This window comes from Taudactylus pleione, unplaced genomic scaffold (assembly GCF_031769625.1).
Source record: "Taudactylus pleione unplaced genomic scaffold, aTauple2 ptg000012l, whole genome shotgun sequence".
Taxonomy (NCBI): Eukaryota; Metazoa; Chordata; class Amphibia; order Anura; family Myobatrachidae; genus Taudactylus; species Taudactylus pleione.
The window spans coordinates 22,422,234-22,494,322 of NW_028284415.1; the positions used below are offsets into that span (position 1 = coordinate 22,422,234).

At 41.9% G+C, this 72,089-nt stretch overlaps 2 non-coding genes and 3 pseudogenes across 2 annotated transcripts; all 5 read right to left on the reverse strand.

Moving 5' to 3' along the window:
- Window positions 1-6,587: 6,587 nt before the first annotated feature.
- Window positions 6,588-9,482, reverse strand: LOC148542558 (uncharacterized; annotated as a pseudogene).
- Window positions 9,483-19,232: 9,750 nt separating this feature from the next.
- On the reverse strand, window positions 19,233-19,422 carry LOC148542559 (U2 spliceosomal RNA). Its single transcript, XR_015877897.1, has one exon. It is a non-coding gene; the product is annotated as a U2 spliceosomal RNA (small nuclear RNA).
- Window positions 19,423-27,036: 7,614 nt separating this feature from the next.
- Window positions 27,037-27,228, reverse strand: LOC148542560 (U2 spliceosomal RNA). The gene has a single exon (XR_015877977.1). It is a non-coding gene; the product is annotated as a U2 spliceosomal RNA (small nuclear RNA).
- A 26,859-nt stretch (window positions 27,229-54,087) lies between these two features.
- Window positions 54,088-54,264, reverse strand: LOC148542561 (U2 spliceosomal RNA; annotated as a pseudogene).
- An 8,193-nt stretch (window positions 54,265-62,457) lies between these two features.
- Window positions 62,458-66,804, reverse strand: LOC148542562 (uncharacterized; annotated as a pseudogene).
- Between the last annotated feature and the right edge of the window lie 5,285 nt (window positions 66,805-72,089).

Below are 72,089 nucleotides of genomic sequence, written 5' to 3' on the forward strand. Positions count from 1 at the left end.
TCTTAGTGTATACCCAATCGCCCGGTTCCAATGAATGTACACCAGGTACCGCTTCTGGGTCTGGAAGCGAGGAGAAAACTAAAGAATGGATGTTATTAATTTGACTACAAATAGTAGCTACATAGTCTGTTAAATCTGCATGATTGTGCTGCAACTGTTGGGGGAAATAACACCCTGTTTTAGGAGGTCCTAAGAATAATATCTCATAAGGTGACAACTTATGTTTCTTACTGGGGGTGTTTCTTACTGAATATAAAGCTATGGGCAGACAGTCCACCCATGTCTTGCCTGTCTGTGCCATAAATTTTCGTACCATTTAGTCTCTACACATCCACTGGCCTGAGGCCTATAAGGGGTGTGAAAGGCTTGTTCAATCCCCATATCCTTCATGATATGCTGCATAATTTCTCCTCTAAAGTGTATAGGTACTGGTGTCCCATATCTGTAAATTACTTCACTTATTAATTTCTTGGCTGTTGTTTTTGCAGTGGCTTTAGCAGCTGGCCCAACCTCTGATCAATTAGAGAAGAGGTCTGTACAGACGAGGGCGTACTCATATGTTCCAACAACTGAATATAGTCTATCTGCAGTCTCTGAAACTGGTATAATGGCTTTGGTTTATGCCTCTGTGGTACTTTTACTGTATGTCCTGGATTGTGTTTCCCACACACCTGGCATGATGTTACGTATGCTGTAGCTGCTGCAGTAGAGCCTGGTGCTATCCAGTGCTGGAGCACCGTGTTAACCATGGCCTCCTTTGAATTATGCACTGGACCGTGGACCAGCTGGGTCATTAGGGGATATAGAGCCCTTGGGAGGCATCACCTGGTGGCTTTAGCCCAATGCATATTAACACAGGTGGCTCCCTCTTTTTCCCAGTCTTTTCGCCTTCTGTGGCTTCTTCTTGAAACTGGTGTAATGCCTCTATGTCCATGGGGTCTTTCTTTGTATCTGTTTCTATACCATAGAGGGCTGGGATAGGTAACAGGGCAGCTTGCTTAGCCGCAGCATCTGCTTTGTCATTTCCCTTGGCCTTAGCAATTTTCTCCTTGGTGTGTGCTTGCACCTTTAAAATGGCTACTCTACTTGGAAGCTGTAAGGCTGCAAACAACGATCTAATGAGCTCAGCATGCTTAATGGGTTTACCAGCCAAGCCCATAAAATCCCTACTCTTCCAAATAGGCCCAAAATCATGAGCCACACCCCAGGCATACCTGGACTTGGTGTATATGTTTGCTGTCTGATTTTCAGCCATTATACATGCCTCAGCGAGTGCCCTCAACTCTGCTTCCTGTGCTGAGCAGGAAGGTGGGAGTGGTTGCTGAATCAATTCCTTATCTAAGGTAGTGACTGCATACCCTGTTCTTGGGGACCCTTCATGATAATATCTAGAGCAATCTACAAACAATTCCTAGTCTGGATTAGATAAGGGAACATCTGTCACATTCTCTAGTTCCTTCATTTCCAATTTCATAAGTTCAAGGCAATCATGGTCAGAAAAAAATTAATTTATTTTTATCTGACTGTATTTGCAGTACATTACCCCCCTCATCATCCTCACTGTTGTGTTCCTTATTGCCATTACATGGTATGTTGTCAACAGGTGTATGTATGCCTCCCTCAATATTCCCCTCTTTTGAATCCTGCGTTGGAAGCAATGTAGCAGGATTCAACACTGTGCACCCCTTAATGGTCACATTGGTAGGGTTACCTCATACTTTGTTAACCTGGCTGCAGAAAGATGCTTAGTTCTTGCCTGGTTAAGTATTTCTGTTACTGAGTGGGGTCCCTGTATTATCAATGAGTGGTCCAGCACTAAATCTGCTGCATTGTCTTTAAGCATAGCTGCTACTGCTCTTATACAAAGGGGTGCTCCTTTGATTATACTATCAAGCTGCAAAGAATAATTTGCCAGGGGCCTTTGTTTACCACAATGTTTCTGCACTAATACCCCTTGAGCATGTCCTTGTGTTTCATGACAGAATAACATAAACGGTCCGTCATATCTGGGTAATCCTAGTGCTGGTGCTTGTGTAGCTGCAGTTTTTATCTGCATAAAAGCTTCCTTCTGTTCTAATGTTACTGTTTTGTCTTTTGTATATGTTAACGCATCATAGAGGGGCTGCATTATGAGAGATGCGTTGGCAATCCATTCCCTGCAATAGCCTATTAGTCCTAGAAATGCTCTGGGTTGCCTGGTGGTAGTGGCCTCTGGCACTTTCTGTATAGCTGATATCCCATCTTGTGTCAAATGTCTTGTACCTTGAGAAATACAATGACCTAAAAAGGTGACTTGTGCTTGAGCTGTTTGCAATTTTTCTTTTGCCACTCTGCAATTCTGTTCACACAGAAAAATGAGTAATGATTTGGTTTCAATTTGACACTGTCCCTCTGTATCTGCACATAGGAGCAAATCATCCACGTACTGCAACAACTGGGTGGTCTCAAACTGTGGTCTCCACCCTTGCAGTATGATGCACATAGCCTCTGCAAAAGCAGATGGAGAGGTTGCACCTCCTTGGGGTAATCTAGTCCAGCAATACTTTTTGCCCGTACTTGTAAAAGCGTAATAGAGCTGACACTCTGATGTAAGAGGTACAGAAAAAAATGCATTAGCTAAATCAATTACTATGAAATGAGTTGCTGTTGCTGGTATTTGGTTTAGCAAAGTGTGTGGATTAGGCACTATAGGTACGTCCACCACCAACCATTTGTTTACCTCTCTTAGATCATGCATCATCCAGTATTCCTGTTTACCATCTGCTCCCACCTTGTTTTTCACCAGAAATAAAGGGGTGCTCCATGGGGACCTGCATTTTGATATGCAGCAATCTGCTGCTGTATGGCCTGTTCCTGATCTCTGGTCAGTGGGTATTGTTTAAACTTTACTGGCACTACACCTGGTTTTAAGGTGAGTGTAACCGGTTGTACATCCAGTAATCACACATCTGTTTTACCCTTAGACCATAATTTTTCAGGGACTCCTAAAAGCCAGTTAGGGACCATCTCTTCTATCTGTGTCTGGTGTTGCAGCAAATATCTTGCTGCTGCTAGCTGACATTGAAGATCCTGCCCTGTATTTCCTTTCAGTATTACATTACCATCCCTGTACTCAATGGTAGCTTGTAATGCATTAAGGATATCTGCTCCTATCAAATTAACTGGACAGGATGGGGAGGTAAGGAATTCTACAGGGACTTTATTTTCTTCTGACCACACTGCAACTTTTAATAACATGAAAGGATATGGTATGTCCTGTTAGAGGAATATTTGTTAGATATTTCTTGGGAACATCTTCTGCCCTTAAAACGGTACGGCTTGCGCCAGTGTCTATTATACAGTAAATTTGTTCCACCCCAGGTAGTGTCAATTGTATTATTCCCTTGGGACCTGAGGTAGTAATAGTGGATTGTGGGGGACCTGAAACTGGACAGCCTATTTCCTATGGGCTATGTGCTGTTTGAACCCCTACTGGGACAGGCCTCACAGTATTTGGACCAAAATCTTCCGTAAACTCAGTGTATTGTGTTGCCTCCTGTTCTGTTCTTTATGTATTTTTTTGGCTACCTTTAACCAAGCCTGTACTTGCGTGCCTACATTCTTACAATCTATTCAAGCCTTGTTTTCTTTTGCAAAGGTTTCCCTTTTTACAGTATCTAGGGAACCCACACTGGGCATCCCTGCTTTCTGTAGTATCTTTTGAATATCTTAAAAGTGCACTTCCCCTCCCTGGATTCGACTAGATCCACAGGAGCACATGTTAATTATTTTACCATGAATGTACTGCCCTGAGCCCCCATTGTGGGTTACCGGCTCCTAGTCTTTCCTGAATCCTCTGAGGAATCTTTATTTTATTCAAAAGAACACTCACTACTTATTCCTTAATTCTGCGTTCCTATTGGGTAACCATACAACAATATCTGTCTTACCAGCTTCAAATGCCTATCAGCTGGTAACCCCCTAATAAGTGGACAGGCTTCTACTGAACTATCCCTGCACAAATTACTGGGTAGCTAATTTATTAGTCCAGCCCAGTCCTCCTCTATCCTGGTAGCAAAATATGTTGACACACTATGAGGCAAGTATATATTGCAGGGATCTTATTTACTACAGCTATTAGATCAAGACTTATAAATGATCAGGTTTTCTGTAATATCACTACACAAGTACACCCCTCACACTTAAGTTATATGTGGTTCATAAATCAGACTCTGTAGACCTGTTATCCCTATCCTTACTTTCCAGAGACAATACAGTATTCCCAATGTCACTATAACACACCCACATTTTATGACCCACTGTTCTAACCCTTCTGGCATGCTACACAGATGAATAATCATGTACAACCCTCCGGCCCAGGCGCCCCTAGGGGTACCATAGTGAAACGCGAAGGACCCTATCCTGACTCAATGGGCATCTTTCTCTGCACCCCTAAACACTTTTGCTGTGTTTAGGCGCTAGGTGTCACTTTTTACAGCTACTATGAGTGAGGAGATCAGTGAATGTCTCAACCCAGGGGTCACACCTCAAAACACAGGACAAGCATCTAATTGCAAATGAGAAGTGCAGTCTTTGGTTGATATCCTCCTGATATTTGGCCAACATTCCTGTGTGACTGAATCATGCAGCCCACCAAGAACTCTCCATTCTAGCTGGACCAAAATTGCAATATATAGCACCTATCCTTGTGTATCAATGCCTATTTCCCTATAGATTGTAAGCTTACGAGCAGGGCCTTCCTACCTATATATCTGTGTGTTATTACCCAGTTTTGTTCTATTTATGTTTCCAATTGTAAAGCGCAACGGAATATGCTGCGCTATATAAGAAATTGTTAATAGATAAATAATGTAAAGATCTGGTTACTTTATATACATCTCATAGTTAGCACACATAGTTATACTCCTTTCACTCATCTTCAAGACAAGACAACTTATACTTTAAAAGAGCAGGTTTGTCATACAATATATTATTCATAGATACCCGATTAGCCCATCCATACTGAACCACACAATACTAATTAGGAAGTGAAGAAGAGAGCATTGAAAAGCACTAATGCGCATTTGTTTTTCAATTCTCACTGATAGGGATTTGCTTCTGCGATTCCAAACTTTCTGATGGTTATTGGTCGGTACTGGACAGGCAGTTTGGGATCCCGGACGAGCCCCGAGGAAATGTTGGGGTGACGAGGCTTCCTATCCCTGGATCAAGGTATGAGAAACACTACTCTTGTATTATTTTCCAGCCGGCTGGGGAGATAAGAAAAACTCCGCACACACTGTGACGAATTCAACTGAGCTCTAAGGTACATCCTCTTTGAACTGCCTTTTTATCGGTTCAAGAAAACTGCTGTTACAAGCATTTGCAAAAAAAATGGTTAACAGCAAACTATACATTTGATTGGTTAACAGTACATAAGATGTGTCAGAGGGTCTTCCTTCTGTCTTCTCTTCACTGAGTCCAAACTTAGTGTCCTATTTTGGGAGTTGTCAGCTGTTCCTCTATATCAGCTGCTCTTTCAATCTCATGATTTTTGTGTAAAAGATAATAGCTTTTTCTCATAAGTACTGATGAATCTTGTGTTAAATAAACACTCTATAAATTATTATAGACCCTCACACCTCCAGTACCAGATTTATCTTCCTTAAACTTTACCATGAACTTGATCTTTCCATTATTCATACCATAAACAGTTTGCAGCCTCACGCCATCATCTATACTTGAGCAATACTTAGCTAACAAGGCAATCACAATGTTAGGATCTGTATAAGGGTCATACAGGTGCACCCTGAGGTATTTCTCATGCAAAAAAGTGCAGTGATTTTACAGCTCTTCATTACCTCAGTTTATGCTCTGATGCATTCATTCAATTTCCCATACACATCAAAACAGTGCTTTTCTTCAATAAAGGTAATGTCATACATAACTAGCCTTAGGGAAATCTTGCAGACACAAAACTTCACCTGTTTTTACAGCCTCAAGTCCAAAAAGGATTTTCTCCACCACAAACTTGAGATCCACGTCCTTCCTGGCTTGCAGGTCAACCTCCAGTCGAAAAGTATTTTTAACTCTAACCATAATGCCTTCCTGTTACCCTAGGGGCCCCCTCAAGGAAGGAACCCCGAGTACCCTCTGGCCCAAGACCAAGTGCAGCGACCGCAGATTTTTTGATTGAAAAAGCCTTCTTTATTGATAAAAAGAAAGCAAAAAACATACATAAAAATTACATACAAGTGTACTGTGTCGCGGCACAACTTAAACACAATACACCATCAAAACATAATCAAACATTCAATATAATGCATTGCAAGACATGGCATAAGACATCCTACACTATACATAATGTTCTGCACTATTCATTCAAAACTTAAACAACACAACAATCAACAAGGTCTATGGATGTAGAGGGTAAGGGAGGGGGAATCACAGGTCTGAAGTTGTATTGAAAGGCAGACACATATATGGGAAGGGTGAATAAATAGAAAAACACTCAACAAAACATCAGGCGTTGTGAAAAAGGGGGATGGGGGCCACAGTCCCAGTCCTTGTTTGATAGTCACACATGGGGGAGGGGAAGAAGTGGGGGTTTAGTCCTCTTCTTCCTCAGGGCTGTCCGTGATGGAATAGTCTCTTAGCAGGCTGTGAATCAGCCTGCGACAGTCCTGGATAGACATCCTCTCCCTCCTGAGAATGAGGTGATTCCTGGCAAGCCACAAAGCGTCTTTAAAGCAGTTCATAAGGCACCTGGCCTCCTGGATTGCCCAATAAGTGTGGGTGCCAGGAAATAGTCCATAAAGTACCGAGTGGTACGAAAAGCTGTTCCTTGGCACGCAGTCTCTAAGTTCATGTTCCAGGGCATCTAACAACAAGTGCATAAGTACAGTCCCAAAACAGGTGCATAGATGTTTCCTCATGTGAGATGCCCCAGGGGCAATGTCTGTAACGGCATAGGTTACGGGAATGCATGAATGACTTTAGGGGCAGACCCTCTTGGATTGGCCATCCATGACATCCTTGTGTATTTGTGAGCCTTTTGGAGGCCACATTTTCCCAAACCTGCTTGGCAGTTGTGAAGGGAGCCCTGGAATAGGTTCCATAGTATCTTTTGATCTGATGAGCTTGTGGATAGTCTTAGGTTTCCACAAGTCAGGTTTAACTCCCTCCAGTTGGTGCTCCCTCACAAACTTGGACACATCCAGGTAGAACCAAGGAGTATTCCAGTTGTAAGGGATGGAGCTGTCCCAGTCTAGGACTAGGAGGAAGAAGCGAGACATGGAGTTTCCTGCAGAGTCCTTAAGTCTCAAAGTCCTGCGAATACAGTTACACACAAAGAAGGCTTGCAGCATGATGGGGAGATCAGGTATTCCCTTTACACCTTTGAGGGGCTCCTTGTACATAACGGCCCTCTTAACTCTGTCCATCTTGGAGCCCCAGATGAAGTGATACACTGCCCTTGTGATAGCCCTGCAGACTGTAATCAGAAGTGGCCAGGCCTGTGCTGTGTACTGCAGAACAGGAAGGATCTCATTGTGCAGTACAAGTGCTTTCACTTCAATGGTAAGGTCTCTGAGGCGTCACAGTCCAATTTTTTGTCTTACAGCAGCAAGTCTCTTGTCCCAGCACTTCAGGGCTGCACCCTCACCGCCAATCCAGACTCCCAGAATTTTGATGAAGTCTGGCTTGACAGCAAAGGGTAATAGAGCGAAGGATGACAGGTGCCACTGCCCAAACAGCATAGCCTCTAACTGCCCGCAGTTGACCTTTGCCCCTGAAGCTCGGACAAAGTTCTCGCAGGTCTGGACAAGTGCTGTAACTGAACTCTTTTCTGCACAGAAGACAGTGACGTCGTCCATGTACAGCGAACACTTGGCCTCTACGGTCAGGACCCGGTGCGATGACCCCTCTGATCTCTGGTTTCTCTCAGATGCATACAGCCAGGAGCTCTATAACACAAACAAAAAGAAGAGGTGAAAGAGGGCAGCCTAGTCTGACCCCAGATAGAAAAAGAAAGGTGTCAGTCTTGCAGCCGTTCACCAACACCGAGCTGTGAATATCAAGGTACATCAGGTTAACATACGTGCAAAACATTTAACCAAGCCCAAATCTCTGCAGGACCCTACCCATCAACTCTTGTGAGACACGGTCAAAGGCCTTCTCCTGGTCAAGGCTTACCTGAGCCGCATGCACGTTCCGGTCCTTGATGTAATGGACCGTGTCTCTAAGGAGGACGAGGCTATCTGCAATCCTGCGGCCAGGAATGCCGCAGGTCTGTTCTGGGTGAATGATCTGGCCGATGACGACCTTCAGCCTGTTGGCAAGTATCTTGTAGTCCACTTTCAGGAGAGAGATGGGCCTCCAGTTTTTCAGCTCACATCTCTCACCCTTACGCTTATACAAGATCGTGATCAGTCCCTCCCTCAGCGAAGGAGGCATTTTTCCCTCCACCACCATCTCTGGGCCAATGAGGTCCCACAACACTACATAGAGCTCTGGCGGGACATCGTCACTGCCCGAGGTCCTGCCCTGCCTAAAGGATCTGACGGCAGAGTGCAACTCCTCCAACGCCAAGGTAGCAACCATGGCTGCTTTACCTGCAGGATCTATAGTGTTAGTGATACCTGACGGACTCATCAGCCACAGCACTGTCTGTTGTCTTTGGGGACTAGAGGTCACCATAGGAGTCTGTGACAACTTTCATGACACCCTCCTTCCACTGCCTGGGAGTACCGGTCTCATCTCGCAGCTCAGTCAGGGGCATGTGGCCAGAGTGGAGTTTACTGAAAAAGAAAGCGTTACATTTTTCACCCTTCTCCAGGTTCTCCACCTTGGAACGGAAGTCAATGAATCTTGATTCCTCCTCAAAGTGCCTTTTCAGGCCCTTTTTGGTCTCCTCCAGATCATCTCTCATGTCCCAGCCGCACTGTTTGAGGTCTTGCAGGGACTGCAGTTGTTTTTGCAATCCACTGAAGTTCCTTTTCCGGTCACAGGCCTGTTGTCTACCTTTGACCTGAAATAAACTGTGAATGTTAGCCTTAACATATTCCAACCAGTCACTCATACAGTCAAAATAACATTTATCATTCTTCCATGTGATTTAGGCAACCTTCAGTTTAGCCAGCACATCCTCCCTTTCCAGTAGAGCGCAATTCAACTTCCAGGAGCCTGGGAAAGGAGGAAAGCTTATTGCCCAGGACACCTTGGAAGAGAATGGCCCTGTGGTCAGAGAAGAAGCAGGGAAACATGGCATGCCTATTCTGCTTCACTGCTCTAGATGTAAACACAAAGTCAATGCGGGAATGTACAGAGATATCAGGGAGGCTCCACGTGTAATTCACAGAGCCAGCCCCCATGGAACCCATAGAATCCCACAGAGAAGCTTCGGTTACCATTTCTATAAGCAGTTTAGATGTCGCATCCAGCTGAGCAGAGTTGCAGATGCTGCGTCCATCTTCCTCCATGGGGCAGTTGAAATCTCCGGCCATCACTACGGCCCTAGTGATTGCAAGCTACAGTTGCAGGGTCTGGAAAAGCTCCAAATGGTCATTCTTACCAGGGGGTGCATACACGCAGATTAGCCTGATAGGCTCATTTGTCTAGGAGCCATCTACGATAAGCAATCTACCGCAGACAACCTCCTGAACAGAAACTAGCTTGAAGATGCTTCCCCCTAATTAGAATGGCGACCCCTGCAGACTTACACCAGACCAATAGGACGGACCATTAAACCACTGCCTGCCCAAATGTCTGTAGGACATGGAAAAAGGAACAGAGCATTCCTGCAACATGTACTCATCACATTTCTGAGTATCTAAAAAGGTAGATACAGACTGTCTTCTAAACTTATTCTTAATACTCCTCACATTAATGGTAAAAAGTGTCAGGCGGTGCTTCCTCATGCTCAGCTGCTGGGTCACCCTGTTGGGATGGCTGCATGCAGCTCTCGATCAGCTGGTTGATCAAGTTGATGGCACTCAGGTCAGATACTCCCTCCTCCACGAGGCTTTCCACCGTCGCCTGAATTTCATCCTCCAATTGAAGAGGGTTCTGGACCTGCTCAACTGCCAGCTTCTTGGATTTCACCCTATTGGGGCAGTCTCTGTAGACATGGCTCACCTCCCTACAGAGGTTGCATGTCTTTTGTGTGGGACAGTCCTTAGTGTCATGTCCTGCCAACTTGCACTTCCTGCAGGCTGTCACCTTGCAATCTCTCCCAATGTGAAACTTCCCACCGCAGTTCTTGCAGTTCCGCGGCTGGTCAGAGTAATGGAGAAAGCCCGAAGATGCGCCCAGGGAGAAGTACTGTGGCAGGTGCCTGACTCCATCGGGATTCCAATTGTCCTTTTGCAGCCTGACAATGAAGGCCCACTTGCCTGTCCAGAAGCCATTCCTGTCCAGGATCTTGGAGGGGTCCTTGATCACTGTGCAGAAATGGCCCAGGAAGGTAGGGATGTCTTTGCCAGGTGTGTGTGGGTTCCGCATTGAAACAGTCACCCGCCTCTCCTCTCTTTGAATAGAGCAATTGCCCACAAAGCGAGAGAAAAGGGATTCAGGCCTCGCCGCTTTCACCGCTTCACAATACCTCTTGCAAATGGCAATGGAGGCACAGGTCACGTAGAAGATTCCCTTGAGGTAGTTCTGGATGCTGAGGGTTTCAGCCGTTGAGAACCCCTGTTCAAGGACCATCTTCTTGCCGAATGTCTCTGTTGTCTTGTCCGGCATCTTTCCATCCACCTCCTTCAACTTCATTACCATGGTCTGCCTCATCCAGGGCTCCAAGGCTGGGGTACCCTTGGGCTGGGTCTGGGTGGGCTTCCTGGGTTCTGCTGCTGGAGGGGCGGTGGAGGTTGACTGGGTTGAGTAGAGCTTCAGCCCCTTCTCTCCCTTCTTCCTGGCAGAGGTGGCCGGCACCAGGTTTGGAGCAGCTGAGGCCATCTCTCCTGCTTCTTGGCGGGGTTGAAGTGGGGCTGGAGAAGGGTCTGCACTGGTCGGAGGTTGGAAGTCGCTTTCGCAGAGGACAGATCAAACAAGTCTAACCCTCTGCTAGTTGTAATTCTTCCTCGTCACAGTGGGCGGTCTGGGGGTCGGAGGTCGGCAGTCGCTTCTCCAGAGGGCAGATGACTGCAAATTTCAAATGATTCAATGTGAACATTCTCTGACAAATTCTATGTGGTGACAAAGTTTGCAAAGTATTCAAGTTGTCCGAAGGAAAAGATGTGCAATTCACGACTGCAAAAGTTCAATCTATCCCTATGGTTGACACTTAATGGTGCAAAAAGTGATGCAAAGGAGGAGTGGAAAAAACTCCTAATATGGCGTTGTCTGGGTGGGTTGGAGAATCAGGGCTCAAACAATAGAATATGTTCATTAAGCACTATATTCTTTATGCAATTGATTTGCCAATTACTCTGCAACTCCATGTTAAAGAGAGATAATTTTAGTTCAGCCCCAGAAATAGGCCTAAATGAAGAAAAAAAAATGGAGACACAATAAGGCACCAGATGACACCAAATAAACAGATCGTTTATTTTCAGTTGTTACTTACATGAACCAAATGAAGAGTTAATAAGTTCCAAAGTGCAGGCAAGTGAGTGCAGGAGGCGCAGCAGGTGGTGGTATTGTCATTTGATTGCATGACGTGCAGACACAGACAAGAGTAGTTTGTTGTTCAGGAAAATGAAAGTCATACGAAACAGTTAAATAATTATTTTCTTTTTTTGGATACAGTATAGGAAAGGTGCACCGGTCCTGGAAGTAATTTTTTTTTTTTATAAACCATTCAGTACTGATCATTCACCAACCACCAAGGTTAGAAGCTGCTTAACACATCACAGGTTCCATTTTTTTTATTATAAAAATTTTTATTTGAACATTACAAAGTCACCAAAAATAGAAATAATAACAGTGCATAAGAACATTGCTTAAACGTAACAGTTCCAGGGAAAGTTTGGATTAATTGAAAAACACCTAATCTTTCCATTTTCTGTGCTTCCACATCCCTTCTGCATCAATATCACCTGCTTTGTTCCTCCCATCTGTAGCACAGTTAAAGCTTGCCAAACACCATCCGTACACAATCCTCCACCTCAATATTCTCTTAAAAATATACAAATTCCTTACATTCCACAATACTTCAGACACACAAGCCACAAACAACCACAGCAACCTTTAATTGGCTTTTCCACACGCACCCAGACCAAACAGCAACCTTCCATGCCATAAATTGCACACAAGTCACCTCCTTACATAATCTACCCAATTTCTTCCATACTTTCCTTGCATAACCACAATTCCAAAAAACATACAAACAACTCTCACATCCCTTACACAACTCCCGCGGACACTCCTCTGATCATACCAGATCTCTCTTATTTTGGAATTCTCAAACTGGAAGCACCTCATGCAGTTTCATCTATACAATTTCTCTGTTTATTTGTTTTTCCTTTTATACTTAGTTGTTTCCAAACTTTCGCACTAACATGAGACGTCAAACCATCAATCACACAAACTTCTTCTCTATCTTGCAATCTCTTCACAATCTTATCCTTATCACGCCATTCACTCAAATCCACTTCCAACAAATCAAATTTTCTAAGAAATAACTTAATCACACCATACCACTTACATACACTATACGCTATGGGCATAGAATTTTTCTTCTCACACCATTTTAATTTATATAACATCCACCCAGCCATATATTGCATCATACGCGCTGCTTTCGTCTCACCATTCAACAAAAATAGTACTTGTACAGTATAATAATAATTGATACAAAAAAAATATCCAAATTAGGAAAATTCAGACCCCCATTTGTGCCATCATACAGATACTCTCTTTTTAACCTCTCCATTTACTCCCTCAAAGGAACAAAAATAAAATTCTATTTATCTTTTTCACCACCAATGGTCCAGGAGGGAAAACATTTGCAACATAGGCAAAATAACAGCCTTTATTATCAGGACTTTAAGAAAACTATCAGTTTATGGGAGATTCCAAAAATTTAATTTTTGAACCACTTTCCTTCCTACCTCATCTCAACTCTTTCCCTTTCAAAGACTCATCAAACACAACACCCAAAACTTTCAAACCACATTGCACACAATCCATCTGCACATCATCTATTGCATTACCACCAAAACATTTTATTTTAGACTTCTGCTAAATCACCTTAAAAGCGGATCCACCACAAAAGATCTTGACTTTCAATTTCGCTCTATCCAAAGTCGCTTTACTCTCACCAACAACCACAACATCATCCATATACGCCAAAGCTTTCACACGTTCACCCTTGCACCGAAAATCCACGCACAACTGTATCCTTTCGCAACAGACACAACAACGGTTCTAAGACACAGATAAAAAGAATTGCTGACAACAGACACCCTTGTCTTACACCTGAATCTATCTTCACATGTTCACTGAAAAAAACATTTAACACTCTACTAAACGCACCCTCATACAAAATCCAAATCCAATCAACAAACACGTTTGAAAAACCCATGCGTTCTAAAACATAAAATCATGATCCACTCTATCATACGCTTTTTCAAATCCAACAACATCCTTTTCCTCCCTAATGTATCACCAGTCATATCCCGAAACAAAATTATCATGCACACGTCTACCAGGCACAGCACACACTTGTTCTTCTCTAATTATATGTGAGATAACTGTTTTCATCCGACTTGCTAAGCATTTTGATAATTTTTTAGTCAGTATTTAATAAAGTAATAGGACGCCAATTAGCCAATACTTTCCTATCACCTTTTTTGTGAAGTAACACCACAACACCCTCTTTCATAACATCATTCATACATCCATTCTTAAAAATATAACACAACACCTCAACCAAATCAACCTTAATTACATCCCACATACTCACATAAAATTCCACAGGCAATCCTTCTCTACCAGGTGATTTAGTTTTACTCATACTCTTCATCACACACTCCACCTCATCACACCCCACTTCATCCGTTAACATCTTATTCTCGCACTCATTTATTCTATCTGGCAGTACGTTTAAATCATCATCCTGCATATCTTTATCTACATAGTTATACTCATACAATTTTTTGTAAAACTTCTCCACTTCAAACATAATTCCATTCATATCATTTACATCATCAACACTCTCATCCATCACAACATCCATATCCCTGTTACCACTGCAAGCTTTCTTAAAGACAAATCTGCTACAAGTTTCATCTATCTCCATGTGCTCAACTTTCACTCTATAAACCATTTGCTTCCCTCTCTCATCCAATTTCCCATTCACCTCATTCCTCACACTTTTAATATTTTCAGCCACATCATGTCACATATCTTGTAAACCATCCAAAAATTCCAAACGTTTGTGCAGTAAATCATACTGACTGTTTACACTCAGCTATTCTCTTCCCCATCATACCAAAAAGAAAAACAAACACTCATTCCCACCAATCAAGTATACATTCAAAATAATTTTTACTCTTTCCACTTTATATACCGTTGTACAAAACATTTCTGCACATATTCATCTTCAAGCAAACTCACATTCAGTTTCCACACACCTCTACCATGAATCATACCATTCACACATTCAATTTCACACATTAAACATTCATGATCTGAAAACCCTCTGTTGGTCAAACATGCCATAACTGAAACCTTTTCCCTAATAACATATAGTCCAACCGAGAAAAAATCTACCCCCTATCAGCTCTTATATGTAGGCTTCGACTTGCTTTTAGTACACACACACCACATCCACCAAATTAAAATCATCCATCAAACTCTTCAACAGCTTCCCAGTCACATCAACAACACTCACACTTCCACTCAGCCTATCATTCTTATCAATTATGCAATTAAAATCACCAACTACACAAAGCGGTAGTCTGCCAGGTAGGAACAATACTAACTTTTGTAATAGCTCCTTCCGCTAGTTCTTATCAACCGGTGCATATACATTAAATAAATGAAATTTAAATCCTTTGAAATTCATTTGTACTAACATACAGCGACCTTGCTCAATAACAGTATAGGATTCAAACACAAAATCCTTGTTCTTTGCAAGAACACCTACCCCATCATTTTTATTTTTACTAGAACCTGACCATACAGCAGACCTATAAGGCCATTCACTAGAGGCAGGAGCCTCACATATACCACATTCCTGTAGACATATCAAATCTCCCTTTTGTAACTTTAATGTTTCAAGAATAGCAGATCTTCTAATCTTGCTTTTAATACCCATGACATTCCGAGAAACAAGTGTAAAAGACTGCATCATAGAAATTATATAAAAAGGGAGAGCACAGAAAACATATTACCATTACACTGATAGAGACTCGTGTGCAACTGCATACCTCCATAAATGATTGCACATCCTCTGAATCCAAGTATGGAGCATCAGCAGAAGCAGTGAGAAAAAGCTTATCTCACAAGTTGCGCACAGGGTAATGAAGAAGCAGTAGATATTTGTGACAGCGACCCAGAATTCTCGGTATGCAAATGAACCAGAGCCTGTGAGATCAACGCTGCACTCTGCCACGCCCACCACTTCTGTAATGCTCACAGTATGGCCACAGAGGCAACATTACACTCCCCCTCCTCCACCACTAGACCCATAAACCTGTTGCTGGTAGAGACAGTAATCTGCTCAGCCATCTTCTGCCTCTTAGCTGAGCCTCCTGCAGACACTCCACGCCTGGACTTTACCAGTGTAAAATCTGCTTCTTCCACCTTTGAAACTGCAGGAGCAGGGCTGCCTCCCCCAGATACAGTGTCCCACTCTCTGACTCTGACCAAGTACACAGCAGAGAGCCAGTAACATAACCATCAGCAGGAGTTAATGCAGAGAAGCTGTCAGTCACCCCCTTCACTTCATGCTGTGAGCCCACAGCGCTACAGGGGAAACCTCAGTCCCTACTGCTCTCCTGCGCTGTGCTCCTGCACCAGCACTAACAGGATGATTCCCGGATAGCAGGGGAGTCCCCAGCCAGAGCAGACCTCTGGCGCTGAGCTCCTGCTTCAGTTCTGACAACGGAGGCTCTCAATGACAGGGCAGGGAAATCCTCCATAGGAGCAACACCAGTCAGCAGCAGGGGGGCGGAGCTAGCTGCGATGATATCACGAGGCCCTCCTCTGGCCAGGGAAAGCCTCTGAGAGACACATCGCTGGGGTCATTACTAGCAGGGATTCCCTCTTTATTTAAAAGATTGGCGCCCAATTGTTCTTCTATGCGCTGCAAAGCAGCCAGGTTTAATCCAGCAGTAATGACAACCTGTACAGATGAGACAGGCTGCTGCTGTGTAGCTTCTATATTAATAAGAGAGGCATCACTATATACAGGGCAGTTTCTCATGAGATGACCAGTCTCACCACATAAGTCACATTTCTTCCCCTGGGGACAACTCGCAACCTCATGTCCTGTTTTTCAACAATTCTGCAGCATTTACCCACCATTCATGTTTCTTGTGTGGGCAAACTGGAAACAGATCCTACAGTAATATGGCTGCTCCGAATAAAAGTATTATACTCTACCCCCCCCCCCCTCCAATGGAGAAATTAGCAGGAGGATGCAAGAAACCCCCAATCCCATCAGGATCTAAATGGAGCCGTACCCAAAACTTGGTCTTCCCGTTAAAAATCCCCACATAGTTCTGCAGGCGAGTGCCCCCACTAACAGATGTGCAATAACGCAGCAGAAGGGTCTGCACTGTTCAGAGGTTGAAAGTCGCTTTCGCAAAGGGTAGAGCCAACAAGTCTAACCCTCTGCCAGTCGAAGTCCTTTCTCGTCGCAGTGACTAGTCGTTGGAGGTTGGAAGACTGCTTCACAGAGGGCAGAGCAAACAAGTCTATCCCTCTGCTAGTTGTAATCCTTCCTCGTCGCAGTCGGTGGTCTGGGGGGACGCTGGTCGGAGATCGGCAGTCGATTCTCCAGAGGGCAGAGCAGACAAGTCTAACCCTTGGCAGGTCGAAGTCATTCCTCCTCACAGCTGTCCTCGTTCAGCTTCCTCGGCCGATGCAGGTCCAGAAATCACAGCAACAGGTCCTCTGGAACCTGAGTGTAGCCAAAGTTCAGTCAGTCAACACTGAGAAGAACAGATTTTTTGATTGAAAAATCATTCTTTATTAATATAAAGATAGCAAAAAAACATACATAAACCATACATACAACTGCACTGTGTTGCAGTACAGCTTAAACCCAATACACCATCAAACATACAATATATTGCATTGCAAAACATATAGCAAAAGACATCCTATATATTACATAATGCTCTGCACTATTCATTCAGAACTTAAACAAAACAACAATCAACAAGGACTATGGGTGTGGAGGGTAGAGGGTAAGGGAGGGGGCATCACAGATCTGAAGTTTTATTGAAAGACACACACATATGGGGAGGGCGAATAAATAGAAAGACATCAACAAAACATCAGGCTTTGTGAAAAAGGGGGAAGAGGGCCACAGTCCCAGTCCTTGTTGGACAGTCACACATAGGGAGAGGGGCAGAAGAAGGGGGGTTTATTCCTCTTCTTCCTCAGAGCTGTCCATAATGGAATAGTTTCTTAGCAGGCTGTGAATCAGCCTGCGACAGTCCTGGATGGACATCCTCTCCCTCCTATGAATGAGGCAGTTCCTGGCAAGCCACACAGCGTCCTTAAAACATCTGCACATTATATTTACAAGCCACCATTCATTTACACACTAAATAGATTGAGTCTTTCTTTTTACAACACAAGCCCTTTGACTTTTCCAAAAGGGAATGGCATTAGTACCTTAGGTACAGAGCAGCCCAAAAGGATCAAACCCACCTGACATAAATTCCAGCGTTCTTAAAACATACTACACTTGATCTTTAGCCAAAAGGCTGAGAAGTGATAAATCATTAAGAGACCAGAAAAAATCCACTTTGTTCAGACCTGTCTTACACATTAAAGGAGAATGCTACAGTAGCCACCAATTAACTAATGAGCGGCCTCCTGCTGCTTGCGGCCCTGTCCAAGATGCTTCCAGCTACTGCAATGACTGACCCACAGCAAGGCCCACATTTTTTTTTTTTCACACCACTTTCTTTTAGCATAGGTTAGTTACAAGCAGACACACTCTGGGTTTCTTTCCCATACTCTCTTGTTAGCTGCATGATTTGCATTGGCACCGCCTCCTGCAAACCTCTGCCACACCCACCCATAAGACGGCTTGCAGCCTTCCTTTCTTCGTGCCGTGTCCCTGCAGTTTATTAGACAGTGTAACCCTTCATTGAAATGCTAAGAAACCTTGCTCGGAATGTTCACAGTGTCTACGGAATGTTCAGGAAGAAGAGAATGTTGACAGTCAGAACACAGAATGTTGGTACATTCTCATTCTAATTTTCAAACAACCAACATTCTACTCTGATGTCATTGTGTTCTGATGTTTCCAAGTATTGCACTTGCTTGCTGAGGTCCATTGGAGGGAGACACAGACCACGAGATGCTTTCTACCATTGATTATCCTTGCAAATGGGGGGGGGGGGAAATGCTTCTTGATGGTCACACGATGCCGAAAGAGGCAAATTCAAGCCCCTAACAAAACCATTTATTGAAAAAATATTGCTTGACAAAATGACTGCAAATTTCAAATGATTCAACGTGAACATATTCTGCCAAATTTCTATGTGGGGACAAAGTTTGCAAAATATCCAAGTTGTCAGAATGAAAAGATGGGCAATTCACGACTGCAAAAGTTCAATCTATCCGTGTGGTTGACACATATTGGTGCAAAAAGTGAGAAAGAGATGTAAAGAAGGGGTGGAAAAAATTCCTAATGTGGCATCGTCTGGGTGGGTTGGAGAATCAGAGCTCAAACAATAGCATTCGTTCATTATGCAATACGTTCTTTATGCAATTGATTTGCCAATTACTCTGCAACTCCATGTTAAAGATATATAATTTGAGTTCAGCCCCAGACATAGGCCTAAATGGAGAAAAAAAAATGTAGATGCAGTAAGGCACCAGACGAGATGACACCAAATAAACAGATCGTTTATTTTCAGTTGTTATTAACACTTCATTTGGTTCATGTAAGTAAGTGCCAAAGTGCAAGCAGGTGAGTGCAGGAGGCGCAGCAGGTGGTGGTATTGTCACTTGATTGCATGACGCGCAGACACAGGCAAAAGAGTAGTTTGTTGCATCTGTAAAAATGAAACAAAGTGAAACGAAAGAGTTAAATAGTTCTTTTCTATTTTTGGATAACAGTATAGGAAAGGTGCACCGGTCCTGGAAGTAATGCAATACCAGGTCAATGCGTGGAGTGGACAGAACAAGCTCTTCTTCCATCTCCCTGTTCTAAAAATCCATTTAATATATGGCACCCAGATAGGGGGCGTATCAAATATTAAACTGATAAGAACAGATTTTATTTTTTTTTAAACCATTCAGCACAGAACATAGGGCCTGATTCAGAGCCGCTTGTAAGCGGCAGTACGCTCGTTCCGAGCGATGTTCGCACATCTGCGCATGCGTACGGTCTTTAATACGCATGCGCGAACCAGTCAGTGCGGCCGAAAATAGTTTGTTCGCTATATAGCGAATGCCTGCTATTTTGAGTGACAGAATGAGGCGTATGTGGGTGGTAACAGGGGAAGGTGCTTGAAAACGGGGAGTGGAGATCAGAACGCAGGCGTGCGTAAATGTCAAAGCGGGCGTTTTATGGGTGTGCATAATTAATACAGAAGCGTCATTGACCACATCACTGGGTTGTTTTATAGTCAGAACTGCTCGCAATATAGTGGTAGGAAAAACCAACCACAAGAATAGTGAGCAGTTCATACGCTGTTCGATGTACTCGATTAATCTAATAAATAGCGGACATGACGTATGATGCGAGCGGCCAGGGGGCGTATTTTTCAAATAAACATCCGCATGTTTTGTTCGCTCGTTCAGACATGGAGGCGGCAACAGACCGCAAGGAGCGAACGGTTCATTTGAATAGCCACCCCCTTTTTCTGAACTAGCGAGCGCTAATAGCGTCCGGCTCTGAATCAGGCCCATAGTTCACAACCACCAAGGGCAGCAAGTGCTCCAACACATCACAGGTTTATTTTTTTATTATAAAAAGAGAAATTTTTCATTATTACAGATGTATTCATACACCTTTCCTTTTTTTCTTCATTTAGCACAAGATGCTGTCACGGCTTAGATGCACCACGACGAGTAGCAATTAGATAGATTCCAAATTTATTTCCTTCAAAAGTATTCATATAAAGTGTCAGATCGGAGTAGCAAATTTAAATAAAAACTACAAGACATGGATAATACACAGATTCAAAGGCATGGCAAATTTGGTGACACTGCTCGATTTTAGGAATGGTGTATGTGGACACGTGTACAAAATGTCAAAAACACATCCAAAAATAGGAATGAACAAAGAAAACTGCAGAATTTGAGAATAAAGGCTGGATAGAAAAGACAAACTTAGTCTAAAAGCACCCAATCTTTCCATTTTCTGTGCTTCCATGTGCCTTCCGCATACTCATCTACCCCACATGTAACAGGTATAATTTGCCTATCCCACATGTAACAGGTTTAATTTTGCCAAAACCATCCGGTAACATTCATTAAGTGCAATAACATCTTTCTTAAAAACATATATATTTCTCACATTCCACAACACTTCAGAGACACAAGCCACAAACAACCAAAGCAATCTTTCATTCACTTTCCCACTTGCACCAATACCAAATATTGCCACCTTTCATCCCATAAATTGCACACCAGTCAACTCCTTACATAACGCACCCAATTTCTTCCATACTTTCTGAGCATACCCACAATTCCAAAAAACATGTAAACAACTTTCACACCCTCTACACCTCTCCCTAGGACACTCATCTGATCGAACCAAATCTCTTATATTGGAATTCTTTCACAGGAAGCACACCATGCAATTTCATCCATGCAATCTCCTTTTGTCTATTTGTCTGCCCTTTCACACTGAGTTGTTTCCAAACTTTTACGCTTATATGAGAAGTTAAGCCATCAATGATACAAGCCTCTTCCCTATCTTTTAGTCTTTTAGCAACTTTCTTCTTATCATGCCATTCATTCAAATCCACACCTAACATCACATTTTTTTAATGAAAACCTCAATCACACCATACCACTTACAGGCACTATGAGCCATAGGTAGAGAATTATTCCTCACAAGCCATTTCAAACTACATAACATCCACCCAGCCATACATCTCATCATACATGCAGCCTTAGTCTTGCCATCCAACAACCGTAAAACTTGTGCAATATAGTTCACACCAAAGAAAAGCTCCAAATTTGGAAAATTCATGCCTCCATTCCCACATTCCTTAATCACAAACTCTCTCTTTAACTGCTCCATCCTAGAGCATCAAAAGAAAAGGAACAAAATTCTGTTCAACTTTTTCTCAACTCACGGCCCAGGAGGAAAAGCATTGGCAATGTAAAGCAACATAGGTAAAATAACTGCTTTTATCACAAGAACTTTCCCATAAATAGATAACTTTCTTAAATTCCAAAAGTTTAAATATTTTGACTACCTTCTTCCCTACCTCATCCCAACTCTCTTCCCCTTTAAAGATTCCTCCAACACTACCCCCAAAACTTTCAGTCCTCCTTGCACACATTCCATCTGATTATCCTCAACAGCACTACCACCAAAACATTTTATTTTGGATTTTTCCCAATTAACTTTAAAAGCGGAACCTCCACAAAAAATATAAATTTTTAATTTTGCTCTATCCAACGTAGCCTTATTTCCACCTACTACCACAACATCATCCATATATGCCAAGACTTTAACTCATTCACCCTTACACCCGGGTACTAAAAAAAAACACGCAATACTTTATCTCTACGCAACATACACAACAAAGGTTCTAACACACAAAGAAAAAGAATTGGTGGTAATGGACAACCTTGTCTCACACCAGAGTCAATCTTCACATGCTCAATCAAATGACCATTTACCAACACTCTAATACACACACCCTCATACAAAATTCTTATCCTGTCTACAAAAGCATTCAGAAAACCCATTTGTCCTAATACTCTAAACATAAAATCATGACCTACTCTATCATACGCCTTCTCAAAGTCTAGCGCTATCACATAACATTCGCTTTCTTCCTAACACATCACCAAAAGTGTCCCAAAACAACATCAGATTCCACAGGCAATCCATCTCAGCCAGGCGACTTATTCCTACTCATACTTTTCAACACTCCACCTTATCACACAACACTTCATCCGTTAACATCTCATACTCTGTTTCATCCACTTTTTCTATTATTATGTTTAAAACATCATCTTGCATATTCCCATCAACTTCTTTACACATATACAAATTCTTGTAAAACATATCCACTTCAAACATGATACCATTCGTATCTGTCACATCCACACCACTTTCATCCAAAACAACATCTATATCCATATTACCATTACACACTTTCTTAAAGAAGAACAGACTACAGGTTTCATCCCGTTCCATATGTTCCACTTTCACTCTACAGATAATTTATTTCCCTCTCTCATCCAACCTCTCATTCACTTCTTGTCTGACACACTTTATGCAAAGCATACAGAAAATCCAACCTTTTATGCAACAAGTCATACCGATTACGGTTACGCATAGCTATACTACGTCCCATTTTGTGAAAAAACACTCACTTTCACTTTCAGCCATTCCCACCAATCAAGCACATTCTCAAAATCAGTCTTACACTCTTTCTAATTAGAATATTTGTTGTCCAAAACATTTCCTCACATATTCATCCTCAAGTAATCTCACATTCAGTTTCCACACACCCCTACCATAATCCATACCATCCACACATTCAATCTCACACAATAAGCATTCATGGTCTGAATACAGCACCCTCTGTTGGTCAAAAACAACATACGTCAAGCCTTTCCCTAACAACAAATAATCTAACCTGGAAACTATTTAGCACCTATCTGCTCTATACATAGGCTTCAGTTTACCCTTACCACATGCACACGACACATCCACCAATTGGAAATCAGTAATCAAGCTCTAAAACATTCTCCCAGTCACATCAACTACACTCACACTCCCACACTCTGCCTATCACACTTCTCCATAATACAATTGGGAGAAAAAAAAAAAATTTTTGGAACAATTCCTTTCGTTCATTCTTATCGACAGGAATGTAAACATTTATCAGATGAAATTTGAAACCTCTATAACAAACGTGCGCTAAAATGCACCGCCCTGGTTCAATAACTGTGTATAATTCAAAAACAAAATCCTTCCCCTTTGCAAGAATCCCCACCCCATCATTTTTATTTTTGAGATCCTGACCAAATAGTAGCACCATAAGGCCACTCATCATCTGCAGGAGCCTAACACACACCACATTCCTGCAAGCAATATAAATCCCCTTTTTTATCTTTGAGATCCTCAAAAATCGCACATCTTCTGGCTTTAGTCTTAATTCACCTACCATTCAGGAAAACCAAAGTAAGATTGCAGCAGGAAACAGGATTACAAATAAAGAGGACTGAGAAGAACATTAACATAAAACAACATACCATACAAATCAAGTTCCACTACAGACCTCCATAAAATTCTGTACATCCTCGTAGAAACATTAGGTGAGTTCAATACAGAGCCATCATCTCTGACAGGTTGTGTGCATGGTAAAGAGGATACGTTAGATTCTTGAGAGAAAACCCCAGCATCCCCCTTATGCAAAACATTGGACTGTACACATAAAACAGTAGATTCAGCCCCTCCCACCACCTCTGTGCCACTAACATGGTCCATATTGCAGGTAACACTACTCTTCCTCCATCTGCAAACCAACATAACGATTACTGGTTGTCACATTAACTGATGCTGTCAGTTTCTGCCTTTAGACAGAACCAGCTGTACCTTTCACAACAATGAACTCCCCCTCCTTCTCCTTACACCTGACAGGAGCTGGGCTGCTCTCTGCTGCAGACTCAGTGTCCCATTCACTTTCAGAAACAGTCCAGGTACAATGTAGGGACCCAGCAGCTGAGCTGTCAGCAGGGCTAGCCAGAAACAGTGCAGTAAAATGTTCCGTCAGTCCCAGACTCTGGCACTGAGCTCCCTCATCAGCGCTGACAGCCAGTCTTTGTAGTGGGAATGCAGGGGAATCCTCTCTCACTGCCTCCTTCTGACACTGAGCTCAGCAGCAGTGCTGACAGCCTGACTTGGCAGTGACTGAGTAAGGAACACCTCCTTCATAGCCGCACCAATGAGCCGCGAGTGGGCAGAGTTAACAGCAGGGCTTGATAGAGCAGGGAAATCATCCACAGTGACCGGACCAATGAGCCACGGGTGGGTGGGGCCAACAGTGGGGCTTGTCACAGAGAGCTCAGGGAAATCCTCCATAGATATCAGCCGCGGAGTCAGTCCTGATATCACTAGCCATGCCCCCAGCCCAGGGAACAGTCAAAACACTGCCCTCTGCACCAGCGCTATTACTGACAGGGGATTCCCTCTCCACATTCAAAATATTTGCGCCCAATTCCTTCTCCAAACACTGCAAAGTGGCCATTTTTACTTCAGCAACATGGATGGCTTGTGTAACGGAAACAGGCTGTACAACCTGCTGCTGCAGTGTCTCCATGAACACGAGTGCCATTACTATAAATAGGGCATTTTCTCATTAAATGGCCAGCTTCTCCACACAAGTTACACTTCTTTCCTTGGGGACAAAATGAAGCCTCATGTCCTGGTTTGCCACAATTTCTACAACATTTCCAAACAATCCATGAATCTTTAGAGTGGCCAAATTTACAACAGTTTCTGCAGTAATAGGGCTGCTCTGGGTAGAAAAGGTATCCTCTAGACCCACCAATCGAGAAATTATCAGGGGGATGCATCACACCCCCAATCCCATCAGGGTCTAAATGGAGCCTCACCCAACATTTTGTTTTTCCATTAAAGATACCCACATAATTCAGCAGCTGTGTACCCCCCCCGTACAGAGGAACAATATCTCAGTAAAAAGGCTTTTATCTGGTCTGGTGCAACGAAGGGATCATACATATGTACAGTCAATGGTCTTTCAGACCCCATAAACAGAGGCAGGATTTGAATGCGTTTCATAAGGGGCTCATTTAGCTGCGCTCTTACCAGTTCGTAGCAAGTCAGACAGGCATGTGATGTATAGAATGTAATGTCGTAGGTCCCGGCAGTTGGAAACTCCTGGATGCAGTACACATCATCCTTTGTAATGTTAGCCACAGGAACAAGGATCATATCCCAGACATGTCTCAGGGTCCTCCTCTGACCGGTTATACTGGCGTCGAACTGGAACCTGAAGGTATCCTTCAATTCTGAAATTCTGGCAGTCTCACTGGACCTCAAAGCAGCCTCCACTGATCGCCTTCCTGATATACCAGGGCTCCCAGCCGGGGTACCCCGAATCCTTCAGCAGACCAGATACAGATCACTCTGCACCTCATCTTCGCCAAAAGGCCGAGAAGCGATAACCCATTAAAGGGCCAGAAAAAGTGCGCTTCGTTCAGACCTAACTCACACAATCAAGGAGAATGCTATAATAGCCACCAATAAACTCTAATGAGCAGCCTCCTGCTACTTGCGGCCCTGTCCAAGGTGCTTCCAGCTACTGCAATAACTAACGCACAGCAAGGCCCAGATTTTTTTATTTTTTTTGCATCACTTTTAGCATAGGTTAGTTACAAGCAGACACACTCTGGTTTTCTTTCCCATACTCTCTTGCTAGCTGCATGATTTGCATTGGCACCGCCTCCTACAAACCTCTACCACACCCACCCAAAAGACTGCTTGCGGCCTTCCTTTCTTCGTGCCGTGTCCCTGCAGTTAATTAGACAGTGTAACCCTTAATTGAAATGCTAAGAAACCTTGCTCGTTATGTTCACAGTGTCTACGGAATGTTCAGGAAGAAGAGAATGTTGACAGTAGAACACAGAATGTTGGGACATTCTCATTCTAATTTTCAAACAACCAACACTGTACTCCAAAAATATACTGGTAGGTTAATTGGCTCCCAACCAAAATTACCCCTACTGTGTGTACATGTGGTAGGGAATATAGATTGTAAGCTCCACTGGGGCAGGGACTGATGTGAATGACCAAATATTGGCTGTAAAGCGCTGCAGAATATGTGTGTGCTATATAAATAAGTGGTAATAATAATCATACTCTGATGACATTGTGTTCTGATGCTTACAAGTATTGCACTTGCTTGCTGAGGTCCATTGGAGAGAGACACAGACCACGATATACTTTCTACCATTGATTGTCCTTGCAAATGGAGGAAAAAAATGTTTGTTGATGGTCGCACGATGCCGAAAGAGGCAAAATCAAGCCCCTTACAAAACCAATTATTGACAAAAAAATTGCTTGACAATATGACCGCAAATTTCAAATGATTCAGCATGAACATAGTCTGCCAAATTTCTATATGGGGACAAAGTTTGCAAAATATCCAAGTTGTCCGAATAAAAAGATGGCCAATTCATGACTGCAAAAGTTCAATCTATCCGTGTGGTTGACACTTAATGGTGCAAAAAGTGCAAAAGAGATGCAAAGGAGGGTTGGAAAAAATACCTAATGTGGCGTCGTCTGGATGGGTTGGAGAATCAGGGTTCAAACAATAGAAAACATTCATTATACAATACGTTCTTTATGCAATTGATTTGCCAATTACACTGCAACTCCATGTTAAAGATATATAATTTGAGTTCAGCCCCAGACATAGGCCTAAATGGAGAAAAAAAATGTAGACACAATAAGGCACCAGACGAGACGACACCAAATAAATAGATCTTGTTTATTTTCAGTTGTTGCGTACATAAACCAAATGAAGTGTTAATAAGTGCCAAAGTGCAAGCAGGTGAGTGCAGGCGGCGCAGCTGGTGGTGGTATTGTCATTTGATTGCATGACGTGCAGACACAGGCAAAAGAGTAGTTTGTTGAATCTGTAAAAATGAAACAAAGTGAAACGAAAGAGTTAAATAGTTCTTTTCTATTTTTGGATAACAGTTTAGGAAAGGTGCACCGGTCCTGGAAGTAATGCAATACCAGGTCAATGCGTGGAGTGGACAGAGCAAGCTCTTTTTCCATCTCCTTGTTCTAAAAATCTATTTAATATATGGCCCCCAGATAGGGTGCGTATCAGATATTAAACTGATAAGAACAGATTTTTTTTTTTTTTTTAACCATTCAGGTAAAAAAAGAACAGATGCTTGTTTTTTTTTTTTATTAATACTATCAGAGGTGTACAAAGCTCCTTTTAGATAACACTGATCATTTCTCAACACCCTTAAATCGCTAGCTTTGACAACTCATCACTTTAGCTTTATTTATTTTTTATTTATTATTATATTTTTCCAAATTTTAATTATAGACATTAAATTGATTTTTATACAGAGCCATAACCAAGCAACACACAATCTCTACAAATCCACCAGGTGTTTCCATTTTTTGCAATTCCATAGCCCTTCAGCATCATCATCTAACCCATCACCTTTTCTCTTATCACACATGTAACAGAAATATAACTTACCCAAGTCCATACCCACACAATCTTTGACTTGAAACTTTTCTTTTTTGGAGACGCAGAGATTCCTTGTATCCCATTGCACTTCTTTAACACATGTGACAAATAACCAGAGCAATCTCCCCTTGATTTTCCCACATGCTCCCAGTCCAAATAATACTAGATCTATGGTCATAGCATTAATTCCTGTTAATTCTTTAACTAACGGTACTAATTCTCTCCAAACACCTTGGCCAAACCCACAATTCCAAAATAAATTATGTTTATTTTCTGTACTGTGACAGCCTTCTCTAGGACACTTCTCAGACCTCGCAAGAGCCCTACCTTTTAACCATTCTCTAACAGGCAAACCTCTGTTTAAACTAAGCCAGACCATATCTTTCTGCTTGTCAGTTTCCAATTTTCCCCACACTTTGGCTGATTGTCCCTGATTTAAAGAATCAACATTCACCATAACTTCATCCTTTTTAATGAATTCTTTAACTTTCTTTTTTTGTCTGAACTCTTCCTTAGTAGCTTCTTCTAACTTATGTTTTTTCAGAAACATAATAATTCTCTCATACCATTTTGGACAAACACAATGAAACCGGCCTCCTGAGATCATAGTCACACCACTTTAATTTCCACAGCACACTCCCAGCCACATATATGACCATTAAGGCCACCATGCCCCCTCTCTCCGATATTTTTAAAAGCGTTGTAAGAAAATTCAAGCCCAAGAAAGATTCTATGGGCTCCAATCCGCTCCGGGAGCTATTCAATACACCGCACAGCTAACTCCGACTAAGGATTTCTTCTCACACCCCTCCGGGGATGCAAGCAGAAATCTGACAAAAGTCCCGGCGCGAGACTGTTTTCTGCCCTTCACACCTGGAAAACAGCATCGCACCGGGAAGTTAGGTCGGGGAATGCCCATTCTCACGCCTTAAACAGGGTGTTTAGTCGAGAGAATGGTCCTTCTCCGTATAAACACCACACACAATTGAATAGCTCTGGGAGCTATCGCCCGGCGCTATTTACATCGCGGACAATTGAATCGAGCCCTATATCTGGAAAATTAAAACCACCATTTTTTTTCTTTTCCTCACGACTATCTCCCTTTTAACTTTCTTCATTTTTGAGTTCCAGAAAAAAAGAAACAACATCCTGTTAATTTTTCTTAAACAAACCCCTGAAGGTGGAAAGATGTTTGCCACAAACAACAACAAAGGTAAGATAACAGCTTTAATCACCAACACTCTGCCACTGTATGACAACTCCCTTAATATCCAAAAATTCAATTTCCTCTCTATTTTGTGTTGCACATCTGCCCAGCTTTCTTGTCCCCTGAGATCTCTATGAAACTTAGGCCCTCATTCAGAGCCGCACGTTAACAACAGTACGCTCGTTGCGTTCCGATGTTGACTAACCGCGCATGCGTCGGTGTTACACCGCGCATGTGCGTACGGCAGATTGCGAGCTTTTTTTCTCTCGTTCCTAAAATAGCGTACAGGAAGTGACATGTCAAATGTGATTGACAGAACAGGGCGTTTTTGGGTGTTGACGGGGGTGGAGATGAAAAAACGCAGGCGTGGCGAGGCGTTTTTGGGGCGTACATACATTAGCAGATGCGAACGTCAAATGTGTTCGGACCGTCTCATACGTCACTGAAACATCCGCTTTCCCTTCAAAATGCTCGCACAGCTTAGGGTCAGGATTACTCGACCACATTGGCGATGGCCTTCTCCTCCGTCCCGGGACTCCACGATGGTGCAGCGATTAATCGCGGCTGGTCAGTAAAGTAATTAGTGTTGGATTGAAATCCGGCTTGGTATGTGTTTGGAAAGCAGTTTATTGGGATAGCACAAAAGCGTACGCAGGTGGAAATCAGAGCTGCTAATGTCATGATTACACAATCAATTAGCGTACATTTTTGGGGTTTTATTTTGGCCACAATTTGGTGGTTATGGCCTATTGTAACAATAATGTCATCATCTTTTAATTAGCTCCCCTTTGTTTTGGTTTACTGTGGAATTTGCATCGCTATGTGATTTTTTAAACGTTCCTTAAAGAGGCCTTTTTTTTTTTTAAAGAGGGTCAGTTTTTGCGTTTAAGGCCAGGATTAAATGTAACCCATTTGTACAATAATGTCACAATACAATGTCAGTGTTTTGTTTTTAATTTATTGTTTACACACAAACAAATTGGCCTAATATTGTATTGCCTTTTTTTGTGGCCAAGATATTTGATCCAAAAAAAAAAAAAACATAACTACTAACATAAGCGTAAATACAAAATTTAAAAACATTTCACAAGAAAGGAGAGGGAAGTTTTGACCAGAAAGGAATATGAGCCAAGCACAGAAGGAAAGTGGGAAAAGTCGCCATTGCTGTCACCGTTTTCTCGCCCGTTTGGCTGGGTGAGGGTGGGCGCCAGACCGGGTCCGGGATGCCATCGGGCTGGCCTGTCCAGAGGCAGATGTTGTGGCCTCTGGACTAGGCACAGGGCTAGGCACATTTGGAGGATTGCCTGATGTTGTGCCAGAGGTGGAGGATCCGGATGTTCCGGCAGGAAGGGAGGTCGGCTCCACCATGTGCTGGCGAACGAGCTGCTCCAGGGCATCGGCGATGCGGATGTTGGCCCTGGTATTTTCCGCCAGGGCCTGACCAATGGTCACGTTGGCCGCAGCATTTTGCTCCAGGGCCTCAGCCACCCGTATCAGACTGGCGTCCATCCTCTGCAGAATCTCCTTATGGCAATCCGATTTAAAATTGAGTTCTGTGAGGAGGCCCACTGCCTGCGAGGGGGCACGCCCTGGACTGGCTTCTGCAGGGTCCTCAGCCGGATGTACTGGTTCCTCCCCTGCAGAGTCAGCAGAAATTCTGCGGCCAAGGCTCCCCTCTGGAGCAGACTCGTCCGCCTCTGTCTCTGTTAGGAAATTGGAGAAAAGACTCACATTAGAATCTACATATTGGCACAATAGCATTTCTGAGTTGGTGACATCACAAGACTTACCTTGGCCAACATGAGGAGCCGCAAAGTCTGGCATGTCCGTATCCATGTTGGACACGCCAAACACCTCCACAGCCTGCACACACCCCTGTGCCATCTCTTCTAAGTCTGTCAACTCCAATGACACAGGGGTGGGACCCCCACCTGTCCCCCTTGCATGCCTAGCCCTGTCGGCAAGTTTTTGTTTGAGACGATATTTGAAGTCTGCCCATCTGTGGAATGAATTTGGAACCATTATCCTTTTTTTTACAATGGGGTTTGTTTATAGGATGGGAAAGTGTTTACTTACCGCCGTTTGACATCCCGGGCTAGACGGACATAATCACCCACCCTATTGACAGCAACGGCGACCTCCTCCCACATTCTCCACTTCTGGCTTTGGCTCATATTCCTGGCTGCCTGGGGCAGGATGTCAACGCACTTCTGGATCAAAACCTCCATCTCCTTGCTTGTGAAATGTGGCTGCCTTTTTTTTTTGGCAGCTTTGGCGGGTTGACTGGGGCCAGCAGTCTCTTCCATGTCATCCTCCTCACCTATTTGGGTAAATATGCAGATTTAGCCACTTCACAACTTGCACAATATTATGTTTTAAAAGAATCATTGACACAAAATGCATGAAGGCCTTAACGCCGCAATTTTGACCATTGTTTCCCTGGTTGAAGCCATGTCTCTGCTTCCAGCATGAAATCATCCAGAAATTATATGTGATTTCGTGACGTATTTATACATGCGTCCTTAGTTTGCGGCCGCATCATTGATTGTGCGTCCCTATGATTCATCCTTAATTTGTGCGGGAAAATAAACACTATTTATGGCTTGGTGTGTGTGGATTCGAGGTGGGGTTGTTGGAGTGTTGTCGGTTAAGTGGTTTGGATTTGGTTGGTTGGTTGCGTTTGGAGGATTTTGGAGAGTTGTTTTTTTGTTTGTTTTTGCTACATTTCTTTGGTTTTTCCGTTTGCTTTTTTTTCATTTTTTCAACATCCTTTCCTGATTTGGTAAGTTTTGTGCATTCAAATTTGTGGCCAATTGGTGTATTCTTCTGTTTTGTGGTTCGTTAATTTGTTTAACACTCATTTCATCTTTTTTAGTTTTTTTTTGTTTTCGGACCCAAAGAAGTTTTTTGTGGAAATCTTATATATTCGAGTTGGGTAAGTCCATTTTTTGTCTTGCATTTGCGAATGAATTACGGCATTTTTGACTGTTGGTGTAGTGACTTGCATTTGCGAATGAATTACGGCATTTTTGACTGTTGGTGTAGTGACTTGCATTTGCGAATGAATTACCGCATTTTTGACTGTTGGTGTAGTGACTTGCATTTGCGAATGAATTACGGCATTTTTGACTGTTGGTGTAGTGACTTGCATTTGCGAATGAATTACCGCATTTTTGACTGTTGGTGTAGTGACTTGCATTTGCGATTTAATGACCGCATTTTTGACTGTTGGTGTAGTGACTTGCATTTGCGAATTAATGACCGCATTTTTGACTGTTGGTGTAGTGACTTGCATTTGCGAATTTTTTTCCGCATTTTTGACGGCTTATTCATCATATAATCCAGTTTTGCTTTTCCCTTTTCCATTTTTTGGGTCCATTTGAACCCTATTTGACGTACGGTGTGCAATGTAGTTTTCATCGATGGCCAAATGTGTTTTTCCGCTATTTTCTGTGTTGGCTTGCAACAATTTTTAAACAAAAAAAACACCCTCTAAATTTTTGAAGTCTCATTGTTGGCTTTTTTACAGTTTATACGTATCATGACAATACCCCGGCATGTAAGCAGCTATGGATGGTATCAGAAAGCTAAGTTGTTTTTTCTTACTTTTGGGGTGGGTCAAAAGCCTTACATTGTAAACTTTGAATTTCAGGTAGATCTGGGGCGAATTGTTCTGGCCCTGCTCCCGGAAGACGACCAACCTCAAACTCGTCCCAGGCGTAGGCATCGTAGGCATGCAAGGCCCCAGATATTTCGAACACGTGTCACCCTTTTTGGAATGCCCGATGATGAGGTTTTAAGACGCTACCGTCTACCTCCCAAAATCATCATAGACACTCTCTCATTAATAGAAAGTGATCTTGAGCGGCAAATTGACAGTCCAACAGCAATACCACCACTGACGCAATTTATGGCGGTGTTACATTTCTGTGCCTCAGGATCATTTCAAACAACGGTGGGAATAGTGGCGGGCATCTCCCAATCCTCCTTTTCCAGGATCCTGAGGGCAGTGATGGAGGCACTTTTCAAGCACCTCCATCATTTTATTAAAATGCCTTTGGATATGGGTGCCCTTAGTGTGGCCAAGGCCAATTTTTACCAAATAGCTGGCTTCCCACACATCATAGGGGTTGTGGATGGTACTCACATACCACTTCAGCCTCCAGCACGGCTGGAGGCAATATTTAGAAACAGGAAACACTATCACTCCCTGAATGTAATGGTGGTATGTGATGCCTCCCTCCAGATCCTGTCCCTGAATGCTAAATTACCCGGAAGTGCTCATGACTCCTTCGTCATCCGGCAATCAGGGATATGGCAGAAATTAACCAACCTACAAGCTGGTGATGCATGGCTTCTGGGTAAGTGGAGACCTTTAGTACATAACAATGTTAAGCTTGATACACAGTGTTCCTGATGTGGTCTATTTTTGTTCACAGGAGACAGTGGATACCCTTGCATGTCCTGGCTGCTCACTCCTTATTTGGCTCCCACACCAGGGCCACAAAGTGCGTATAATTCCGCACTTACAGCCACCAGGCAAGTGGTGGAGCGCTGTATCGGCCTTTTAAAAGGCCGATTCAGATGCCTCCACCGCTCTGGTGGCGAGCTCATGTATGTGCCGGATATGGTGTCGAAAATTGTGGTCCTGTGTGGGATATTTCACAACATTGCCATAAGGAGTGGTGTCCCAATGCAGCCAGAGGATGCCTTACCTGAGGATGGCCCCCCCGAGGTTGGTCGAAGGTCAGTATGTGGGGGGGCCATACGCGATGATGTGGTGGCCAGATTTTTTAGGTAAGTTTGAACAAAACTCCAGTGTTTATACCTAATGTGTTTGTGTTTTTTGGCGAACATCTAATTTATTTTTAATTTTCTCACCATCTTCTGTTTGTTCACATAATCTTTGGCACTCCAACGCTCACTACTTCCTGCTACCCTTACCAAACCTGGATCTGGTCCTTTTGGGCATATATTCTTGAACCCATATCGCAACGCCATGTTTGTGGAATCATGTTGGCATGGTCCTTCGTCAACCAGTTCTTGATTTTGTGTTTTTATTTAATTATTTCTTGGTATGTGTTGTATTTGAATTTATCACTGTGTATTTTTTTTGGGAGTGACCACTTTGTTTTCTCTGTTATGTTGTCAATAAATGTTTGAAGAGTGAAATGGTCTTCCTTTTTTGGGACGTTAACAGCAAGTGTAACCAGGTTAACACAAGTTACATTTGACTAAGGGGTAAACCAGTACTGACGCCAGTTGAGCAAAACTGAAATATGTTTTCAGCTTCCCAATCCACACCAAAAGGAAGCCTGGCCCAACCTTGGGATTTGTAAGATTGGCCTAAGCAGCTTGCGCACCAAGTAGGAACCTGGAAAATGTAGAAATCTGAAATTGACACTACACCCAAAAAGGGAAATTACATTGTTACTGTTATGTGTTTCTGGTGTCTGTTTGACATACAAAGACAAAACACAATCTAACTTTTAAAAAAGGGAAATCCTTGCAGGAACTTATGTCAGGCTAAACTATCTTGGTTTTTAAAAATGAGCCACAACGTATATTTGTCTTAATAAATTTATTTGGCAAATAGAACAAAAAAAAAAAAACTAATGCCGAAGGAGGCCAGACAGCCGGTCGAGGGCCACCAGAAGGCCGATTACATGGTGGCGCATCTGCCCCACAACATCCGCCACCTCTTGCCGACGCCTCTGTTCCTCTGTGGGTGAGAAAAGTGTGTGGGTTAATACAACAATAGGGACTCCACAGAAAAACATAAAAAAAAAACCAAATCACTCCTAAACCCAAAAACATAAATAAAAAGGGTGGGCTGGCAAAAATACAAGGCCTAGGTACAAATTCCCACAGGTATGATATGTGTATGCTTAAATCACCAGGAAGAGGTAAAGGCAAACCTTCACAATCAACAAAAGTCAAGCCACAAAAACACGAAGAAAGGCACGACACATGATTACATACAAACAGTTTGTGCTTTAAAAAAAAAAATTAAAAAAACATACCGGGAAACAAATCGGGAGCTCCGGCCAAACCTCCATGATCCTCCTCGGAGGATCCGTCATTCCCCAAAGAATGGGGCGGAGTTATGCTGGACTCCGGGGAGGGGGTAATTGGAAGAGGGGTGGGTGGAGGAGAGGGGGAAGTGGGACGGAGGGGAAGGAGGCCCGACATTTCCGGGAGAGGGTCTGGGAAGGATGGGGAGGAGTGGGGAATAGGGGAAAGATTTGGGGTGGAGTGTTGGCTGGGGGTTGGGGAGAGTGGGCGGGAACGCCGACGTTGACGGCGGAGTCTTGGCTGTCCCCCTAAAATATGTCAAATAAATTGCGTTTAGTTTATGGACAAATCCGGACAAACAAATAAAAAAAATAAAACAAAAAAAAATAGCAGTAGAATTAAAAATTCAGAAAAAGAGGGAAAACATGCAGACGCAGATATGAGTACAAATAATAAATAGAACAGACAGGAAAACATGCAGACGCAGATATGAGTACAAATAATAAATAGAACAGACAGGAAAACATGCAGACGCAGATATGAGTACAAATAATAAATAGAACAGACAGGAAAACATGCAGACGCAGATATGAGTACAAATAATAAATAGAACAGACAGGAAAACATGCACACGCAGATATGAGTACAAATAATAAATAGAACAGACAGGAAAACATGCACACGCAGATATGAGTACAAATAATAAATAGAACAGACAGGAAAACATGCAGACGCAGATATGAGTACAAATAATAAATAGAACAGACAGGAAAACATGCACACGCAGATATGAGTACAAATAATAAATAGAACAGACAGGAAAACATGCACACGCAGATATGAGTACAAATAATAAATAGAACAGACAGGAAAACATGCACAAGCAGTTTGCCCCACAAACACAAACATTAAAACCACAATCCATAACACTTACTTGCCAGGATCTGCATGCGAAAGCATGCCAGCAAGCGGGGCGTTCGCCGTTGCAGGTCGGACCACCTGCGCTCCAGCTGCCCGATGTAGCGGCGTGATCCGAAGGACCGCAGGCGGGACCGTACCTCCGCATACGCGGAGCGCTTCTGCCGGTTGGTCATGGGTTCTGGCTGGCTGGTGATCCGGCGATCCATGACCTCCGTAAGCACCAGCAGCTCACGCCTGGTGAATGCGGAGGCTCTCATGATGGCAATGGTGTTTTTCTTAAAAATCATTTTTGATAAAGTGTGTAAAAATTTTCTGATTGGCTAATGTATTTTGGAAATTAACAGGAGCAATTTTATTGGTTAGTGTATGAGTCATGTGTTCGACAGGGCCAGAAATCTCTGGAGAGTTATGATAGGCTTGATGCAGTGACATGCGTAAGCAAATTTAAATAAAGAAATGAACCCAGGGAAATATGCGGGGATCCACAGCAATAGTACAATTGTTTAATTGTGGTTCACATGTTTTTTGAACAATAAAAGCGAATGTTTCATCCGTACGTATTCTGCGGGTAAACACAAACATGGACAAGAGTAAAGTTTCTTGCATTGTGTTGAAAAAAAACAAACAATTAAGCTAATTGATACATTGATTGGCATGATACGATTGATGGAGGTAGGCAGAATAAAGGAGCAGGTAATCGACATCTGACAAGGCCACTTCCTGTTTATACGTGTGCGTGCGTTCCTTTCAAGCCATTTCGGGGATGTACGCTCGCTATTTCGTACGCTCGTTAGTTAGAGGAGGGGTCGTCAGAGTTTAGGGAGGAATTTTAGATGCGAACAAAAATACGAGCGAGCCATTGAATTTAAATATTTTTGTACGTACGCCTAACGTACGTGCGCCCGCTTGCGAGTGGGTCTGAATGAGGGCCTTAATTCCCTGCACTCTGACACTACTTGTACTGTTTCTTACCTCACTATCCTTAAATCCAATGTCTCTGCCAAAACATTTTATTTCACACTTTTGCCAATTAACTTTAAATGCCGACGCTCCACAAAGAACATCTAGCCAAAATTGGGCCCTTCTAACTGCCCTCTCTGATTCACAGAGCATACATACATCATCCATATAACTAAGAACCTTAACGGTCCCACCACCACTGCCAGGTATTAACACACCCTTCATCACTTTATCCTTTCTAATTATATTTAGTAAAGGTTCCATTGCACAAATAAACACCAGAGGAGAGAACGGACACCCCTGCCTCACCTCTGACCTCACTTTAACTAGCCTACTTAAAAATCCATTAACTAGAAAGTAACTACCAATATTATTATACAGGTTGAGTCTCCCATATCCAAAATGCTTGAGACCAGGGGTATTTTGGATATCGGAATATTCCATATTTTGGAATAATTGCATACCATATTGAAATGTCTTAGGAATAGGGCCCAAATCTAAACACAGAATGTATTTATGATTCATATACAATTATACACACTGCCTGAAAATAATTTTATACAATATTTTCAATAATTTTGTGGCTCAAAGTTTGTGTACATACATGAAATTCATTTATGTGACATATACACCTTATACACACAGCCTAATGGTTATTTTATACTTTCATTTTAATAATTTTGTGCCTTAAACAAAGTTTGTGTACATTGAAAATACAAGCTTCCCTATATACCTTCCTCCTCCTTGCAGCCAATTTAGAACCCCATTTTTTGAAGAACAACTTAATCTCTCCATTAACCTAATCCCACCACTCTAAAATACCAGAAAACTCCACCTTCTTCCACCCCCACCTAACATATTAATCCTTAAATTTTCCTTTAACTACTTCATCATCTAACATCCTAATATTAATTTTTCAAACACCCCTCCCATATATCCTCCCATTCCCACTCTCTAAAGTACACGTTAAACATTCATGATCTGAAAAAATAACACTTCTCTCGGAAAAATCTTTACAACCAATTCCCTTAGAACAAAACCTATAGTCAAGCCTTGACTCTATTTTCCCCCTGTCAGAATGGTAAGTTGCTGGTGCAGCAACAAAACCACATGCCCTCAACCACATCTACTAAAGACAAATCACACACAATTTGATTCATAATTTTGCTTGTAATATCCATTTTTTCCCTGCCACCCTCTAATACACAATTAAAATCCCCTACTAAAATTAATGGAATCTTCCCCGGCCAAAACAATTTAAATTTTTCAGAAAGCTCTTTACATTCATTTTAAATTGCAGGCGCATATTTATTTACTATCCTGAACTTCCACCCTCTGAAACACACCGTGACAACCACACATCTACCAATTTCTACCACCACATATTCTAAAATTTTTACCTCCTTGTTCCTAATTAGAATCCCAACCCCATCATTCCTATTCTTATTAGACCCAGACCGTAAGCAATCCCCAAAACAACCTTGCTTCTTCCCTAACTCACCTACAATGCCACACTCCTGTAAACATATAACATCACCCTTATGATCCCCAACATCTTTCAAAATTGCAGCACGCCTTACACTGCTTTTGACAGATCTAACATTTAAAGAAACTGCTTAAAGAAACCATAGCTAACACATATGATTAAGCCCCATTAGCAAAAAAGCTCATGTATTTCCTCCAGCAAATTCACACACCCCTTTAATCCTATTGAGGGCCTCATCCTCTAAATAATAGTCACTTTGACCACCTGAAGAGGAGGCTAAGCCAGAACCCAATGAACTTTTACTTATTTCCACAGTATACTCATGTCCCAGGACACTAAGAATTCTCTTCTTCTACTGGATCCACCCTAGGCTTCTTAACAAGCCTGCCACCTGGTTTTGCTGCTTTCTTTTTAACTGTTGAAAATCCCTCACTGTCTGAGGAATCCATTACATCAGGTTCCCCCTGAGAGCTTTCAAAAACAATGTGAGCACTTTCTTGGGGCTACTGATTTCTTCAATATATGCACTTGATTGTAGGCTTTCACCACTGGTCAATTCCACATTAGCACCAGCTATTTGCAGTCTGTAAAGCTGGCCACACATCTAAAGATTATCTGTCCAACCATCCAACTAGTTGAATGCTTGGAATGAAAATCTGGTTAGGTATGAAAGCAAATGACAATCAGCAATTTGCTCCCAAACACCGGAAAATGGACAAAAGCTGTTTGAACAAATTGTTTAGATCAATCATTTAACAAACTTTTCTGAACGACCATTTTCATCTGTTTTCTGGCATTTAGAAGCAAATAGCTGAACATCATTTACTCCCATATGTTACCAGATTTTAATTTCAAGCAATAAACTAGTTGGCTGGTTGGACAGATAATCTTTAGATGTGTGGCCAGCTTTATAGTTTAAATCTCCCACAATTATAAGTGGAGTTTTCCCTGGTAGAAAAACTTCAACGTTTCAAATAAAGGTTTTTCTTTCAGCCCTATCCACATGAGCATATATATTAACCACCCTAAATAGACAATTTTTATACTTAAGTGTCACCAACATGCACCTTCCCATTTCAATAATTACAGAACTATCCACTATAATTTATCTGTAATCCACAGGACTCATTGGAGGCAGGTCCATTGCACTCAACAATAAATAGGGATTAGGAGACTCCGGAATTAACCTCTCTTGTACCTCTAGGCGTGGCTTCTTGTTTGTTTTGGTTCTTTCCCTTCTGTTGGCCTTTCTGTTTTCCATGATAAATTCCTCCGTACCAAGCTCCGTGCCAGCACTATCGTGTGCTTTCCACTGCAGAGCTAGCAACTTCCCTGTGAGAATGCCCACTCTACTCCAATACAGGGCTACTGGCATCAGCTAAAGATACACTGCCAGCCTGCGCTGTTACAGATGCAGCCACGGGTGCCTGTGATTGTACAGTTACATTTGCTTCCACCTCCTCCACTACCATTTCAGATACTGTAGGATCTTCCTCACTCCCCTGAGGGGTACCTGACTTCTAGCTGGCTGAGACACAGGAGTATGTAACTCTCTCCGTGTATTTCTCATTTCCTCCTGAATACACGCCCTCCTCACTGCCAATTTAGGGGAAAGACAGTCCCTTGCATTATGCCCCTCCTTCCCACACAAATCGCATGTCCTGGGCTCCATGCACTGGGCAGCCTCATGCCCTGCCTTTTTACAGTTTCTGCAGGTTTTCCCAGTTGTGCACTCCTTCACATGGCCATACTGAAAGCATGACCTGCAAAAAGAGGGCTGACCAGGGTAAACCAGAAAACCTCACAGTCCTGCCACAGTGAAATTTGCTGGTGGGTGCTTTGTGCCCCCCACATTATCAGGGTCTGGTTTGAGAGTTATGCTGGCCACACACTAGACCAACTTTCATCCAACCATGAAACAAGTTGATTGGTTGGAATGAAAATCTGGTAACGGATGGGAGTAAATGATGATCAGCAATTTGCTCCTAAATGCCAGAAAACAGATGAAAATGGTTGTCAGACAATTTTTTCTTAAATGTTTAATCTAAGCAATTTGTTCAAACAACAGTTTTTGTCCATTTTCCAGCGTTTGGGAGGAAATTGATGATTGTCATTTGCTTTCATACCTTACCAGATTTTCATTCCAACCAATCAACTAGTTGTCTGGTTGGATGTAAGTTGGTCTAGTGTGTGTCCAGCTTTACTCAAAACCTCCATTTCCCATTATACACCCCCGGCACATTTTTCTTTCTGGTCTCCTCACTGACTTTTGTGCAGTAACTCCACAGGAAGGCTCTAATCAGTGCAATGTCAGCAAAGGGATTGTACAGATGCACAGTAATTGGAATCTCCTGCCTGTTAAACAAGGGTTCCATCTTAACCGTCTCCATGCTGGGTTCAGACCTTTTCCCTTTAAGGGTCTCAAACACATTTAAGCACAGGCTATTACTGTAGAAAGTAAAGTCATATATCCCTTGTTTTGGGAAATGTTGAATAACAAAAATGTCACTCACTGTGATTCCAGCCAGCTTCTCCAGAATCTCTCTCACAACCCAGACCATTCCACAGCTTGATCTGTAATCTTCCTCCACAGTGAACCGAATGGAATTTTTAATGCCAGCCATGTTGCTGCAGGAAAGAGTTTTGCACACAGACAAAACAGCTCCCAAGGTGCTATCACTTTTGTCTCAAGCCCCAATAAAGGCTCTGCCACACCCACCCATAAGACGGCTTGAGGCCTTCCTCTCTTCGTGCCATCCCCCTGCAAGTAATTAGACAGTGTGAACCCTACATTGAAATGCGAAGAAACCTTGCTCGGAATGTTCACAGTGTCTACGGAATGTTCAGGAAGAAGAGAATGTTGACAGTCAGAACACAGAATGTTGGTACATTCACATTCTAATTTTCAAACAACCAACATTCTACTCTGATGTCATTGTGTTCTGATGTTTCCAAGTATTGCACTTGCTTGCTGAGGTCCATTGGAGGGAGACACAGACCACGAGATGCTTTCTACCATTGATTATCCTTGCAAATAGGGGGAAAAAAATGTTTGGTCGCACGATGCTGAAGAGGCAAAATCAAGCCACTTACAAAACCAATTATTGAAACAAAAATTGTTTGACGAAATGACTGCAAATTTGAGATGATTCAACGCGAACCTACTCTGCCAAATTTCTATATGGGTACAGTGGCCCTGATTCGGAGGCGCTCGCAAGTGGCCGTTCGTTCGTAGTCAGCCGATGTTGTCCAACTGCGCATGCGTCGGTGTAACAGTGTGCATGTGCGTACATCTGATTGCGGTGATTTTTCAGTCGATCGTATAGACAGCAAACAGGAAGTGAAATGTGATTGACAGAACTGTCCATTTTGGGGTGGAGATGGGAAAATGCAGGCGTGTCGGCGTTTTTTGTGCGTACATAAATTATCTTGAACAATGTAACGGAACAAGTGATACGTCACTGTCTGTTCCAATTTCCATTAAGACTGCTCGCTCAGCTTGTGGTCTGGTATAGTCTACCGCAATGACGATGGTCTCTTCGTACTTCCCTGGGCTCATCGATGGTGTAGCGATTTATCAATTGAGGCCACAAAAACAATCATCTTTTAATTGCTAAACTGCTTGTAAGGTGTTTAGCAAATAGACCTTTTTTAGTAGCTAAAAACTGAACGCAGGTGAGCTACTCAGCTGCTAATTTCTGGGTCATACAATTAGCTAACAAATGGTTGTTTTTTTTGTGGGCTTTTAAAATATTTGTAAGTGTTTCTTTTTTAGGGAAACAATATTGTACGCATGTTTGTTTTTTTCATAATTTTTTTTTGGCCAAGAAACCAATCGTCCTTTTTGTTTTTTGCTAATTGTTAATTAAAACTCATAAATTGTTTTTAACCCTTGTTTTTTTAAAAAAATTAAATGTTTCTATTTCCGTTGTATTGTTTGTAACTTTTTTTTGAGGGATTACCTTTTAACCAGTTTTTGAATAAATCAACAATAGAATCTCGCAGATTTTGAACATAATTTTATTAAATGATTGTGTCCATTTTTGGATTTTTATTTTTTTTCATAAACAGATTTATTTTAAGGTAAAAAAATTTACAAATGATTTTGGCCACACACAAACAAAATAAGTGGCATTTGAACAAAAAAAAATAAAAACAATTCACAAGAAAGGAGAGGGAGGTTTTTGGCATGAAGGAATATGGGGCAAACACAGAGATGGATTGTGGGGAAATTAGCCAGTGCTGTCATCACCTTTTAGGCCGTTTGGCCGGGGGTTGGAGGGAGCCTGAACGGGTCTGGGATCTCCTTCGGATGGCCTGGCCAGAGGCAGATGTTGTGGCCTCTGGACTAGGCATAGGGCTAGGCACATTTGGAGGGATGGCTGTTGTGCCAGAGGTGGAGGGTCCTGATGTTCCGGCAGGAAGGGAGGCCGGCTCCAACATGTGCTGGCGAATGAGGTGCTCCAGGGCATTTGCAATTCTCACGTTGGCCATAGCAGTTTCCTCCAGGGCGTTCGCCACCCGTAGCAGATTGGCGTCCATCCTCAGCAGAATCTCGGTGTGCTGATCCGTTTTAACATTGAGATCAGTGTGGAGGGCCACTGCCTGCGAGGGGGAATGCCCTGGACTGTCTGCCACAGGGTCCCCAGCCGGATCTACTGCTTCCTCCCCTGCAGAGCCAGAAGAAATTCTGCGGCCAAAGCTCACCTCTGGAGCAGACTCATCCGCCTGTGTCTCTGTGAGAAAAAAAAGAAAAGAGTTTAATTACAATCTAGATATTTTCCAAAACACATTTCTGAGTTGTTAACATTACAACATTTACCTGGGGCAACATGAGGAGCCGCAAAGTCTGGCATGTCAGTATCCATGTTCGACACGCCAAACACCTCCTGATCCTGCACACACCCCTTTGCCAGCTCCTCCAAATCCGTGAGCTCAAGTGACACGGGTGGGACCCCCACCTGTCCCCCCTGCATGCCTAGCCCTATCAGCCAGTTTTTGTTTAAGCCGATATTTGAAGTCGCTCCATCTGTTGGTTAAAAAGTTGGCATTATTACTGCAGTATTTGGACCTGTAAACACTTTTTAGTCAAATGTAGTTTTTACGTACCGGCGTTTGACCTCCCGGGTTGAACGTTCAAACTCACCCACCCCATTGACTGCACTGGCTATGTCGTCCCACAGTTTCCATCTCTGGGTTGCACCCATATTCCTTGGTGCCTGTGCCAGGTTGTCGTACATTTGCACCAAAACCTCCATCTCCTTCCTTGTGAATTGTGGCTGCCTTTTTTTTTTGGGCCCTAGTTTGCCTACTAGGCCCAACAGCCTCTTCCATGGCATCCTCCACACCTTTTTTTTTAAATGGTTTAAAATTTTTTAATGTAAAATGTTTCAAAATGTAATGTTAAACATAAGCATTTTCCCATAAAAAACCAAATACTTACATCGCGCCTCTTGGCTAGTACTTTGCTGCTCTGTACTCATTGTGTTTTTTCTCAATGCAGCAGACCGATTTGGGCCTTCAGTGATGTTTTTATACATGCGTCAGCATTATTCGGCCGCATCATTCTTTGTGCGCTCCTATTGTCCGTCCTTAATTTGAGCGGGAAATTGTAGACTATTTATGGCTTGGTGTGACTCCATTCGAGGTGGCATTTTTTGATTTTTCAATATTAAAAAGAGAAAATGATCTCCGCACAGAAATGCAATATTCTCATATATTTATGTATCGATTACCAATATTTTCACAGATGATGTCCAAAAAACTTGGGTTTGTAAATCGCTCTTATTGGTGGTGCTCCCCAGAGCCAAAATACAGCTATATCAAAGAAAAAGAAGAAAAAGTAGGCTCTTTGTGGGGCACTCTTATGTTATCTATATAAATTAAAATATAACTTTTATTGTAGTTATTAAAATAATTACCAAATATACGTATATAACAACACAAAACAACATATATCCAATTAAGAAATTTAGATGAAATGGCTACAATTCCATATAATTGGTCTTGAAGAACTAAATCAAGATCTCAAATTTTATCCAATGGTATAGCGACAGGATATGTTTTCCAGGGATCTAATCTCAAAACCCTGAATTCCGGTCTCATCACTCAATACAATTCAATACCATATGGGTGTGCTTATAGCACACTATGGAAAGGGGGCGAAAATATTGTTGAAAGTGATGATGATGCTCAGGTATCAAACCCTATATTGGGTAAATGTTTGCAATATTACATATAACATAGTACAGTTGTAAGGTGTATCGCACGTATTCGGTTATTCCTATATCAGATATAGTACGTGGACATAGATAAATGTATTGGAACTAGTGGTTCTACTCACATGTGGTATATAAAATAAGTGTCCACTATTTACTCCAGTAATTGGATATTTATCCATGAGTGCATCCACCATGTCCATTACCATAGCCAAAATCTCAGAATGTGTGTTTCCACCTGCACATATATACACACACAACACAAATATCCGCTTGTGGTCAGCGGTGTGTAACTAATGTGAGAAAGCAGTCATTAGGCTCTCTCACAGTCCCATGAAAACACAAGATACTGTATCATATATGCAGGCAATATAATAGATGCAGAGGTCTGAGTGGTGAGATGTAGGCAATATGACAATCACGGAGGTCTGAGTGGTAAGATACAGTATTACCCTTTAGATGAAATGAGCAGTCATGGTCGGCCTGTGCATCATCCTTGAAGTCCTTGGACGCGCGTTTCGCCCGTGGTGGGCTTGTTCACCATCGTATAACAAACAGACCAGCTGTTCTCACCTTTTGTGCATACTGCCGACAAGGCTTTCCGATCACGTGATCACAGAGAGTCCTCATTCATTAGTCTGCTCACCCACGTGTTCTCCTGTCCTAGGTCACGTGTGTCGGGCCAGCCATAGATCATTAGGCAATCTCTGTCAGTGATCATGCTACGTATTGGGCTGAACGGAATCCCTGTGCTTTGTACAATGAACTCCCTCATTGCTGGTATTTTAATCCGCACCATAGGAAGCAGCCTATACAGATAATTAACTCCCTTGTTGCTGGTATATTTCGACCAGCGCTGTGGGAGGAAGGTTAGATGGGTAGTATATATATGTTCTACACCTGTCACCAACCTTAAAGTTAGAAATAGGTCAGAGAATAGGTAACATTGTCTAACATAAGAGCGATTAATCTCTTTGTGTGATTATCTAATTAAGGGGAGAGATGGACATTGTTATAGATATCTCAATAACAATATAAAAGTTTATCTTATATATAAATATAGTAGATAAAGGGTAAACTTTAGTCCAATTAATTGAACTCCGGTGATCTGACCCAGTGTAGATGAACCAAGATAAACTTGGCTCACTAAATCACAAATTAACAGTAATTCATAATATGATGTATACATTAGCGCCAATATTTTATATTCTTGTTATGTCGACATATGAAATCATTCCAAATTGGTAAAATTGCTTAGGATCAATTAAGATTTGTATTACCAAACATCGTTATTCAGGTAGTATCATATCCGCAACAATGGATGTATGATCTTTACAGTCACATGACCTGTGAATGGAATTATATATGGATAATCTACAATCTCAGATTAAATATTCTATGTAGGTAGTAACCTATAAGGAATATAGGGTTCTATCATATATGAATTCAATCTACCTGATCAGTGTGTGTATTCCAGGATATATCCATCTGGGATGGTATGTAAATTGATTTTAAAGAGATTATCCATGGGATTTGAATCCTGAAGATAATGTCCTGCTTTATAAAGTCATATATGCAGGAGAATGTTGGAGATTTAGTAGAGAGATAAAAGAGAAAAGATAAGAGAGAAGGTAGGGGAGAGAAGAAGAATAGAATTAAATGGAGAATGGGAAAAGGAGAGTATATATACACCCCAAATATAACACACACGACAGCTGCTGCATGTCATTGTATCATATATTGAATGACATGTGAGCGTGTCATGTAATGTAATTAGAGGGTGTGAATAAGTACACTGGGTATCTGCTGTTACATTGTATCAGCAGAAGGACTCCTGATAATATCATTGCAGGAGTCCTTCCTGAAAGTCTATAATGAGAGTACCCATAGGAATGTATAGATTATAGAAAGGCATTATCTGTAGTCAATCCATAAGATACTGAAGTTAAAGTCTCACTATAGAGGCACTTTTTCAGGATATCCATCATATATCCAAAACATTGATGATAAATGAGCATTGAAATCATGCATAATGTGAGATGAAAGAAAGAGAGACAAATGTAGTAGCGGTATGTGGCAGTACTGGCTGGTTTCCAGCTCTGTTGCATAGCATTGCAGAGGCAGGAATTCCTGTTTTCCTGTCACTGCTGCATACATAGAAAAAAATAAATTTTTGCCCCGAAAGGCTGAAATAGTGAAGTACATGTTGTATGTCCCAGTGGTCAATCCAAGGATAAATTTTATCCTACTAACGGTGAGGAGATTGTGACAATAAGTGTGAGGATCTCTATATCTTGCCCAAGTTATATGTGATAAAAATGAATTACAATGTGTATGTGAATGTAAAGAAAAAGAGAAAATAGGCATAGATAAATAAGAATAAAAGTGTAGTGTAAGAGTCCCGAAGGGACAGAGGATGTGATGACAAACTATCGTGATGTGAATTGATATGTGTCATCTATGTTCTAGATCATTGAATGCCTATTAATGATTATATAATAGTGTCACCATAATGGGTTATAATGACGATGTTTGATATTTATTATTCAATGAAAACACTATAATTAATAAATTCATTTAGGCCTACTGGACTTAGTGTTCCCAATTTATATGTCCAGGCACTCTCTCTCTTAAGTAATTCACGTACCATATCTCCTCCACGTATGCCCAGGCTGATTTTTTCCAAGCCAAAGATTTTAAAATCTAGACTCGATCCTTGATGGTATTTCAGGAAGTGTCGGGCTACAGATGTCAATTTCCTGTTTTTCTCCAAATCGGAGGATGCGTTCCTGATAGATCCAATGTGTTCCAAGATTCGATGTTTGAATGCCCGGGAAATCATGCCCACATACTTTTTATTACAACTGCAGATTATGCAATAGATTACTCCTATCACGTTGCAGTTCATAAAGTTCTTAATATGTAATACCTGACCAAATTTGTCCTCTATTTTGTTGGTCTTAAGTATGTATTGGCACGCTCTACAGGAACCACACGGAAAGGTACCTGTGAGTTTTATTGGCCTTCGTGGGTTTTTGACAAAATGACTTTTCACTAGCCCGTCGCGTAGATTCTTTGATCGTCTCCAGCTCATGGAGACTTTGTCTTCCAGAATCTCTGCCAGGTCCCTATCTAGTGTTTCTGAATAATTCCCTGTATTTCCCTCCATTCTTTGCAGAAATCCCCAACAAGGCGGAGCTTGTCTTGGGCCTTGTTCACCTTTTGATCTTTATTTGGAAAAATGAGTAATTCTCTGGGTAAATCAGACGTATTCCTCTTAGCTCTTTTGATGGATCTTTTGCTATAACATCTCTCCAAAAGTCTTACAGTGAGTTCCACACACTTGTCTTCAAAAATATTTTTATCAGAACAATTGCGGCTCAGTCTTAGGAATTCGCCCTTGGGTAAATTCTCTATAGTTGGGGGAAAGTGGGCACTGGTTTGGTGCAATAAATTGTTCGTGGCAGTTTCTTTGCGAAAGAGTTCTGTCTGAATCATGCCGGTGGAGTCTTTATAGATTTTGAGATCCAGGAAGGGGGCTGATCGTCTACTGATGAGATGTCAGTTTAAGGTTGATGTTTGTATTCAAAGTTCTAATGAATATCATCAAAGAGTCCTCATCACCTTCCCATATCATGATGATATTGTCTATGTATCTCCACCACGAGGTTATATACTTCGTAAGATTACTTTTTCCCACCACACTAGAAAGAGGTTAGCATATGTCGGGGCGCAGGATGCCCCCATTGCTGTCCCCCTAATTTGAAGATAATGGTGGTCTCCAAAAGTAAAGCTATTTCTAGTTAACACAAATTCCATTAATTCCAAAAGGAATCGGTGGAAAACACTGTATCCTTCCATCATAAGGAAGTATTTCACAGCTTTCAGTCCCAGTTCATGTGCTATGCTAGTATACAGTGCTTCAACATCCAACGTTACCAGGAGATGATGTTCTTCTAATTTGACATAATTTAGTTTTCGCAGCACATCTGCTGTATCCTGGATATAGGAGGGTAAACCCAGGACATTATGTCTAAGATGTAGATCAATAAATTTACCCACCTTCTCTGATACTCCACCTATCCCTGATACAATAGGTCTTCCGGGTGGTTCAGCCATATTTTTGTGTACCTTGGGGAGAAGGTAGAATGTGGTGTTTTAAGGTATTCATGCTCACATTTAAGTATTGTACCGTTATGAAGAGCTTTATCTAGTATTCTGTTCAAGATGATATTAGAGTTATCAGTTGGATTAAAGAGAATTCTCTTATAACATTATTTATCCTCCAATTGGCGTAGGGCCTCCTTGATATACATATCCGTGGGCCAGATCACAATATTACCCCCCTTATCTGAGGGTTTTATTACTACGTCATGCCAATCATTAATCTTTTTCAGTGTTTGCATTTCTTGTTCAAATTGCCATGGATTCTCTTATTTTTCATATTGAAATTATATAGGATATCCAGGTCACGGGATACGAGTTCCTGGAATATTCTGACTTCTGGGCATATTTGCTCTTGAGGAAAAAATTCAGATTTCTTTTTACACATGGGTCGTTGTGATGGATTGGAGGAGGCTATAGATGTACTCTCTTCCTCCAGATCCTCCAATATTCTTAATGCCACACATTCTTCTTCATCTAGGGTTTGTGATGAAGACTGTGAGATTGTCATGGCTGTTTCCATATTCTCCAGGATATTCTCTTTATTGGCAAAAAACTTTTTTAGAAGTAACTTCCGTCCAAACAATTTAAGATCTTTTTCCCATAAAAATCTGTTGAAGGATCTGGTAGCTGAAAAAGTTAGGCCTTTTGATAGAATTTTAATTTCGCATTCATTTAAAATTCTTTGGGATATATTAATAATTTGTCAATTCCCATTGCCCATGTTTATTTCCCTTTCCACATTCTTGTGAAGTATCTGGGTGTTACCTGGGGATCCCAATTCTGTTCTCCTTGATTTCTTCCTCCCCCTCCTCGTCTTCCTTTTGGACATTTTGGTAAGTGTTTTTGGTTTTATTAATTAACAAATTAGATGTGTTGGTCTTAGCATATGTTTCGCTAAGTAATGTGTGCTTGTTCTGTGTAAAATCATGTCTTAAGTCTAAATGTATCGTACTATTTTGCGAAATAATGTGCGCTCCCTTCTCTAAATTTTAGAAAACTATATTTGGTTTTATTCCTAGTTTATAAAATTAATCTTAAAACTATTTTCTCCTTTTGAAATGTAGGTGGATTTTCACATGACACTACCCAGGCCTGTAAGATTCTTTGGTTTTCTTTGAAAAGATAAGTATATTTTTCTTAACACATTTGTCTAAAACAATAACTACCTTGCTTAACATTTCAGGTTGATGTTGGTCGTATTCTCTTGGCCATGCTTCCAGAACCCGACCAACCTCAACTTCGTCCCAGGCGTAGGCGTGCAAGGCCCCAGATATATGAACACGTGCCACCCTTTTTGGAATGCCAGATGATGAGGTGTTAAGGCGCTACCGTCTGCCTCCAAAAATCATCATAGACACTCTCTCATTAATAGAGAATGATCTTGAATGGCAAATTGACAGTCCTACAGCAATACCACCACTTACGCAATTAATGTCGGTGTTACATTTTTGTGCCTCAGGATCCTTTCAAACCACCGTGGAAATAGTCGCAGGAATCTCCCAATCCTCCTTTTCAAGGATCCTGAGGGCAGTGATGGATGCACTATTTAAACACCTCCATCATTTTATTAAAATGCCATTGGATATGGATTACCTTAATGTCATGAAGGATACATTTTACCAAATTGCTGGCTTCCCACACATCATAGGGGTTGTGGATGGCACTCACATACCACTTCAGCCTCCAGCAATGCTGGAGGCAATATTTAGGAACCAAAAACACTTTCATTCGATGAATGTAATGGTGGTATGTGATGCCTCCCTCCAGATCCTGTCCCTGAATGCCAAATTCCCAGGCAGTGCATATGATTCCTTCGTCATCCAGCAATCGGATTTGGCACAAATTAAACAACCTACAAGCTGGTGATGCGTGGCTTCTGGGTAAGTTGACACCTTCTGTTGAAACCAATGCAAAGCTTGGTACACAATGGTCCTGATGTTGGTTTTTATATTTTCACAGGAGACAGTGGTTACCCTTGCACGCCCTGGCTGCTCACTCCTTATTTGGTTCCCACACCAGGGCCACAAAGTCAGTATAATTCTTCACTTACAGCCACCCGGCAGGTGGTGGAGCGCTGTATCAGCCTTTTTAAAAGGCCGATTCAGATGCCTCCACCGCTCTGGTGGCGACCTCATGTATTTGCCGGCTATGATTTTCAAAATTGTGGTCCTGTGTGGGATATTTCACAACATCGCCATAAGGAGTGGTGTCCCAATGCAGCCAGAGGATGCCTTGCCTGAGGACGCCCCCCCCCGAGGTTGGTCGGAGGTCAGTATGATGGGGGGCCCATACACGATCAAATTGTTGCCAGATTTTTTAGGTAATTATTTCAACAAAGTTATTTAATTGACACAATGTAGACATGTATTATTTTAATTACACTTAACTTTTTTAAAATTTTGTTTTATTCCCTAAAATGACCATAAAAATCCATGCATACTACCTGATCAACACAAATGACTTTATGTGGACACATTGGATATAACTTCGGGAACAATGATTTCTTCTCCTCATTTGTGGATTCATGTTGGCATGCTACTTCTTCAAACAGTTCTTGATTTTTCTTTTTTTTGGGGGGGGGATTTTGGAATTTTTTGGTCTTTTGTGTGTGTTTTAACTGATTTGGTTTTGACAATTCACTTGGTGTTTATTATTTGTGTGCAATAAATTTGTTTTCTTCAGTAAACAACCGTTTCCTTCGTAAATTACAAACAAGTGAAACCTGCTCAAAAAAATGCAAACATGCTTAATGCCTAATACTGTCATTTCTTAATTTCTAAACTTTTGTACCCTGCTTTGTGGCTAAAAACAAACACCAAAGGTATTATGGTGAATCAGTATGTTTACAATTCTAGGCCTAAGCAGGTTGCTTTAATTTTTACATTACCACCAAAAATATTTAATCTATATTTGACGTTAAGTCTAAAAACCTATTGGTATTGTTATGTGTTTAATGTGCAAGGTTACATACTTGACCTTTCTACAAACAAATTGACATTACTTAAAAACACAGGGACAAATAGTAGACTTATGTAAGGTTCAACAATCTAAGATTTACAGATAAGGAATGAGACTTAAATAAATCAAAATAAACTTGTTTTTTCTTTTTTTTTTGGTCAAAATACAAAAAATTATTGGCGCAGGATCGCCAAAAGGTGGTCCAAGGCCACCAGCATGCCAATTACATGGCTCCGGAGTTCCAATAATCCTCCTGCAATGGCCTCGTTACGCCTCTGGGCCTCTGTGGGGAAAAATAATGTGCGGGTTACTAAAATGACACCTTCATTTAGAATGTTCAAGGCTATACCAAAAAAAAACAACAGTTACAAAAACATGTCCAAAAAAAAAAGGAATGCCAAACGAAAAGATTTTCAAAAAATAAGGGGCCAAAAAGTAGAAATAACTTAAAAAAACATGTCTTAAACCTAAGCAAAACTACGACATTTGTTGGAAACCGTAAACAAGATTGACACAAGTGGGAGTGTTTGGACATGTCATATGTGTAAGGGGAAAACATCCTTGACATTGTTTCACAAAGATATATATATATAAAAAACATTTGAACTACTTTACTATTTTGAACTGCACAGGCAAAAGGACAACATCAAACAAATTAATTTACACAATAAAAAAAAAAACCAACATAGTTTATGTATACATACCAGCCACACTGCGGACTGGGCCTGGAGCCACAAAATCCTCCTCATCTGAGGTGGGCAGTGGGTAAGTGAAGGAGGAGGGGTTATGGCTGAGGGAGTGGAGGGTCTGGAAAAGTGAGGTGGGTTTTGAGGGGAGGGGGAAGTTGGAGGGATGGTCAGGTGAGGAGAGGGAGGGGACTGAAGGATGGCAAGGTCTGGGGTGGAGGGGGAATTTGGGGAAGAGTGGGCAGGGGATGTTTGAGTGGGGGATAGGGGACGAGCCACACGTCGGCGCCATCTGACTATCCGCTCTGCCCCTAAATGATGGAGAAAAACATTTTTAATTACAATTTTTTTTTTTTTTTTTTTACATTTTGGGATAAAATAATAAAAACAGGGATATACTGTAAACAAGCACACGCAGGTATGAGAAAAAAAAAAAACACAAACACTTACTTTGGCCAATCCGGCGCCGCAAAGGGGCCAGCAGGCGTGGTGATCGGCGCCTCAGATCCGACCACCTGCGTTCCAACTGGCCGATATTACGGTGATAGCCGAGGGAACGCAGGCGGGGGCGCACCTCCGCGTTGGCCCTACGCTTTTGAAGATCAGTGATGGGGAGCGGATGGTCAGTAATGTGCTCGTCCATGACCTCAACTAGCACCATTAGCTCCCGCCTACAGAAAGCGTTGGCTCTCATGATGGCAATGATTTTTTTTACACAAACCAGTTTTAATAAAGGTCCTAGAAAAATTTTGATTGGCTAATGTACTTTGTAAATTAACAGGAACAATTCTATCGGTTAGTGTATGAGTCATGTGACCTACACCCTCACAAATATAATGTGAGTTATGATAGGCTTGATGCAGTGACATGCGTAAGCTAATTTAAATTTACAATAAAAAAATGGAAAATCTGCATTTAAAAAAACCCAAAAAAAACAGCATTCAAACAAACTTTGACATTAGAAAAACCATCCCCTTGGTCAAACCGTACATATTCTGCGGAAGAAATGACACACACTAACAAGAATAAAGTTTATTGACATTGAAAAAAAAACCAGGATTGCAAACATGTGAAACAAACAATTAAGGTAATTAATATAGTGATTGCCAGTAATCGATTAAAGTATGTTTGCAGAATGAAATAGCAGGCAATCGAAACTGACAGGGCCACTTCCGGAATTGACTTGTGCGAGCGCTCACTGCAACCAAAGAGGAGACGGACGCTCGCTATTTTGTACGTTCGCTAGCTAGAGGAGGGGTTAGGAGAATATGGGGCGGAAGGTTAGCTGCGAGCGCTTGGATTTAAAAATTTCCGCTCGTACGGCGGACGAGCGATCGGCCACTTGCGTCCGGCTCTGAATGAGGTCCAGAGTTTGCAAAATATCCAAGTTGTCCGGATGAAAAGATGTGCAATTCATGACTGCAAAAGTTTAATCTTTCCGTGTGGTTGAAACTTATTGATGCAAAGGAGGGTTGTAAAAAATTCCTAATGTGGCGTCGTCTGGGTGGGTTTGAGAATCAGAGCTCAAACAATAGAATACATTCATTATGCAATACGTTCTTTATGCAATTGATTTGCCAATTACTCTGCAACTCCATGTTAAAGATATATAATTTGAGTTCAGCCCCAGACATAGGCCTAAATGGAGAAAAAAAAATGTAGATGCAGTAAGGCACCAGACGAGATGACACCAAATAAACAGATCGTTTATTTTCAGTTGTTATTAACACTTCATTTGGTTCATGTAAGTAAGTACCAAAGTGCAAGCAGGTGAGTGCAGGAGGCGCAGCAGGTGGTGGTATTGTCACTTGATTGCATGACGCGCAGACACAGGCAAAAGAGTAGTTTGTTGCATCTGTAAAAATGAAACAAAGTGAAACGAAAGAGTTAAATAGTTCTTTTCTATTTTTGGATAACAGTATAGGAAAGGTGCACCGGTCCTGGAAGTAATGCAATACCAGGTCAATGCGTGGAGTGGACAGAGCAAGCTCTTCTTCCATCTCCCTGTTCTAAAAATCCATTTAATATATGGCCCCCAGATAGGGGGCGTATCAGATAATAAACTGATAGGAACAGGCTTCCATTTCCGGCATGGAGGAGTGAGCAAGTGCCTCCGTGAGCTCCGTCTTATCCGCTCGTGTTACCCTTCTGTAGGCTGCTCATACGGCCTCCTGATTGATAAGCTTTTCTTTAGACCCCTGTCTAGCTTATGGACAGGTTTGTTGAGGTCCAGCAACCCCTGAAACACCCGCTCCCAGTCTTACCACTGCATCAGGAAAAGCACCGGGCAGGCCCAAATATGGTATCCGGAGCGGAGACCAGAGCGGGGATGTCGGCACCCATGAAAATGATAGAGGTAACGGCGGAAGACGCAGGGCTTTAGATTCCCCTGTAAATTATGGAGATATAGTGGATGCTATTAAAACCACTATGGCCTCTCTCTTAAAACAAGCTGTCTCTGACATTACCATGCAGCTGCAGGGACTGTCTCACAGAGTCTCTGAAATTGAAGAGACTGTGGGTAATTTTCAGGACATATCTCAGCTGAAGCAGTCGGTATCTAAATTAGAGAAAGAAAACCTACGTTCAACAAAATAGGTGACATCGAAAATAGGTTTCGACGAAATAACATTGGCTTAGTGGGCCTCCTGGAGACCATTAAAGGCTACCTTGTTAGGTATATAGGCCGACTGCACAGAGCTAATGATAGAGCATGTCCACAGATTAGGACCGAACCTAAGTAACACATCTACCCACCCCAGAGTCATCCTCTTTAAATGCTTAAACTACTTGCACAAAGAGCTGTTCTGGTCGGCATCACGCAAGAAATTCCCTCTGCACTGGGAAGGACACACTCGCTGTATATTTCAAGACTATTCAGTCGAGCTATCCAGGGCATGCAAGGCCTTTGGTCCAGTATGTGTCTCTCACTTATGGGGGGCATCCACTGAACGATTTTAGCAGGCGATTGAACAATAACGATATCGTTATCGTTCAATCTTTTAAAATCGTTTGCAAATCGTGCAGTAATTGTTTCTAACGATGTACGATGCACGCTCCCGCTGGTCGTTTGATCGTCTCCTCCATCGACTGAACATGCAGGTCAATTTCACTTGATTGCTTACAAATCGTTTACACATCATTCATGCTGAACGATCAAACGATGAACCACTATCTGCCCACTATAGCTGAAAGCTCTCAATCACAGATTGAAACAACATAGTTTATCGTTAGATCTTTTGCAAATCGTTTGCAAATCTTTTGCAAATTGTTCAGAGTGGAAGATCAAATTTCAAGGGAAACTTCAAGGGAAAATCGTTTAGAGGTTGGACAGGGCTAAAATCATTTAGTGGATGTGCACCTTAAGTCTAAGCGAAAGTTTGCTTTGATCTACCCAGCGAGATTGCGGCTCTTCAATGGCTCCTCATATGAAGATTTTACAAACCCAGATGATGCTGCAGCATTTCTCAGAGAAAAAGCTGATGAAGCCAGCCACAATATTGTGGATGATTCCTCTTTAATCCCCTGATGTGATACCCTGATTGGTGTTCCTCCTTTCTGCTCTGGCTCTTAAATGGTCGTTTTCTGGATTTATAAGTCGCTTTTTATATATATTTTTTCTTCTGGGATCCTCCCTGACTTCATCCAGGTTTTGTTGCTGTGGTGTCTTTAGTCCCCACACTTCTGTTCAAGTTTAAAAGGTTTCTCTATAGTTAATATGATGAAAGAAGACGGGCTCTTCTATGCCGGTTTATGTTATGTGGCCACAACCAAAATCCATATGGTTAGACCTGAAGTCTCCTATGCAACTAGTTTGCTCATTTTTTATTTTCTTAATTACTGCATATATGTCCCCCGACGTCCCTCATCTGTCTTCCCAAGTATTGGTTCTGTCCTTCTGATACCCCCCCCCCTCATAAACATGTTTTTCTAGTAGATTTGGGCATATTTACTAAATTACTCTGTTTTATATCTAATACATGTCTACGATACATATAGGGACACTTAATGTAGGTGGCTTTAATTCACCAGCAAATGCGCAGGAAGATCTTATTATACTTAAACAGACAAAACATTGATCTGATCTTCCTCTAGGAAACTCATCTAGTTTTAACTGAGATCAGAAAGCTCCAGATGTTGCAATGGTCCTTATAGTAGCCGCTGCCCCCTATAATTATAAATCACGTGGTGTGGTGATTTTGATAAAAAAAACACCTGGGTGTGGAGGTGGTGTCGGTTGAGGCCGACCCTGATGGTCGTTATGTATTTGCCACATATGTGGAGTTACCAACCATTAATGTAATATCTATGCACCTAATGTCTATTCCAAAAAGTTATACCGTTCATTACTCACTAAACTATACCAATTTAACCCCTCTTCTCTAATAATTAGCGGCTATTTTAATTTAGTCTCCTCTTTATACCTAGATCGCTCACATCAAACAAACCATTCACCTTCTCTCCCGAAATTAGGGGTCCCACAATTAGCAAAAAGTCTACATCTTACAGATGTATGGAGAGCCCTCCATCCTTTAGAAAAAGAAACCAAAAGATACTAAATAAGTATATATCAGGCGCACATACATAAATAGTGAAAAACAACTAGTCAAGCAGCTCTCAAAAGGGTTGTTTGGGAGCACCCCACAAAAACAGATGCACAAAGGATAAGATAAAGAGAGCGCTAATAAATAAATAAAAATAAATCTCTTTAGTAAATATAATAATTTTAATAACAATCATAAGGCAATATAAATGATTATAGAAATAGGTATGAAATTACACTGTCGAATAAAATCAATAAGAGATTCCACAGGCAAGTCAATAAAAAAACTTTATATAGGAAGAAATAAGTATACCAAAAAAAACACAGAAAAAATATAAATAAAAATGAATAATAAAATAGGATTAAAAACAAGGTGGGGATAAATTACACATAAAAATAAATAATAAATCAACAACAATTGACTAAGAACCACCAGGTGAGGTGTAGCAAAATTTATTTGCAACAATGGTTTGCTGAATAGGCTTAATAGATGAACCTGTCACCCCAATTGTACATCTGCTGTTAGAGGCAACTTTATTGTCAGATCTTCGATTAAATGCAACTATGTTGCCAGTCAGTAGCAATAAGATGCTGAAGTAAAGATTCTCCCGTAGGTTTGCAATAAACGCTGATAACTGTATTCATAAGTTGCATTGGTGGCCACCAGTGATGTAGGGGTTTGATTTAAATGTACAAACCTAGTGCACAGGTAAAATAGTATAAACGGGGTTAATGCAAAATCCCTAAGCACCGCTAATGTAGTCCCTTATACTGGATTGAGCCTGCAAAAAGGAAGTCCCGATAATAGGTGTCAGAATTACACCAAGCAGTGTCCGTGCATATGGACACAAATAACCATTATCGGTTGTGCCGCTGTGGAAAGTATTTGGTATCTCAGTGTCCGGTAAGACGGGTTCCATAGCGTTTTGTTATCTGGAGTATGGCTTTTCAGAGTGCACTCATGGCCGCGTGTTGCTGTCTGTCGGGGCTCTTATGTTGGTCAGTGGGACATGCATCACTGCAGCGTGTATCCGGAGATTCCAGTCAGGTTGCGGTGCAGAGAAAAATATCCCACAGGGGTTCAGCTGTGCAAACTAGGTGATCAGGATATGTGTACTTGACGCGTTTCTCGGCTCTTGCCGTTTCCTCAAGAAGCAGTCTACACGGTAGCAAACACAGTGGCGCTAAATACCACATATAGCCAATCAAAAAGCAACTAACACACCTAGGTATGATTGACATTAAATGATCTGATTTAGTAGAGTCTTTTGGAAAGCTTATTTCTGTGTTCATCAACATGAAAGATAGACATCAATAGAGATAATCTTAAATCTAAGGAAGCGGACCTCATAGTAATGGTGTATATATAGACCCATTAGACATATCTACTTAAAAAATAAACCTTAGAATAAAATAAAATTAAAACCAATACACAATAAACTCAAAATAATGATCTAGTGATAATAAGATTTCTTCTGTATTTGGATGATGATTCATGGGACTATAATTCACCAGTAAGGAGTGGGCTTTATATATTCCCCCTGGAATTATAATCTTTTTACAAAATTTGGATTACATTCACCTTTTTCCCATTGACTATTATGTAAATCAGCATCCAGCTGGTTTATGGTATAACTTTTAAATTGTCTTATTGGCTATTTCTATAATAATTTATATTGCCTTATGATTGTCATTAAAATATTTATATTTACTAAAGAGATTTATTTTTATTTATTAGCACTCTCTTTATCTTATCCTTTAGAAAAAGAATTTACCTGCCTTTCCGCTGCCCACAATACTCTATCTAGAATTGATTACATCTTTCTTCCACATTGTGTTTTTACTAGAGTACGGGACACTAACATTGAAGCAATCTCTATTTCTGACCATGCGCTGGTCTGGGTTGAATTTCAGGTAAAATCTGATAGTAGCCCTCATAAATTGTGGAAATTCCCATCCCACCTCATACATGCGGTTGGATTTCGCAATAAGCTCGAAACAGCTTGGGAAAATTATAAATCTAGCAACTCAGAACATGCTGAAGCTAAACCTAGAGCTACAGCAGAACTTATCAATAGCCTTTCAAACATTTAAATTGTCCCCAAATACTCAAAATTAAGCCTTATACACTAATGCTAAAATGCTTTTTGATGAGTACCTTCATTCAAAAGGTGAGAAATACCTCTTCGCAGTTAATTACAAATTCTATAGATTTGGGAACAAGACAGGAAAACTACTTACCAATTTGTTACGAGGCACCAGATCCCAAATGGTTGTATCTCCCCTAAAATCCCCTGAAGGCACACTAACTACTTCCAATAGCCAGATCACTGAAATTATGCGCTCTTTTTATGAAAAATTATATACACCTCCTTCCTCTCCTGACCCTGCACAACCCCTCTCTACTCAACCCCTCTTACGGAAGGGATTCCCCCTAAACTGTTTTGGTCCAAGCTTTCTTTACCCCATCTAACTATCAAAGGTAGCTCTTAATTATCTACCCCTATTACACTGAAAGAAGTTTCTGATAACATTAGAATTTAAAAAACGGTAAGGCGCCAGGGCCAGACGGCCTGACTGGAGAATTTTATAAATTCCTATCTCCTAAAGTAAGTGAATCGCTAGTCTATTTCTACAATAATATAATGACACAACAGACCTTCCCTTTATATTTGAACAACGCAGTCATCAAAGTCATTCTTAAAACTGTCAAAGATCCCTCTCTGCCTGAATCATAAAGACCTATATCCTTCTTGATCACAAGATATTCACAAAAATCTTAGCCGATCGTCTGAAGTTCCTACTCCCCTCTATAAACCACAAGGACCAAACAGGGTTCATTACAGAATGCATTCTGTGGTGAACGTGAGAAGAGTATTATCGGTTATACACTCTGCCTCCTCCGTATGAGATCCAGACAAGGATCCTAATATTATCGTATCACTTGATGCGGAAAAGGCCTTCGACCTTTTACTTTGGCCTCACCTATATAACAACTTCTTAACCTTTATTTCCCTGAGGGATTCATAAATATAATTCGTACACTATACTCCCTTCTTAAATCACAAGTTTCTTGTAATGGTTTCCTTTCTGCCCCCTTTCTTATAAGTCAAGGAACGAGACAGGGATGCCTCCTTTCCCCACTACTATTCGCAATAGCAATTGAGCCCCTTGCGATAGCCATTCGCTCTTCCCAGATCCACTGGAAATCAATTGGTGAAATTGAATTACGGATTGCTCTATTTGCGGACGACACCTTGCTCTTCTTATCCAACCCGAATCAATCCCTTCCAGTAGTAATGGATGTCATAGCATCCTTTTGGTATGATAGCAGGATATAAGATTAATATTACCAAATATGAAATCCTGATTTTGGGAAATTCCCCTCCTTCAACAATAGATCTTTCAAGCCTGCCACCCTTTCGGATAACCCCTTCTCAAATCACTTATTTTGGATACATATTAGCTCCAATATTTATAATATTTATAAAATTAACTATTCCCCAATGATCTCCAAATGCTCGACAATTGTAAAGATCTACCATTGTCTGTATTGGGGAGATTGGCCGTGATCAAAAGCATTGTGTTTCCAAATTTTTTTTATCAGAGGCAGATGCTCCCGGTCTCCTTAACACAGACGGACATCTCTAAACTAGAGGGCCTGTTCTCTAGATTCATATGGAAACACAAAAGAGCAAGAATATATCATCAAAAACTCAAGACTCTCCGGAAGGAGGGAGGAGTAGGTGTCCCAGATATAAAGTCATATTATTTAGCAATACTTTTTCTTTACATAAGTGATTGGCTATTGGAAACTAGTATCTACACCGATTGCACTTTAGATGTAGCCTTATTCTCACCTTTCTCCCCAAGTGCCCTTGTTCACTCAAAAAGCTCCCTGATTCCGACCCACATTATAGATAATGTATACCTACCTTGCATGGTTATCTATCAATAAAAAATGTAGGAGAGATCCTTCCTTCACTCAAATGATCCCGCTGTGGGGCAACCCATCCTTCCCCCCTTTATTGGAAAACAGATCCTCTTATTACCTTTGGAAATGCAATAGTATATCTTCTTCAAATAAAGTGTTTGATCCTGGTGGCAATATATACTCCTTTGCAGAACTCTAGCAGAAATACGACCTCCCTAGATACCATTTCTATATCTACAAATAAGACACTTTCTTCTCACCCGATGTAATATATCTCACATTCTCACTCTTGATCCCCTCAAATTCCACCCCCCAATGGAAAATACTACTTAAAAAATGGAACTTAGATATATATTCCCGATATTGATGAGCTCTCAGATATGACATCCTTTTATGAACTCAATAAAAATATTGAGATCAGCATACCTTCAAGAGGTTCATATCTGAATCCTCCATAGAGCATACATTACCCCTGCACAGCGAAAACATATGATATCTGAAGAAATGGGTTCTTGCACAAAATGTGGTATTAATAATACTAATTTTATCCTGGGAATGTCACTATCATTCTGACCTTGAGGAAAAAAGCTCATATTAATACACTGGACAAAAAAAAAATCTGCTCCCTCTCCAAAATTCACAAAAAAACTAACGCAACTCTTATATTATGACAGAAGAACTAGTTTTCTGGAATTTGATAAGACTGGTCGTTACTTTCATGCTAAATGGAAGTACTATTTAACTTCTTTGCCTGACTCGGAACAGACGGATATAATTAAAATATTTGACTGTTTAGTTTGAACTTCAATCCTGAGCTCTAATGTCTGTATGCTACAGTAGGTGATTGTCTTGCCTGCCTTAGATCTCTGCTAGACACCAACATATTGCTATCCTCAATAGTGCTCTCTGCCATATCTATTCATGTGACTAACCTATTCAGCTTTTCACACTTTCCTATTGTGTCTCCCTTTGTCTCTCCCTCCTTCTCTTTACACCCCTCGTTTTATATTTAAGATTAATGGCATTGATTTTCAGTGCATAGTTGTTCCAATTGACACAATACTAGAGGCTAAATGCTGCTCAGTCTGCTTATTGACCGTTCTTTGGTTTTCCTGCTCTATATGATACCTCCTGTACCTGGGTTCTATTATATCTTGTAACCAACATAGTTGCTGATAACATTAATTTTCATAATCTTATGTTGCTAGATATTTATCCTTGTACCCTCTTTAGATGTACCCTTACTCGTTTTTTGTCTTCGAATAAGATATGTATCAACAGTCCGATTATAGGACTATTCTTGGAACTTGAATGCTCATCCCTACAAATTTCTTCTATGTCTATGCCTTTAAATATATGCTATCATTGTTATTTCTATGTAAGCTATTATATTAAAACTTAATAAATACATTTAAAAAAAAAACTGATTTTTTTTTTATTGAAAAAGCATTCTTTATTAATATAAAGATAGCAAAAAAACATACATAAACCATACATACAAGTGTACTATATCGCAGCACAGCTTAAACACAACACACCATCAAACACAATATAATCCATGGCAAAACATAGCATAAGACATCCTACACTATACTTAATGCTCAGCACTATTCATTCAAAACTTAAACACCACAACAATCAACATAGTCTATGGGTGTGGAGGTTAGAGGGTAAGAGAGGGGGAAATCACAGGTCTGAAGTTATATTGAAAGACAGACACATATGGGGAGGTTGAATAAATAGAAACACATCAACAAAACATCAGGCATTGGGAAAAGGAGGACAAGGGGGCCACAGTCCCAGTCCTTGTTGGACAGTCACACAAGGGGAGAGGGGCAGAAGAAGGGTGGGTTAGTCCTATCTTCCTCAGGGCTGTCCATGATGGAATAGTCTCTTAGCAGGCTGTGAATCAGCCTGCAACAATCCTGTATAGACATTCTCTCCCTCCTCAGAATGAGGCGATTTCTGGCCAGCTACAAAGCATCCTTAAAACAGTTCATAATACGCCAGGCCTCCTGGATTGCCCCATAAGTGTGGGTGCCAGGAAATAGTCCATAAAGTACCGAGTGGTAGGAAAGGCTGTTTCTTGGCACACAGTCACTAAGTTCATGTTCCAGGGCATCTAACAACAACTGTACATAAGTACAGTCCCAAAACAGGTGCATAGATGTTTCCTAATGTGAGATGCACCAGGGGCAATGTGCGTACCTGCAAAGGTTACGGGAGTGCATGAAATGACCTTAGGGGCAGACATCCATGACATGTCCTTCTGTCTATTTGTGAGCCTTTCGAAGCCACAATTTTACAAACGTGTTGGGCAGTTGCTGAAGGGAGCCCTGGAATAGGCTCCATAATGTCTTTGGCTCTGATGAGCTTGTGGATAGTCTTAGGTTTCCACAAGTCCAGTTTAACTCCAGTTGGTGCTCCATCACAAACTTGGACAGATCCAGTTAGAACCAGGGAGTGTTGTAAGGGATGACGCTATCCCACTTGTCCCAGCCTATGACCCTCCAAAGGGGTAGGAGGAAGAAGGGAGACATGGAGTTTTCTGTAGAGTCATTAAAAGTCTCCATCAAAGTCCTGCGAACACAGTTACACACAAAGAAGGCTCGCAGCATGGTGGGGATATCAGGTATTCCCTTTCCAACTTTGAGGGGCTTCTTGTACATAACTGCCCGCTTAACTCTGTCCATCTTGGAGCCCCAGATGAAGTGAAACACTGGCCTTGTGATGGCCCTGCAGACCTTGACCAGAGGTGGCCAGGCCTGCGCTGTGTACTGTAAAACAGGAAGGATCTCGTTGGGCAGTACAAGTGCTTTCCCTTTGATGGTAAGGTCTCTGAAGCTCCACAGTCCAAATTTTTGCCTTACAGTGGCAAGTCTCTTGTCCCAGCACTTCAGGGCCGCACCCTCACCACCAAACCAGACTCCCAGCATTTTGATGAAGTCTGGCTTGACAGCAAAGGGAAATGGAACAGAGGACGACAGGTGCCACTGCCCAAACAGCATAGCCTCTGACTTCCCGCAGTTGACTTTTGCCCCTGAAGCTCGGCCGAAGTTCTCGCAGGTCTGGACAAGTGCTGTCACCGAGCTCTGGTCTGCGTAGAAGACAGTGACGTCGTCCATGTACAGCGAACACTTGGCCTCTCTATGGTCAGAATGGTGCGATGACCCCTCTGATCTCTGGTTTCTGCCTGCATACAGCCAGGAGCTCTATAACACAAACAAAAAGAAGAGGTGAAAGAGGGCAGCCTTGTCTGACCCCAGATAGAATAGGAAAGGGGTCAGTCTTCCAGCCGTTCACCAACACCGAGCTGTGAATATCAAGGTACATCAGGTTAACATACGTGCAAAACATTTCACCAAGCCCAAATCTCTGCAGGACCCTACCCATCAACACAGTCAAAGACCTTCTTCTGGTCAAGGCTGAATAGAGCCGCATGCATGTTCCGGTCCTTGATGATTTTATTATTGCCGTCTAGTCGCTATGAAAAGTAATTGCTTTGCAATCTAATCGTGTGGTTCCAAAGCACAAAAAGTGATTTTATGAAAAAAAGTAACAAGATAGAAATTTTAACAATTAGAGTAAAAAGCATAAAATATACAATAAGTACAGCCGATACATACGCAAGCGCTCTGGATCCAGCATAAATCCATTCAATCATGAAGTCTGCAGTTGCAAAGAAAATGACTACATGCTGGAGTCAGAGCACCAGTATATATACGGTTCAGGTTACATAGATAACAAAGAAGACAAGTTGGCAGGTTTTCATTGGATCCGGGATTCAAGTCAGTCTGATACGATCATTAGACAGTTCATAAGATGTTATCAGATGTAGGGGTCAGTTCTCCAACGGTTACATTGTGTTATCTTCTCGCCGAAGAACTAGTTCAAACTGACTACAACACTACATACAGAGAATTACATTCTAATCAATAACTCCCTATTATCCATAACTAGTGTACGCATGGTGCGATCTCTTTGCCGATAGTAACAGATTTCTGCAAATAAATAGGGATTTAGTATGGTACCAAACATGACATGTCTACTGTATCCTGAACCTTAGCTATCTTTTAAATACATCTTATATTGTAATTATTAGCTAATGTGATAGGATCACTGGTAAAGTGGTCTGTGGCAGGTACATTTGTCCCAGATTCCTGTCTTATGTGTTCTAAACCCCCAGGAGAAAGTCTGCAGTGTAGCAGGCTTGAGTCTCCGCTTTTTGAAAAGCCGGTTTGGTAGCAGGGGGTTGTGGGTGAGAGGAGAGGGAGGGCTCCACCCACGGCCACTCCAGGTTTTGGTTCTCGCAGCCTGGTAACAGGCTTGTTAGGGTTCCCACCTGAGAGTGGCCAATATAAGCCTTGTGTGTTTAGGGCTGAGTGTCTCACCTGGGAGAGCAGGCAGGGAGTTTGCTCAGAGACACTTGAAAACCTAACTGTGAGTGTTGTACTGTGCCTTTGTTGCTGGTGAGGGCATTAGACCCTGCCAGGTTCTGGTAGTGAGGGAACCCCCTGTGAAGTTAGTGCCCCGACAGGGCTAGGATTTATGTTTGTTTTCTTTATGTTATTTCTGACATTGTACAATAAAGACTGGCGCCGACCAGCTTGTACTCGCATCCAGACTGGTGTGCTGCTTCCCTGCTGCTGTGTGTGTGTGTGTAAGGAAGGAGAACTCTACCCAGGAGAGGGACCCCTAATCTGACTGTGTCACACTAACAATACCTTTACTAACTCTGGTTATTAACTATAATGTGTGGGAACCATTTTATAAGTGTGTGTGTGGGTGCATATAGGTGTGTGCGTTCGCATGTAATTGTGTTGAATTTGTACCAGCACTAAATAGCCTGCCAATCACATACTATTAAAAAAGGGATGATAGTGGTGACAGATAATAATTCTACAGATGATCCTATCCAATCATCTGACTTTGACAATGTAATGGACCGTGTCTCTGAGGAGGGCGCGGCTATCTGCAATGCTGCGGCCAGGCAGGTCTGGTCCGGGTGAATGACCTGTCCGATGACAACCTTCAGCCTGTTGGCAAGTACCTTGGCCAGGATCTTCTAGTCCACATTCAAGAGAGAGATGGGCCTCCAATTTTTCAGCTCACATCTCTCCCCCTTACACTTATACAAGATCGTAATCAGTCCCTCCCTCAGCAAAGGAGGCATTTTGCCCTCCACCGCCATCTCTTTGTACAGCTCGAGCAGGTCTGGGCCAATGAGGTCCCACAGCACTACATAGAGCTCTGCTGGGAGACAGTCACTGCCCCGGGTCCTGCCCTGCCTAAAGGATCTGGTGGACTTCCTGACAGAAACTCATAAGCCACACCACTGTCCGTTGTTTTCGGGGAGCAGAGGTCGCCATAGTAGTCTGTGATGACTTTCATTATGCCCTCCTTCCCCTGCTTGGGAGTACCGGTCTCATCTCGCAGCTCAGTCAGGGCCGTGTGGCCAGAGTTTCCTGAAAAAGAAAGTGTTACATTTCTCACCCTTCTCCAAGTTCTCGACCTTGGAACGGAAGATGATGCATCTGGATTCCTCCTCAAGGTGCCTTTTCAGGCCCTTTTTGGTCTCCAGATCACCTCTCACATCCCAGCCGCACCGTTGGTGGTACTGCAGGGACTGTAGTTGTCTTTGCAGTCCCTTGAAGTGTCTTTCAGTCACTCGCCTGTTGACTACCTTTGACCTGAAAGAAACTTGGAATGTTAGCCTTAACATATTCCCACCAGTCACTCATACAGTCAAAATAACATTTGTCATTCTTCCATGTGATGTAGGCATCCTTAAGCTCAGCCAACACCTCCTCCCTTTCCAGCAGAGCACAGTTCAACTTCCAGGAGCCGGGGCCAGGAGAAAAACCATTGCTCAGGACTCCTTGGAAGAGAATGGCCCTGTGGTCAGAGAAGAAGCAGGGAACCATAGCATGCCTATTCTGCTTCACTGCTCTAGAGATAAACACAAAGTCAATACGGGAATGTACAGAGACATCAGGGAGGCTCCACGTGTAATTCACGGAGCCAGCCCCCATGGAGCCCACAGCATCCCGCAGAGAAGCTTCGGTTACCATTTCTGTGAGCAGTTTAGATGTCAGATCCAGTTTAGCAGAGATACAGATGCTGCGTCCATCCTCCTCCATGGGGCAGTTGAAATCTCCGGCCATCACTACTGCCCTAGTGGTTGCGAGCTGCAGTCCCAGGGTCTCGAAAAGCTCCAAATGCTCATTCTTACCAGGGGGTGCATACACGCAGATTAGCCTGATATGCTCACCTGCCCAGGAGCCATCTACGATAAGCAATCTGCCGCAGACAAGCTCCTGAACAGAATCTAGCGTGAAGAGGCTCCCCCTAATAAGAATGGCAACCCCTGCAGACTTACACTCACTCCCACTAGACCAATAGGACGGACCGTGAGACCACTGCCGGCCCAGATGTCTATAGGACCTGAAAAAAGGAATAGAGCAATCCTGCAACATGTACACATCACATTTCTGAGTATATAAAAAGGAAAAGACAGACTGTCTTCTAAACTTCTACTTAATAATCCTCACATTAATGGTAAAAAGGGAAAAAGACACCATTAGTTGGGAGAAAAAAAGGTAACTAAACAGAAAAGACTGTTAGCTACCACCATTGTCTGGCGCTGCTTCCCCGTGTTCAGCTGCATGCAGCTCTCGATCAGCTGGTCAAACAAGTTGATGGCACACGGGTCAGATACTCCCTCCTCCATGAGGCTCTTCACCATCGCCTCCATTTCATTCTCCAGTGGAAGAGGGTTCTGGTCCTGCTCAACCGCCAGCTTCTTGGAAGGATTAGGGTCAGCAGACGGGCTGTCCAACTCCTTTCTCTTCCTCCTTGTCAGGGTAGTACCTGCAGAGGGAATAAGAGGAGGAAACTTCCTCAGAGAGGAGAGAGACAGTGGGATGGAGCAGAGAGCAGGAAGGTGAGGGAGGAGGGGTTGTGCCAGCAGTGGGTATGGGAGTCATACTGCTGTCACAGTGGGAGGAGGGGGTGGGGTAGGAAGGGGGGGAGGGAGTGGGTGGGAAGAGTAGTAGGGAGTGGGGTGGGTTTGGATGGTTTCTTACCCTCCTGCGCTTCTGCTGGCCTTGTCCCGACGCTGCTGCCGCATAGGATTTCACCCTATTTGGGGCAGTCTCTGTAGACATGGCTCACCTCCCCGCAGAGGTTGCATGTCCTCTGTGTGGGACAGTCCTGGTTGCCAACTTGCACTTCCTGCAGGCCATCACCTTGCATTCTCTCCCAATGTGGTCCTTCCCATTGCAGTTCTTGCAGATCCGCGGCTGGTCGGTGTAGTTGAGAATGCCCGATGATGCACCCAAGGAGAAGTACTGTGGCAGGTGCCTGACTCCATCGGGGCTACAGTTGTCCTTTTGCAGCCTGACAATGATAGCCCACTTGCCTGTCCAGAAGCCATTCCTGTCTAGAATCTTGGAGGGGTCCTTGATCACTGTGCAGAAATGGCCCAGGAATGTAGCGATGTCCTTGCCAGGTGTGTGTGGGTTCCGCATTGAGACAGTCACCCGCCTCTCTTCTCTTTGGATAGGACAATTACCCACAAAGCGAGAGAAAGGAGGGGATTCAGGCCTCGCCACTTTCACATACCTCTTGCAGATGGCAATGGAGGCAAATGTTGCATAAAAGATTCCCTTGAGGTAGTTCTGGATGCTTAGTGTTTCAGCCGTCGAGAACCCCCGCTCAAGGACCATTTTCTTGCCGAAGGTCTCCGTCGTCATGTCTGGCAGCTTTCCCTCCACCTCCTTCAACTTCATCACCACGGTCTGCCTCATCCAGGGCACCAAGTCTGGGGTACCCTTGGGCTGGGTCTGGCTGGGCTTCCCGGGTTCTGCTGCTGGAGGGGTGGTGGAGGTGGATGGGAATGGGTCGAGCAGAACTTCGGCCGGCTTTGGTCCCTTCTTTGCCTTTTTCCCGGCAGAGGTGGCTGGAGGGGAGGCTCGAGCCAGCACCGGGGTTGGGGCAGCTTAGGCCATCTCTCCTGCTTCTTGCCCGGGGTCGAAGTGGGGCTGGAGAAGGGTCTGCGCTGGTCGGAGGTTGGACGTCGCTTTCGCAGAGGGCACAGCAAACAAGTTAACCCTCTGCCAGTCGGTCCTTCCTCGTCGCAGTCGGTCAGGTGCAGGGTCTGGTCGTTGCTGGTTGGAGGTCAGAAGACGGCTTCACAGAGGGCAGAGCAAACAAGTCTAACCCTCTGCTTCTTTGTAATCCTTCCTCATCACAGTCGGCGGTCTGGGGGTCGCTGGTCAGAGGTCGGCAGTCGCTTCTGAGGGCAGAGCAGACAAGTCTAACCCTTGGCAGGTTGAAGTCCTTCCTCCTCACAGCTGTCGTCGTTAAGCTTCCTCAGCCAGTGTAGGCCCAGTACACACTGCAACAGGGCTTCTGGAGCCTGAGTGTATTCAAAGTTCAGTCAGTATGCACTGATAAGAACATATTTTTATTTTTTTTTGCAACCAATCAGGTTAATTTAACTAGTCTCTTAACTTTCTCACATAAAACAGTTTAATACTCATAATTATGATTGCTAGTATAGTATTTTTTAATCATCAAAAAAAGGATAATCACAACAACAAAAATACATCAATTTTAAGACATACCTAATCACGTGTTTCCACTTTTTGACCTTCCAAACCCCTTCAGCATCATATACTTTACTTGTTTTTTATCTGCAAGATAATATGTATATAGCTTCCCTAATATCATCCTAACAGTCATTCACTAACAAATCTTCATCTTTAAAAACACTTAAATTCCTAGTGCTCCATAAAACCTCCATAACTTATCCCATTATAAGCCACATAATACTGTTTTGAAACATACCACTTGCCCCTATACCAAATAAAGCTACCTTCCAGCACATAAATTTAATACCTGTTAATTCTTTACACAACACTCCTAAACACTTCCAAACATTGTAAGCAAAATCACAATTCCACATAACATGGAGTACATTTTCACTACCTCCATAACCCCTTCTAGTACACACATCTGATCTTCCCAAATATCTACTCTTCATGAAAGTGCGTACTGGCAAAACCTCATGCATGGACATCCAAACAATCTCTTTCTGTTTATTAGCCATACTATTTGCTTCCATTTCCTTCCACACTTCTAAAGTCTCATTCACATTTATTTTTTCTATACTACATACTGTATCTCTATCCCTCAATATTCTTAAAACTTTTTTCCTCTCTTTAAATTAATTCATCGTCACCCCCACTAAATTATTTCTTCTTACAAAAGTCTCTATATTATTATACCACCACTGACACTTAAAAGCCATTGGTACTTTACATTTCTTTTAATCCAACATAGACCACAAAAAGTCCATCCAGCAAGATATTTAATCATACAAGCTGTTTTTGTATCTTTATCTAATAATCTCAAACAAACTGTAATATAATTAGTATACAAAAAAGAACAAATATCTGGAAAATCCATACCTCCTTTCTTTACCTCCTTCACCACATTCTCCCTTTTGATCCGTTCCATTCCACGTCCCCAGAAAAATAGAAACAAAACTAATCATCTTCTTTGCACACACTGCTGATGGAGGAAAAACACATCTCAAAGCCAACAAAATAGACAAAATAACACTTTTAACAACCAATACTTTCTCTATCACTGTTAGATTCCTCATTCTCCAAAAATCAAGCTTTCTAACCACTCTCTTTCTACATTCTTCCCAACTTCCATTCCCTTTTAGGTTGTCTTCAAACAAAACCCCAAGAACTCTAATACCATCTTGAACACTCTCCACTCCTTCCATTTGATAATTGCTATCACCAAAAACTTTTAAAGCAGAAGTATTACAAAAAAAACTCACTAATAATTTTGCTCTTCTCAAACTTGCTTCACTATTACAAATGATTGCAACATCATCCATGTACCCAAGGGCTTTAACATTACGACCGCCACTCCCAGGTACTAACAATCCACGCAAAAGTTTATCACACCTAAAGGATTTTAATAATGGTTCTATTACACAAATGAACAATATTGCCGATAAAGGGCATCCCTGTCTCTCTCCTGAATTAATACACACCCTTTTGCTCATAATTCCATTCACCAACATAGGACTCTCTACTGATTCATACACCCCTTTTATACATTGTACACATCTCTTTGGAAAACCCATACTCTCAAGTACACTAAATATAAAGCCATGTGACACCCGGTCATACGCCTTTTCGAAATCTAAGACTAACAACATACACACTTGCTTTCTAGTCATACAATCACCCAATATATCATGTAACAAAAATAAATTATCTGTCATACATCCCTCTGGCACAACACACACTTGGTCCTCCCCCACTACCATACTTATCACCTCACGCATTCTATTAGCTAGAATCTTTGTAAATATAGTCTGCGTTTAAAAGCGTAATTGGTCTCTAATTACCTAATACCTATGTATCTCCTTTTTTATGGATTAATACCACAGTTCCTTTTCTCATACTTTCACACATACTAGCCTTATCAAACATTACTTTACACACCTCACATAAATCTTTCCCCACAACTTCACAAAACACCTTGTAAAATTCACTCAGTAATCCATCTATACCCGGAGTTTTCCTCTTTTAAACTCATCACAGCTCTCTTAACTTCTTCTTTACTGTTACTTTCTAAAAAAGGAACATCTATCTCATGTACTTTCTCTGACAATACACAGAATACCTCCTTTTCTAACTCTCTATCTCTTACCTTATCCCTATATAACTCCTCATAAAAATCAGCAATTTTGTTTAACATCTTATCTCCACCCACCTCAGCCCCACTTTTATCACACACAACGTCAATTTCTCTACTAATATTACAGACCTTTTAAAAAAAAAAACCTTGTGCATTTTTCTCCGAACACTCTACCCTAGATCTGAAAATAATTTTTCTCCCCCTGTCCATTACACATTTATTTATCTCACTCCTGTCTCTAATGATTTCTTCCTTAACATCCATACCTTCTTGTCTTAATTTATACAGAAAGTTTAATTTATTACACCAACCCTTGTATCTACACCTCTTTTGCTGAAATTTTGTATCCTTGTTTCTGAAAACATTTTCATACGCGAAATAACCCAATCCCACCAACTCATAATATTATCAAAATCTTTTTTCCTCTCACACCAAAAACCATATATACTTTCAAAATTAACACATATCTCTTGTTCTTCTAGTAGACTAGTGTTATGTTTCCACAGACCTTTGCCAAATCTCAACTCAGATGCCCCCCATAGGAAAAAACTTAAACTTTCATGATCAGAAAAAACTATTTTCTTCTGTACAAAATTACTAAAATGTATCCCTTTTGAAAAAAAAATATAATCAATTCTTGATTCCACCTCTCTGTCTGCAAAATAAGTTTTAGGTACAGGTTTACACATACATTTCTCTGCAACATCACATAACCTAATGT